Genomic DNA, 70599 nt, shown 5'->3' on the forward strand with positions numbered 1-70599 from the left:
TCCCCGGGAAAATTCCTTCCTGAAGGTCTGTCTTGTTCCTGGGCAGCCCTGAGGCCTGGAACCTCACCCCCGCCCCATTCTACCCCGCAGGAGCCAGTCAGGACAGAAGAGCCCGCCCAGGGCTGCAGCGGGACAGGCTGGGGCCTCACACGGCCTGGAGCTGCACCGCCTCAGCCGGACAGCTGCCAGGGTGTCAGTTAATCCCCTCGAGAGGCCGGTAAGGGTGGGTTCTTGGCCCCATTGTACAGATTCGGAGCCAGAGTTCCCAAGTTACTCAGCTGACAGACGGGACAAACCAAAGGGTCAGCCTGAAGCTTCCCATGCTCCAGCCATGAACGTCTCCTTCAGTGCCCCTGAGAGTTCAGAACCTCTGCTCCCCAAATTCCCCTGCTGAGTGGCATCCAGGGGTGTCCTGGACCCCAGACCCTCACTCCTGGACCTCTGTAGTGTGTCTGTACCGGGCAGGGTGCTGAAGGACCTTCCGTCTCCCTCCAGACCTTATAAGTACAAGGAAGCCGCGGTTGCCTCCTGGCATCGGAGATGGTGAATGAAAGATTGAGGGGATGCTGGCCTGGATCTGGGGCAAGGGTCTGCTCGATCCTAAATAGGTCCTGTTGGGCCCCAGCAGGAGACTCTGTGTCCTGAAGCTGGAGACGCGCGGGTCTAAAATTGGAAGGCTTGGAGGTGGCCTTGCCTTTTTCCGGCCTTGACTCATCCGCACCCCGCCTTCAGCTGGGAAGGATCTGACAGGTGGTCCCGGCCCTTGGGCCCATGTGCCTGGATTCCTGTGCTCTCAGCAGAGGCCCTAAAATAGACCAGGACATGATAGCCCACGTCCACAGCGTCCTACCTCTCTGAGCAGCTGCGGGGTCTCCCCGCGGACTCTCAGGGGCCACCTCCTGCATTTTCCCCAACCTGTGGCAGGTGAAGGCGAAGGCGGCCCTGTGTCTCTGCTCCACTACTGGTTACCTGTGGGTTTGGGGAAAGTCACCCGGGTCCTCGGAGCTGCGTGTTTTCCGTGCGTTCACATTTTCTCTGCCCTTCAATCCGTATGGGTCTTGGGGGCTTGTCCTCCTCGCAAGTGCTTTCATTGCCAACTTTCTCATTCCCAAAGCCCCACAGACATCACTCAGTTTCTTCCATCCACCCAGAAAGCTGCTCTGTACAAATTCAGCCCACGCTCTGATGGCTGAATTTCCTTCTCTCTAAAGCCGCCGTCCTCTGTTGGATTTTGAGTGTCCCCAGCGGACGGGCAGGGGCAGAGCAGAGGCCGCCTGCTTCTCCTGGCGGACTCATGAATTGTCATCTTAGACTGGGGGCTCGGGGGGCCCAGCCGGGCCTTCCTCCGGTGGGAGGCAAGGCACGGCCTTGACTGATTGCACATCGCACACGCGCATCCTGCCCGATTCTTGCAAGAATCGCACAAGAGCTCGCTGTTTCCCAGCGGAAGAAACTGAGGCTCGGAGCTAGGAGCTAGCGCTCTCAAGTTCACACGGCCAGCGATGATCAGATGTGACCTTTGTACCCAGTTCTGTCTCCAACCAGATTGCCCGCTCTTCCCCTCCAGGGCCATAGCTGCTGCTAATAATGGTTCCTTATTCCCAGCCTGGAGCCACCAGCTGCCGAGATGTTGAACAAGAGCTTCCTGGCGCCGTGTCCCATGTCCCGGGCTATTTTGGGTGTCAGGAATTCATGCACATTCAGCATGTGTCCAGGACCACTGCAGGGCCTCTCTGAAATTACCAGCACCTCAGCCCACCCCAAGACCCCCTTTCATTCCCTGGCAGGTGGGGACAGGAAGCTGAGGGTCTTCACCTAAAAACCCCTGTGCCTGGAGAAAGTCAGGTGGCTCGAAGCCCAGGACCTGTGGACACTCTCTGACCTTCTGTCCACAGCCCGTAACCTCTGGACGTCTCCGGAAGGTTTCTCTAAATTGGTGGCTTCCTTTAGACCACAGGAGCCGGCCAAGCAGATGATCCTCCGTCTGGGAAGCCTGATGGCTTTCACTCTGCCCTGATGTGACTCTCTGGGCTCACGATCAACCCGCGGTTCCTAAGCTGGACCTCGTTGTGCTTGATTTCAGGCTGGGGCAGTGGGGTCTGCGGGGTGGCGGCCTTGGCCCGTGGCGCCGCGAGTGACTCCATGCCGTGTCCACTCAGGTCTCCCTAACGCTTCTAACAACCCAGCAAGGAAGGTCTCCTCTCCCCATCCCACAGCAGAGGGAGGGTTCCAGGACCCCCGGGAGATCGGCTGTGCCCACAGCTTTTCATTCGGACCTGCGTCTCTCTAAAACCCATAGCTTCTCTCTTTGGGGGTCCAGAAATGTCCACCTTTCAAATACTACACAAAGCCACCTCCTAGCAGACGGCCCAGGGCAGCAGCAAAGCAGCGTGCCACGTCTCAAGCTATTTTCAGGCCCTGCTTGGGTTACAGGCATCTGAACACTTCCAACAGGTGGCGGGACCACCCAAACGTCCCCCTGCTCGAGAGCAGCAGGCGTCGTGGGGAGCGGAGGGGCTGGATGGAAACGCATGTGCGCCTGGAGTCTGGTTTCAGAGCCGCCTTCCCTGGTTGGACCCACACTATTGTTTTATTAATAACTGGCGGCACCGGGCCCGACAGAATCGCTAGTCGTTGCAGACTTTTCCCAGCTCTTCATCAGAAGCAGAAGGGGGCACGATGACAGAGGGGGTGCCTTTGAGGGCAGTTTTCTAGGCCCAGTGGTCTCTGGAAGGCCTCTTTTCACGTGGAAAGTCTTTAAAAGCTGCATGATTCTCCTGGAGGGCGGCGGGTTTTGAAATCAAAGCATTTCAGAGATTTGAGGTCAAGGTTTTTGGGGTTTTTTTTGCGGTACGCGGGCCTCTCACTGCTGTGGCCTGTCCCGTTGCGGAGCACAGGCTCCGTACGCGCAGGCTCAGCGGCCATGGCTCACGGGTCCAGCCGCTCCGCGGCATGTGGGATCTTCCTGGACCGGGGCACGAACCCGTGTCCCCTGCATCGGCAGGCGGACTCTCAACCACTGCGCCACCGGGGAAGCCCTGAGGTCAAGGTCTGAAGGGAAGGCCACTCGGCTCCTTGCTCCATCTGGGGGCGTGGGGTGAGGCTCTCCCCTGGGGCAGCCTGTCCATGAACCTGACGCCTCCCTTCGGACGTCCCTGGTGGCCACAGCATTCTGGACCTGAGCTCACCTTCCCTGCAGGACCATCTCCTTTCCAAGCTGCCACATCCTAGCTGTGCGTCCCACACCTAATAAAAGGAATCTGAGGTCAGCAGCTCTGGGGATCCCTCAGACTTGAAACCGCTGCCCGCTGGATGCCGGGGGACGGTGGAGAGCAGGACTGTGGAACATCTTGACCAGTCAGGAGGGATCCCCAGCTCCAGGGCAAGTGGCACCACCCTGAGAACCGGGGCAGGCTTCCGGTGAGGGAGGCCCACGTGCGCGGACACTGCCCACCCGTCGTGCGCCTTGCTGGGTGGGATGAGGGCTGTGCCTCCCTTCAAGTGGCTGCCCGAGCTGCACAGAACCCGAGCAGGCGGCCTCCCCCAAACCCCTTCTCTTGCCGGCCACGGCTGTCACAGCGCCAGGCCGGAGGGCGGCTTTCATGTGCACATACACGGCCACCGGGGCGCCACTCGCTTCAGCCACGGGTTTTAAAGAGAACCGGGATCTGTTTTATCTTCCAGTAAAGGGGACTTGCCAACTGCTCCTTCCTGGGTCAGAGAGCCCCAGAGGGGGCTTGGGGCAGTCCTGGAGGGGAAGCCCCCCAGGACAGCTGTATGCTGAGGAGCTGCTGGGAGGTCCTGTCCCTTCTGAGGACGGGACAGGGCAGGACAGGGTGGCGGCCCAGCGTGATTGGCCAAGGCCTTCAGGCCATATGGAGGCCACACCTCCAGACGTGCCTGGCTTGGGTTTCCCTGCCTTTGGCGCTGGGAGGCCACACAAAGATGGTATTCATGGTGAGGCCCTAAGTTCTCCCCGGAATGAGGCAGGGTTTAAATAAATACATAAGAAAGTTGGATCCTGGGGCCGGACTGGGCTTGCCCTGGGGGGGTGGGTGCTCTTAATGCTAAAAGAAAGAAGGCGCCTCTCCCCCGACACACACAGGTTCATGGCGAATTAGTAAAAATACTTCTTCTGTGTCAATCAGTGGGGGACTCCCATGCACACCCATTCGGGGACAGTCAGGAAACACTTGTGTTTGTTGATGGCTCTAGTGACCAAGACATTCACTGCCCATGTGTTATATGAGGAATTTAATCTTCCTGCAGGCCCCGAGGTAGGTAGGTCCGGAGGTTCTTTCTTCCCACCCTTTCAAAGGGCGATCAAGGGGGCTGGAGGAGGTGTTGGGGGTGCAGAGGTGAGTGGGCCCCAAGACACACAAGGTCTGTCCTGTCAGTCAGGTCAGGGAGACAGACAATTAGAAAAGGAGACGCAGAGTCACCTGCTCCAAAGCCTGGCCTGGGACCGCATTTGAAAGCCCCCTGGCCCTGCCTCAGGTGCTCGGGTAAGTGAAATGGGCACCAGCTCTGCTCTCTAGGTGAGGAAACTGAGGCAGGGAACATGAGGAACCTGTGCTAAGAAGTGGAAACTAACCACTTCCTCCCAGAGGAAGAAAATTCTTGGGCCGTGTGTGTGCACACAGGGGCGCTGAAGCAGCCATCAGAAGACACACGCCGCCTCAGGACCACCCTTCCCAGCCAGCCCGGAACTAGCAGGATATGACTTCTGAGTGGAGCCGTCCAGGGCAGGGGGCCCCGTGACCCTTTGCTTAAAGCCAAGTGCCTAGTCTTAAAGGGCTGGGAGGATGGCCAGAGGGCAGAGGCGCTCACCCCACGTGGCCACGCAGGAGGCCGCATCACCACGTGTCTGGGGAGAGTATCCCTCCCCCGGGCTGGGGCATGCTTTCTGGTCAGGTCAGCCAACTAGAGAAACACAGACCTTTCTTCCTGCCTTTTGATGGGTTCGATTCCCACCAAAGAGTGGGATTGGAAAGAGCTGGGGCACCCCCCATCCCGCCACGGGGAGCCACCCAGGACGTGCCTCAGAAGTGGGCATGGCAGCAGAGAGGAAACGGGGGGGAAGCTTTGGTCTCTTTTCTCAGAAGGGTGTCAGCATTCCCCTTGGAGATGGAACTGGGTTGAAGAGACCCCCGCCTCCCCAAACCTCAGGCATGTTTCACCACTTGCAGAGGGTCTTTTAAGAAATTCAATAAATCACTCCGTGGGGTCAGCTCTGCACAACGTTGATAACTGAGGATGGACAGATGGGTGGTCACGGCCACCCCTGGAGTTAGTACACCACGGAGAGGAGCTGGGTTCCCCGCACAACCTCTGAGGGCCCAGGGGGTGAGAGAGGCAAAGTGCCTCCCTCCAAATCTGATATGAAGTTTAAAAAATGAAAAAAACTTTTAAATGTCTGTGAATTTTGCTGTGTGCGCCATTCTATAGCCTCGCTTGTTCAAATATTTTTGAAAATCACATATTATTTTCGGGTGTAGATCGGTACAAAGTTTTCAGAGGGAATATTTCACATGTGCTTCCGTTGAGTTCTGCTGAGATAGAGTGTTTAGGGCTTCCCCCCACGTCCCTACACTATTTGTAATTATAAAAGATTGCAGCGATCTCTTTGTCCGTCATTAGAGAAGTGGCTGGATGAACCGTGGTGACATCCATTTAAGGAATACTATTTACTATTCGGTTGATGGACAGGATGCAGCAGAGCGACGTGTACAGGCCTGGGGAGAGCTGTCAAAAGCTAAGACAAGAGGAAGGACTGTATGGTTTGGTTGATCCCAAAAAAAAAAAAAAAAAGGTGCACATAGGTACATATTTAGTTAAATGACTGTATGTGCCTAAAAAGATTTGGAAGCCACAGCGACTAGTTTAACAGTGATTACTTTGGGGGAGCGTACCTTCTTCTGTATTTGAATCTGTTACAACAAGTCAGTTCCGCTCCTGCCACATAAAAAGAGAGACGAGAAACACGTCACTTACCTTGGGATAAAATCATAGATCCAAGAAAGTGCCCCCTATCTACCCCGTGCGTTCCGGCCACATGCTCATCAATACTGCATCTGCGTGTCCAGGTTGAGAAGTATGCCCCCAGTGGGTGGTCCGGCCACTGGACGGCTTCGAGGGTCCCCTGCCTGCCCCCCGTGCTGGACAGAGACTCAGGCCTTTCTCTGCCAGCCGAGCCGGGCATCAGAGGCAACACTGTCCAGTGCTGGCTTCTACTTTGACGGGCTGAGCCTTTCCCTCTTTCTGGAAGTGGTGGATGGCAGGGCGGATGCCTCTGAAAGTGCCCCTAGAGGGAGATAATGGACCCCATTGTCTGTGGCTAAGAGGATGCCCGTCCCTGCCCCTTAAGTCTCATTCAGGGATACAAAGGGGCTCGGAACATGACAAAGACACATAGTTGAAGGAAGATTCACTGTCTGGTCTCCTCCTCTCTCTGTCTTAAGAAATCCACATCCAACGACCGCTGATTTTTGCCAAAAAAAGCAAGGGGAAATTGTCCCGACACGTACCCTGGGCAGTGCCAAGGGTAGAGGAGGGGGGCTGCCCAGGTCACCAGGATTAGATGGGGGACTGGTACTTTGGGTACCAACACGGCACCAGGACACAGGACACCGCAGGGCCGGGTGGCCAAAAAGGATGTGGATTCCGTGAGGCTCTGGCCCGGGGCTCGGCAAAGCCCCTGCCCCAATGTCCTGGGCACGCCATTGCCTGGGAGCCTGGGCCTGGGGGTGTGCTGGACGCGAAGGCAAGGAGGATGGGAGAGTGAGAGAGCTGGAACGCCTTGCTGTACCCCAAGAGAGGGCACAAGACGCTGCCATCCGCACGTCCCAGATGCTCCCAGGTTTTAGAGGGAAAAGAATTTGATTGCAACCAGAACGTGTGAGGAACAAAATAAGCTCGTTGTGGTGGACGTGCTGACCGGTCACCTGGCGAGCGGGGAAGGCCCAGGACGGAAGCTCCGGTCGGTCCTTGCAACCGTGAAGGGCAGAGCGGGCCGGGGCTGGAGGTCAGGGGCGAGGCTGGCAGAGCAGAGACGGTCAGTCAGCGTTGGGGAGGAGGGAGCTTCAAGGGGGCCAAAGGGCTGGTGGCATCCGAGGCTGCAGAAGCCTGAGATGCAACAAGGGCTGAGTGTGTCCCCCGGAGCGGAGCGCCACACCCCGTTGTTGGGGGAACCGGGGAGCGGCAGCCAGTGGGGGAAGTGCTTGCGGGGGGGGCAAACCCCACCTAGGATAGGGCAGCGGCTGGAGGAGCCTGAGTCTCGCAGGAAGGGAGTCTCCAGTGTGTTTGCAGGTGAGGGGAAGGGGGCTGCACGAGGGGCGGGGAATATGGAGAGAGCAGAAACAAGGTCTGGCGGCATGACGAACACAGAGGCCCCAGGAGACGGGGGCTCCTCCTCACCGGGACCAGCAAGCATGCCGGGCACTGGAAGGGCAGAAGGTGAGGTGTGAATTTCGCGATTTCGGCGTGGCAGTTCCACCCCGGGTATAGGGCTGAGGTGGCATGAACTTGAGAAAACCAGGAAACAGTGAGGAGATGGACAGAGAGAAATATACTCTGCAGTGCAAACACAGGCTGATGCGCCCCATTGTGCAACTGTGGGCCATGCCACATCAGGCAGAGTCTGAATTGTGCAGTGCACAACCTGCCCAACTGTACATGCCAGCCCTTTGCAGGAGCAGGATGTGACACTCACGTGGCAGTGTGTTCTCAAGAACAGGACTGTGAGCCAGGCCCCCAAACAGCAAGGTGCTGCTGTGAACAGAGGACAGATGAGGAGACAGTAATGTCCACAAGTGGAGCCTTGAAGGAGAAATTTCTCCAGGGAGTGAATAAGGAGCTGCAGGGCTGGTGGACAAGGCAGGGATGCCAGCTGCTCCAGCTGCAGCCAAACAAGGGAGGTGAGAGCAAGGTCCTCCCCAGGGGACCCAGCAACCTCAGGGACAGCAGCAGCGCAAGCTCGAGGCTGGGCACAGTGCTGGGCACAGCAGTGCCAGCCTCAGCTGGATGGCTGAGGGGGCTCCATGAGGTTAAATCCTTGCCCGAGGGTGGAGCCAGGGTTTGGACCCAGGCGTGGACCGAGGTCAGCATCTTTCTAGACCTCAGGAGGCTCACATGTCCGAGTCCAGCACCCGGCCGGCATGCAGCCCCTGGTCCTGGGAGGGATGGGGCCTGCCTGAGATCTCCGGCAAGAACAGAGAAATCAAGTCAGTCTTAATTAAGTCGCACACAGGGACCGGGGGTCCGGAGGGGCCGCGCCACCTGCCCACAGCTCTCATTGTGCACAGCTAATCCCGTCCAGGTGTCTGCTGGCAGCCCCTGATCAATTAGTCACTGCGCTTGAAGCTGAGTGTAATTAATTATTCAATTTTGAACTGTTCCAGCTTAATGCGTCTGAAATGACATCATGCATCCTGGGGGTTCTGCAGGCGGGGACAAAAGGCAAACAGGTCTGAACAAAGCCCCCCGTGCACCTGACCAGCTCTGAATGGGCGCTAACCCTCCGCCGCCCAGCGCGTCCCCCACCTCCCCGCACCATCGCTCTGAGCAGCCGTCCAGCCCCCTACGTGGGGCTGCTGACGCGGCCCATCCCGGGAGCCTCCGGGTCATGGACCCGCAACTTACGACGTGTCCTATCACCACCCCAGCTCCCCAACCCCACCAGGGGCCTGGCTCTTGGGCTGCAATCAACCTCGGGCCGCACCGGGAGCGACTCCCACTCCCCCTGCCCCGCGCCCCAGCTCTCTGCTGTCATCCCCTCTCAATCCCGGGCAGAGTGGGAAGCCTGGGGCCCCGTAGCCCCTGGGGAGATGGACGGGCCCCATGAGGGGCTGCAGCCTGCTTCCCATCAGAGTTTTCTCTCCTGCACGGGGCCCCCGCCTGCCCCAGAGATACGGTCAGGGGCTACAAGCAGCGGGCAGGGCTCCCTCCTGGTTGCGTCTTTCAAGGGGAGGTGGTGGGTCCCTTGAGCCACCCGGCCCTGCACCACTGCGGCCAGAGGGCGTCCGGGGGGCTCTCCTGTCCCGGCCCCCGTCCTCCGCTGCCGCGGCCCAGGCCCCGCTCAGCAGCCCCTTCGCAGACCTGGCACCCTCGCACGGGCATCCACCCAAAGCGGCGACGGTCTCTCCTGAACAGTCCGTGGCTCCCGATCACCTTGGTCAAATGCAAGCCCCGGCGCTGGCTGCAAGGCCCCCGTATCGCCACCCTGCTCCCCCCTTCCCCCCTTCTCCCATCTTTCTCTTCATGCACCATTGACACTCTGCTGGTCCCTGAACTCTGGGGCTTAGAGTGGCCTTCCCAGGCCCCAGGGCCCCACCTCTGCCTGCCCAGCAGCCCCTTATTCTTCCCTCTGTCTTCCCAGGCCCGCAGCAGGCCCTGCCCGACGGCGCCTCTTATCTCAATGCAGACTGCGCGTGTGTTTACAAGGCAGTTCCAGCTGGGGGTCTGGGGGGCAGCGACCTCTCTCCCTTGGCTGTGTTTTCCGGGCACCCAGCACAGTGCTTAGCACATAATGGACCCTCCAGAAATGTTTGTTGAATTCATGAAGGAAGAAATTATTAAATCGGCCAAATTGAACTCATTATCTCCCCCTTCCTCCCTGCCAACAAGGGAGGCCTCGCACCCGCATCTGGGAAAATGGTGTCATTATCAGCCGCTCAGGCCGCGCAGCTGCAATGCCGGCCACTTCATCCTCTCCTCTCTTCGCTGCCCAGGGCCGTTGTGTTTATCCGGGCTGCCTCAAAAAAGACCCCCAATCCTGCATTTCTCCACCCCCATCCCCCAGCCTAGCTCAGGCCTCCTGGTCTCCACCCAGCCTCCACCCTGGGGGCCCTGCCTCCACTGACCCCCACCCTCCAAGATGGGCCCCAACTGGGCTTTCTGAAATTCAAACACGAACTGCTGTGCTTTAAAATGCTCAGATGACCCAGCAGCTCCATTTCTAGGTGTACACCCAGAGGGATGGAAAGCAGGGACTTAATAGATGTTTGTAAACCCACGTTTACGTCGTTCACAATAGTCAAAATGTGCAAACGAACCAAGTGTCCATCGATGGATGAAGGGATAAGCAAAATGTGATATATACATGCAGCGGAATAGTATCGTCTTAAAAACAAACTCTGATACCTGCTGTAACACGGACAAGCTTTGAAGACAGTATGCGCAGTGAAATAGGCAGTCACGAAGGGACCAATTCTGTGGGATTCCATTTACATGAGGTTCCTGGAGGGGTCAGATTCATAGTGACAGGAAGTAGAAGAGTGGGTGCCAGGGGCTGGGGAGATGGGGATTGCATGCCTCACGGCTGTCGAGTTTGAGTGTGGGAAGATGAAAAAGTCCTGGAGATGATGGTGGTGTGATGGTCGCACAACAACGTGAACGTACTTAATGTCACTGAACTGTACGCTTCAAAATGGTTAAAATAGCAACTTTTCTGTTATGCATCTATAACTACAAATTTTTAAAATCCTAAAAAAGATTTTCTAAATGCTCAGGTGCATCAGATGTCCTCCGAGCTCCCCTCACCAGCCCTGCACAGCCTCCTGCCCGGGCTCTACCTTCATCTCAACTCCCTCCCCTCTGGGTGCGCACCCTTCCCCCTGGGCACCAGGCTCCCCATCAAGCTCCCTGCCTCTGCACAGGCCGCTCCTTGTCTCCCCCAAACCTGCCCACCGCACCCAACCTGCGTGCTCAGCACACTGCCAGGGCTGGAACATGTTCTGTCTCCTGTGTCCCCCACAGGCCTGGAAATGCCTGGTAACAACACAACACTATGTAAATATTGGGTGAACTAGTGATGGAAGGAATGAATGCTTGGGTCTCTAGTGCCCCCCCCCGACCTGCCTGTGGCTTTCCCTGCTGTTATTACTTCCTGCTCCCCGAAACTCACAGCTCCCACCCTGCCAAGTCTCCCAAGAGGAGGAGGCCAGGTGAATCAGAGACAGAAAGCATGGCCCCGTCCAGCTCCTCTGAGCAGTCCCCCATGGCCACGCACTCTGGGCAGTGGGACAGTAGCCCTGAGGTTTGGAGGAGCCAGTGCAGACCCCTAGGCCTGGGCCACACCCCCCCCAACCGGCAGGTCCCTCATTTCCAGGGTCCCCTGGGGAAGAGCGAGTGCCTTACATCACCCAGAACAGGACTCACATGCTGGGTTGTTCCTGCCCCGTGTTCTTGACTTTTCACTCATTTGTTCAGGGTGAGAGCCACTTTGGGGTCAGATGGACAGAGCCTCAGTCTCCCCCTTTGTAAAGTGGGAACTGCACGTCCTTTGTGACTGGGGGTGACGGCACAACAGCAATTGCTACAATTTGCCAGACTGTCCCCGGCAAGCACTGTGGAGAGCGCCCGGGCTCCAGCCACAAGGAAGCCCACGCAGCTCGGGGTCCAGTGCAGAGACAGAAAGGAAGCCAGGAGTTCCAGGATTAATTCTTCCTCAAAACCAGTGAAGAGCCACAGAGGGCCATTTCAGGGGACATTTGGAGGCATCAACTCAACACACATCCACCAGGAGACACGGACTCCGCGTCACTGGAACCAGATGCAGCCTGCGGGGCCGCTGGAGGAGGCGGTCCCACTGCACACACGGGTGAGCGCTCTGCATCCACCCTGAAAGCCACACGACAGGGGCCACGGGGGTGGGAGAGCACAGGGCACGATTCACTTACAGAAGAAACACGCACAAGCAAACTGAGCTGTGGCTTCAGTTGATTTATAGTGTCAGACAACAGAATGGCAGTCACTGGCGGGAGAGCGCAGGGGTGTTTGCCACTGGGGAGAGCATGAGAGCGCTTCCGGGGTACAGAAATGCGCCAGGCCTGAGCTGGGCCACATGGCGTGTTCATTCTGTGAAAATGCCTCAGTTGGCGTGTTTATAATATGTGCGTTTTTCGGTGTGTGTACTACGCTTTAACAACAGGAAGGGAGAGGAGCTTCATATTAGTTTTGTATTTGAAAGCTCCTAATTTGCAAACTGTTGTTATATGCACAATAAACTCTTAGTAAATGCTAAAAAAAAAGAAAAAGAAGGAAGAAAAAGGGAGGGAAGGAGGGGGAGGGGAGGGAAGAGAAAACCTAGCCAAACATACACAGACCCCTCTGGAGGGTCTGTCTGAGGCTGAGGGCAGGGGACGCCTTTCCCGAGAGGGGACACTGAAATTTTGCCCGAATCTTAGGGAAGAGCGGGGAGAAGGGGGTGAGCTGCCAGGGAGGCCCAGCTCTCCGGAAGGGGCTGGTGTGGCCTTCTACGTAGTGGGGTCTTCTTGCTGGAAGCCTCTAAAAGAGTGGGGCTTGCTGATACCATACGATCCAGCAATCCCAGTTCTGGGTATATATCCAGAGAAAACCATAATTCAAAAAGATACACGCACCCCCAATGTGCTTAGCAGCACTATTCACAATAGCCAAGACAGGGAAGCAACCTAAATGTCCATCAACAGAGGAATGGATAAAGATGTGGTACGTATATACAATGGAATATTACTCAGCCATAAAAAAGAACAAAATAATGTCATTTGCAGCAACATGGATGGACCTAGAAATTATCATACTGAGTGAAGTAAGTCAGACAGAGAAAGACAAATATTATATGATATCACTTATACGTGGAATCTAAAAAAATAATACAAATGAACTTATTTACAAAACAGAAACAGACTCACATAGAAAACAAACTTATGGTCACCAAAGGGGAAAGCAGGGGGCGGGGGGAGGGATAAATTAGGAGTCTGGGATTAACATACACACACTACTATATATAAAATAGATAACCAACAAGGACCTACTGTATAGCACAGGGAACTCTACTCAATATCTTGTAATAACCTATAATGGAAGAGAATATTAAAAAAAGAATACATATATTCTTTTTAAAATAAATTTGTTTATTTATTTTTGGCTGCATTGGGTCGTCGTTGCTGTGCGAGGGCTTTCTCTACTTGCTGTAAGTGGAGGCTACTCTTCGTTGCAGTGCGCGGGCTTCTCATTGTAGTGGCTTCTCCTATTTCAGAGCACGGGCTCTAGGCACCTGGGCTTCAGTAGCTGTGGCACACTGGCTCAGTAGTTGTGGCTCATGGGCTCTAGAGCGCAGGCTCAGTAGTTGTGACGGGCTTAGCTGCTCTGCGGCATGTGGGATCTTCCCGGACCAGGGCTCGAACCCGTGTCCCCTGCATTGGCAGGCGGATTCTTAACCACTGCGCCACCAGGGAAGCCCAAAAAAGAATATATATATATATATATATATATATGTATATCTGAATCACTTTACTGTACACCTGAAACTAACACAACACTGTAAATCAACTATATTTCAACAAAAATTTTTTTCAAAACAAGTTGGGCTTGCTGAGCCCAGAGCCTCTGATTCCCAGTGGGAAGCCGAGAAGGGACCTGGGTAAGGTGGGCGCAGGGCTGACCGTCTGTTCCATTTGGGAGGCAGGGTTGGCGGGTGGACTGCTGGGGCGGCCGGGGTCGTCCTTCAGAGCAGACCTCCAGCCCTGGGACTGGCCTTGGCCGTGGACTTGGACCAGCAGCGGCAAAGATCAGGGAAAAATCAGGCCAAGGCTCCAGGCTGAAACATCCTCTCAGCATCAGCGCTGATGGTTCCACGCTCCGAGGGAAGGAACATTTTGGCATGGTCAAGCCTCATTTCCTCCATCTGTAGTGCAGTAGGGATGGGGCTCTGTGCCCGGGACCCCGAGACTTGGAAACGGGGAGCGGGCGTGAGCACAGACCCCACTGCTCGGTGCGGCCCAAGCGCATTTGGGAGGGCCTGGTGCCCGGCGAGCCTGCTCGAGGCAGCCCGGGGTGATGCTGGTCTGGCGCTGCTCCCCATGCGGTCATGTCTAATTGCCGTTGCGGCCTAGCTGATTAGCACAGTAACCACCAGCCTCGGGAAGGAGGTGGACTTCAGAGCGCCAGGAACTAAGCCGAGACTTGGCAAGGTCGTGCCTTTGCCTGCCCCGGCGAGCAACGCGGGTCCCCGTGGGCAGAGGCGGGCCTGCTCCAAACACGGCTCAAACGCCCTCATCTGTTGACCAAACCAGGCTCGTGAAAAGGCAAGCAACCCCCGGGCTTGATCCCTGTCCCTGCCACCCCAGCGGGGACCCCGGGGCCCCGTTTCCCCCAGAAGCAGTCCGGGAGGGGTAGCACGGCCGCCGCGCTGGGCCAGGCTGCGCCTCGCATCCAGGGAACACCAAGCCCCGTGGCTTTCTAAGAAAGGATTTTGGCCAACGCCTGTGGCCACAGCCTGACCACATGGCTTGGCCACAACGAGTCTGTCTGTGTGGGATTCTCCAGGAATCGTTTGTCTCGGAGGATGTGGTCAGAGATGGAGGGCAGAGGTGGAGGGCCTGACTCCAGTGTTCCAAGGATTGGGGCAGTGGTTGACAAGCCCAGAGGAAGCGTGGACATTCATACAGGTGGGGGGGAGCCAGAGCTAAGGGTGTTTGTTTTTGTTTTTTTTTTCACTTTCTAATGATGAAAAGTGTCCGGGGGCCACAAAGGTGGAGAGAAGAACAAACCAGCCTCCATAGAGTTTTACCCAGACTCAACACGCTTGGAGGCCAGCGTGCAATCCATGGCAGGACCAGTATCATCCCCTCCCCTCACACGCCAACGCATCTGACACAAGTTTTCTCCACCCTGGTCAGCTGTCTTCTAGAAGCTTTCTCTGCACCCCAGGCCCATGCCCTTGGGAAGTCCTCTGTTCAGACAAGACCCCCCCACCCCCCGCCACATGCACACAGGGCTCTCTGGAAAGTCCCTCCAAGTCTTCTGAGGTAGCCCCGGAACAGGTGGCGCAGAAGAGCCAGAGCTACTCTGGGTACCACGAGACGGCCACACGCCACCTGACGCTGTCGGAGCCCCAGTGCCCGTGATAAATGTGCTGGGCTCTGAAATAGCCTTCAAAGCGAGTGCCCCGGGCCGTTCCAAAGCTGGGCTCCTGGGGCTATTGGGTTTCATGATTTCTCCTGCAGCCTTGGTTACAGGTTAGCATGAATCTTCTCACCCCTTAATTATAGTTCTGGCATTCGAAAAACACCAACACCTCTCCCTCCCTCGGGGCCCTCACCCCATTCCTCCCCACTCCCAAACGCTCCGAGCGCCGCAGATAATCCCCGGGGCCATTTATGACTATCCCGTCCCTGTCCTCCAGCGTCTGACCGCACACTCGTGGGCCCAGCCTCTCAGCTGCCTTACAAGGTAACGCTGCCCGCCAGGAGACGCTACTTCGGGAAGAGTCAAGAGGACAGAGAATGTCAGGATCTTTTTTTATGCTCTGAGCCAAGCCATTCCAGGGGCCGCCGAGAACAGACGGGTTCTGTATCCGAGACAACTTGAACACACGCTCTCTTCCCCAGTGAAGGGGTAGAGGGAGGGTGACGGGGGGTGGGGTGGGGGGGGTGGAAAAAGTAAGCCCATGGCCTCTTTGGCTCAAGTCGGATGGAGCAAATTGAAACATTGAGGAATTTTCCCCTTCCAACTGCAGTTCTGTTTTAGGTCTGATGTCTGTCAACCAAATTAAACTAGATGAAAGCCAGCCTCAACTATGTCTCTGGGTGGAGAGGGGAGGTACGCCTTCGTGCTGGGGACGGGTGACCTCGTTCTGGGCTGCTTCCCTAATTGATCGCATCTCCAGGGTGGAAAACAGATTTGGCATCCAACCCTCCCGTTCCTCCCCACGCCCCAGCCCACGGAGGGGACACAGCAGGAAAGCCAGAGGGAAACTCTGGGGTGACTGAAAGTCCTTTGGAGGCAAAGAAAAAGATTGTGGGAGAAAAAAGTCAAGCCCACCAGAGCAGGGTGTCGATGTACACAGGGACAGTGTTTTCAGGGACAGTGGGCTTAGCACAGGTCCAAGTGGGCCGGGTGTCTCTGCAGGCTGTATCGGGGGAACAGGGCGATGTGTCCACTGCACAGGGGAGGGGGACAGACCTACACTGCCTCGCCCTGCTCCCACCCCCTCCCAGACCCCATGCTGTCAGAGGAAAATGGACAATTCGGCAGTTTTAGATTGGAGAGCGGGAAAGACTCCTGGAAGTGGAGGGACGAGTGGAGGCCACCAGAACCGCCGAGCTAGGAAAAGGACACGGCTGGGCAGCCGTGCAGGAGGGAAGAAGGATGGCGCTGGGCTGGTACAAAGGGTCCCGGCGGCCGGGACACCGAGCAGGGGGCCTCTGAGGTGTCAGCCCCTGGCCACTGCTTGAACTCATGACTCCAGTGCAAATGGCAGAGAATCTCCAGTGCTGCCTCACCCTCTGGCCTTCCCCGGAGTCCTCGAGAAAATCATGCTGGGAGAGGGGGTGGGCAGGCGCAGTGAGGGAGGCACCCTGAGGGAAGGCTCCAGAGAGCACCCACCACGGACGGAAACCCCAAAAAAGGCACCAAGACGCCCCACGCCAACATTCTCACGCAGCCCTCTGACAGCCCGTCGGGGGCTGAGGTCCCCTGCTTGCGCCACAAAGCAGCAGAGAGCAGAGCCAGGGCAGCCCCTCCCTCGGGGATGCCCAAGGAGACGCCCTGCACACCCCTCCCCCTGCCCCACCTTTCCCCAAGTCCAAGCCCCCAGGGCCTGTCTGGCTGTCCTTCCCTGGGCTGCTGTGAGCACGGTGGGTGGGTGTGGGGAGGTGCTCTCCACTCAGGGGAAGACACGGAACCGTTTCAAGGGGCTCGGGCTTTCCGCTACCAGCTGCCCCCCTGTTTCTCCCCTCCGCCCCTGGGCTGGGCCTGCACGTAGGTCGTGCCACCTGCCGCTCTTCCCGTGAGATCACTGGACAGAAGTGGTGGCATCTGCTGTCCCCGCACATGGCCGTAACCAGATCAGCAAAGAGCCCCCTGGCCTCCTCCCGCCCAGCCCCGCCGGCTCCTAAAATAGCCTTGATGTATGTATGGCATCTTCTGGAGCAGAACCGACCCGACCATGTAAACATTCCCGGCGTCTCGCGCATGCACGGCCGTGACCAATAAGGCAGGTGGGGCTCCTGGGGCTCATTCTTGCGGGGGCCCCGGGTCAACGGCACACATGTCGGTCGCGGCTGGGGGCTGAGCTCAGTGCCCGTGTGGGTCTGGCCTTGCCGCATGGTCTCTGCTCGTGCTGACATCGATAATTATAGGATGGGCTTCGGGACTCTACCCAGCTGCCGCCTTGTATGGAGAGGGAGACTGAGCCCAGAGAGGGAGCCGCACAGGGAGCTGGGGACCCTGGCAGCCACACACCACATCCACTGGCCATCTCTAGGCTCACCAGAAAAGGAGGGCGCAGGGAATCAGGGTGCCCCGAAGGCCACCAGGTGGGAAGGAAACTTTGTGCTCAGTTCGGCCGATGGGGACATGCCTTTGGTTCTTGAGAATGGGCCCCGAAGAGGAGAAGAGGCTCAGAGCACAGGAAAGGTCCTCGGACTAAGAGCCCCCAGCATGTCCTCAAGGCCCTGGACGCCCCTCTTGGAGCCCCACCTTGGGCCTGGGCAGCAGGGTTTGGGAACCTGGTCACTGTTAACACTTGGGTCCCTCTGTGCTCCGGGGGTGGCCTGTGCAGTGGGGGACATTGAGCCCCATCCCTGGCCTCTACCCACCACGCGCCTTTAGCATCCGGTTGTGACAATCAAAAATGACTCTGGACATTGTCTGATGTCGAGACAATGTCGAGAGATGCGACTGTGCCTGGTGACCGCCCCGGTCCCTGCCTGGTCTGGGAAAGGTGCCCGTGGCTGTCCCCACTCTCCCTCTCCCGTCGCACCGCAGGCTCTGAGGTCAAGTCATTTGGCCGGGACAGTGAAGGCTGCAGCAGGTCCTGGCCTTGGCGCTGGGTCCCGAGTGGAGTGGATGTGTTCGCAGGGGAGGAGAGGGAGGGCAGAGGGAATGGGGGCGAAGACACATATACGGAGGCAGAGAAGCAAAGCGGTGAGGGTAACTCGTTGTCAGGGGCTCCAGAAGGAGATGCTCCTGGGGAGACTGACGAGGCGAGAAGGGGGCCCAGGAAGCAGGTTGAGCGAGACGGTCCGCATCCCGCCCAGCTTCCGGCGCCTCAGGGGGGCCCTGGGGAGCTTGCCCTGCTTGCCTCCCACATTCAAGTGGGGTCTCTGACCTGCAGGTGGACCCATCCATGTTTCCTGGATGGGGTACCCCCAGTGTACCCTCCTCTGGGAAACACCTGTCCATTGGGTCTCTCGGGCCCAAGACTGACTGGGAGGCTAGGAGGCTCTGGGCAGTGTGGGGAGGGCCGCAGCTGAGCCTGTGTGAGGAACCAGAAGCCCCCAGTCCCCGTGTCTCCCCCCTGCCCACCCCGGGGGGTACTCTCGCTGTGGATGGGCTGCACACCGGGGCCCTGGGGTCCAAGGGGTGCTGGTGGGCCCAGGGGCGCCAGGTGACGGGCTGGGAGAGATGTGATGTGAAGGTTTCCCAGACAGCATTTGGGACGATGTCTCAGTGGCAGCCGCCGCAAAAAGCGGGGAGCAGGGCCAGAGAGCCGAGGGCGGTGCTGGGTCCCAGCCCAGACCAGGCAGCCCAGCGGGCTTCAGTGCGTGCATGCTGCCATCGTGTGGAGGCCCAGCCTGGACGGCCCGGGAGCTGAGGGACACCCCCAGGCCCCCAGTGGGACCCTCTCCTGGCCAGGACGTCTCTGGCCCCAGGCTATGGGCCTAACTGGGCCCAGGTGGCCTTGGTGGAGGAGCTGGCCGGTCTGCCGCATCCCAGGGCTGCAGAGCCCTGCCAGGGGTGGGAGGGCAGTCCAGGGGGTTAGATGGGCAAGTGGACCCCAGGGCCTTTCAAAGATGATTGACACTGGGGTGTGGGTGAGGGGAGCGGCCTGGCCTGGAGGCCTGGCCTGGCTTGGCAGCCCGTGGACCGTCCCTGCCCTGTTTCCCGGCTCACCCTAGAAGGATGCTCTCCCCAGTGGACAGCCTTCCCACCCTCCCGATGGCGCGCCCCTCTCCTCCTACACATCCTGTCTGCACAGCCGCTTCTCCTCAGCAAACGCCTCCTGTGCCCTGGTCCCCTGCCAGGGGCTGCCCCTCACCTCCCACCTCAGTGGCTGCAGCCTCTCTCCGCCCCCCTCCACCGTCCACCTCATTAAAAACTATAGCAGCTGGATAAGTCAGGGTCCTGCAGGAAGCAGATGCACACTCGAGGAAGGGGACCGTTTAGGAAGGTGTGGGGAGGAATGGGGAAGGTGCAGGCCCCCCACCCGGGGTGGCATCCAGGGCGTGGGCTCCGCCCAGGTCCGCAGGGCCAGGAGGGAACCGTTCCAGTGCAGGGCTGCATGGGGTGGACCCTTCAGGGAGGAATAAATGGGTCAACGTCACGAGCCACAGCCCCCCACCCCTGGGTCCAGCACAGAGCAAGCAGGGAGGGGGTGGAGCGGGGCAGGTCCCCTAAAGTGGGTGTAAAGCAGGGGGGCGTCCCCGGGCGCACAGCTCCCGGGCTGCCATCGCTCCAGCGTCCGCAGGCAGGGAGGCCGTGTTGACTTATGCCCCGGAGCAGCCCTTCTCCTCCTCCGGGATGGGCGTTCTGGACAGATCACAGCACGGCAACAGAATATAGTTGGGGGCGCTGACCCTCCCCCTGCCGGATCCCCTCCCTGGCCCTCTGCCCACCCGCTCCGTGCCCTGGGAGGGAGCCTGGGATACTTCCCTCCTGCTACTGGTCTCCCAGCCCCAGCACTCCAGCCTGGGGGGCGCGTATGTGTGTGAGACCCTTTCCTGCGACTGCAGCGTCTCCAGGTGCTACAATGTCCCCGGTCGGTTACCTTCACACCTTGTGCATCATTCTTCGGTCAGATCTCCTCACCTGAACCACCTGAGAGGGACCGCTTCCCGTCAGGAGGCTGGTAACCCGTAAACACACACACACCTGTCCATCACCAAATATTTTCATTCCACTTTCCAAATGTTGGGCTCAACCTCATGCAGTGGCTGCCTTCACACCAGCTCCCGCGTCTGCCCGCCGGTCCCTGCCCGGCCCGCCAGTCCTGCAGGGTGGAAACTGCCTTGGGCTCCTGCCTCCTACATCCAGGTCCCGCCCAGCTGTCAGCACAGCCCTGAAAACCGTCCATCCGAGCGTGTCACCCCACTGCTTCACCCAGGGGTAAAGTCCCGGCCAACTGGCCAGACACCGCACTACCTGACTTCTCTAACCTGGTTCAGCCTGGCCCGGTCCCTCTCCCCTCCCCCCGGGCGCAGCACGAGGGGCTGGACGCCCCCTCCCGCACCCGCCCTGCCCCCCACTCTTGCTCATGCCCTGGCCCTGCTGCATCCCCCCGGTCGGCCCCCTCCTCGGAGATGCCACTCTTAGGGCCTCCTGTTCCTCTCCTTCTGGAAGGTTCTTCTCCTCTCCCTGCTGTCAGGCCCCTCCCGAGCCCCTTGCCCATCCCCTTCCATCTCTCTCACGGAGCTGGGAAGACAGTCCACCCTGGGGGAGCCACGGGGTCTCTGTGAGGGTCCTGGACCCCCGCTCTGGGGCCGCCTGGGCCTTGCCTGTCCAGAGGCATAGAGGCGAATGGAAATATCCTCCCGAAGGAGAAGCCGGGGGACTTCCGGAGAAGGTTCTGGATGAGCTGTTCAAGTGGCTGCTTGAGAATTCAGAGGCATGTCTGCAGTTCCTCCCGGCAAGTCCAGCCGTGGGTGATTAAAATAAAACGACCTAATAAACACTCCCAGAAGCCTTTGCACATACATTCCTACAGGGATGCTTAAGAAAATTAAGGGCTGAAGTGATTTTTTTTTCACCCAGCAAGAATGATTGGGCCACTTAATTAAGAGCTATCCTTAATCTTGGACAAACGAGGTCTAATTTCTTCAAATTATTCCATATTTCACTAATTTTGCCCCCCTTTTTACTCAAGAGTGTCTGAGCAGAAGTACTGTGCACAATTTTAAAAGCCTGGGTGTGAAGACTGTCTCATTTCCCCTGACGTGAACAGAGCTTCTGGGTGCTTGTTATTTGCAGCTGGGAGAGAAACCCTGGCAAGTGGGGCTGGGGGAGCTCAGCCCCCCACCCCGAACTGCAGCTCGCACAGGGGGCTGCATTAGCACTGGTTGCCGGCTGCCTTGACAAGGACAGAGCATGACGGACAGAGCCTGAGACCTGACGGGTGCATAGGCAGAAAGCACTGGTGGGTCCCAGAATTCGGGGCACCGCCGGGGGCCGTCCCCGCACACCCCCTCACCCACAAGCAACTCATCTGGAAATCTCACTTGCACTCTACTTCTGTTCTTTTCAAACACAAAACAAAGCAAAACAAAAAAGAAGGAAGAAAGAAGGGACGAACAGTGGCTGGGCACCAGGATTCAGCTGTAGCCCTGAAATTGGGCTGACTTGGTCACGGCCCATTGGGCAGCTGGGGAAACTGAGGCTGTGAACTTGGGCCCGGGAAGCGGGAAGCGGCGATGGGAGGTGCGTTGGCACAGCTCCAGAGGCCGCATGCGTCCTGTTCTGCCACGTGTCTACCCCAGAGAGACGTGGGTCTCCCTCTGTCGGCAGCGCAGGGGCTGGTAGGTGATGCTGAACGACCAGCGAGCGGTGTCCGAGCTCCAGGGACCCGTAGCGACATCACTTAGCTTTGCACACTCGGTGCCGTCCCCTTCCTTCTACCGGCAGCAATTCCATGTCCTTTTGGGGCTCACCACCACCCCAACTGAGTCTTTGGAGCTGGAGCAGCAGAACCGCTCCCCCAGTTCGACCAGAGAGCCAGAGAACACCCCTCCCCTGGCCAGTGTGAGAGTCCAGCCCGGTTCAGCCAGCCACCATCCATCCCCGAGAAACAGACGCCATCCCTGGACCAAACTTGAAGCTAGAAGGCTCTGTGCCCAGAGTTGCTGAGGGACAAGGGCAGAGACTCTAAGAATGAAGGCACCAAAGCAAAGAAGTTCTGAAGGAGAGACCGTTCCTGCTGCGCCATTCCTGGGCTCTCGGGTACACGAGTCAGTCCATATGCCCTTTCTTTCTAGCCGGGCTGTTGGCGTTGAGTTTCCTTCATCAGCAAATGCAAGGGTCAGAGACAAAACAGCCCAAGCCCTCTGCCTGCAACAAGCATCAAGTACACCTGGTTAATTTGGGAAGCGATTCCAGGAAGCACCTGTAGGGGGTGGGGACGTGAGAGAGAAGGGAAGGAGCCCCTATAGGGAGGCTGGATAAGCAGGTTCCCCTGTGGGCAATGGGGGCTCGGTCCCGCTGGCAGACCCCATCACATCGAATCTGCCTCCGTAGCCCACTGGAGGTACAAGGAGGGTTGCTCTGGGCGGCGTTCATTCCCTAGCACTTCCGGCCTACCCCACGTTCCCTGACAACCAGAAGATGTGTCCGGCAGAGTCACAGCGCGTGCAGTGGGGAGGCTTGTGGCCAGTGTCCACGGAAGCAGTGAGCACCAGGGGATCTGCACAGAACAAGCATCATCAGCTCCACCTCCCCCTTTATAGGGGAAGGAAGGAAGGCCCAGGACAGGGAAGGGACAGGCTCATGGTGACACACTGTGCGAGAGGCAGCCCTGGGTCCACCTGGCCTCCCAGCTGCTGCCCGAGCACGCAGCATCCTCCTTTCTCTATCCACATCTGCCCACTGGGGACACTGCTAGACTGCAGGCTGCCCAGGCCGGCGACTGCATCTCGACTGCTCAGATCAGTCGGAAAGCATCACACGAGTACCTGCTCCACGCTGAGCCCTTGGACTCCAGAGATTGAAACCCCAATCGTAAGGAGCCGAGGGCACAGAAGCTGTCACGAGCGGGGGGTCTGCTTTCGCACATGACATTAGGGATTCACTGTCAGTAGCAATAAAAGGTCCCACGGGGACAGTATTGTTCAACTTACAACACATTTTTCCATCCATCACATTTTTTAAAATCTCACAGAACCTGTGTCCTCCTCTGTAACAGGAGACAAAGGCACCAGAGTCCCTACCCCACAGGGCAAAGGGTTCCTGTGCCCCAGAGTTCTTGGTGAACTGGAAAGAGTGTGCTATGCATGGAGCCCGCAGCTGGGACAGCCCCAGACCTACTGAGATCAGTCAGGACCCCCTGCATCACCAGCAACAGAGACGCAACTAAAACTAGCTTAGGAAAGAAAGAATTTTCAGAATTTACAGAGCTGTGAAATCTAGGGGCTCAAACACGATTTCTTTCCTCCCTTCCTTCCTTCCTCTCTCCCCACTCTTTCTTCTCACCTCTCTTCCTCTCCTGGTCTCCCTCATTTCTTCTTCCGACTATAGACACCTCCTCTAAGAATCCAACACGCGGATTACACCACGTTCACACCTCCAGTTGAAAGGGTCTGTTTCTCCCTGCTCCCAGATACAAACACAAGGGAAGGTCATGGATTGTCCCGGTTTAGGACACGTGCCCACCCCTTGAACCATTTCTGGGGGGTCCCATTCTATGATTGCCCAGGTGGAGAGAGAGCAGAGATTCACGGCTGTCAGCCCCACTAAAACCTCCCTGAGCGGTTCCCCGAAGCAAGAATGTTTGGTTGTCACACATCCTCCCCAGGAAGCATATTTTCAACTCATAGTACAACATCTGGAACTGCCTACATGCATACAAGCGCTGACTAATAAAAACTGAATGAATATAGAGTTTGGTAAATGCAATGGGTACAGTGTTATTTTTTAAAAGAACACCCTTATTTCTTTTTTTTTTTTCCTATACACGGGCCTCTCACTGTTGTGGCCTCTCCCGTTGCAGAGCACAGGCTCCGGACGTGCAGGCTCAGCGGCCATGGCTCACGAGCCCAGCTGCTCCGTGGCATGTGGGATCTTCCCGGACCGGGGCACGAACCCGTGTCCGCTGCATTGGCAGGCGGACTCTCAACCACTGCGCCACCAGGGAAGCCCATGCACCCTTATTTCTTTTTGCCTTAGGTACTCGTGAATGTGGGGCTTTGAGACTTTTGTTTTTCCCAGCATTGAAAATAAGTCACAGCCTTTACCACTGCAAACTTCAATCTTTCAGAACATGGCACACAGAGCCTGCAAAGACTGATTACCAAGATGGTGGTCTTATGGTGGTTTCTTCTAGGATTTCCAGGAAGTTACCCAAAGGTACCTTAGGTCTCTATCCTAGAATCCAAGTTTGGGTTTTCACCCAACATCAGTTGCACAGAGACAGGGGACTTCCCTGGTGGTCCAGTGGTTGACTTCACCTTCCAATGCGGGTGGGTGTGGGTTCGATCCCTGGGCGGGGAGCTAAGATCCCACATGCCTCAAGGCCAAAAGACCAAAACATAAAACAGAAGCAGTATTGTAACAATTCAATAAATACTTTAAAAATGGTCCACGTCAAAAAAATCTTTTAAAAAGAGAGATGCATAGAGACAGCTCACCATTGACGTAGATGCTGGGTACACTGCCCAGATTTACTCCCCACCACCCCAGGACTGGGGTGCTCATTCCCCAGCTGCTCAGAGGGTTTTTGGCATACAGCTCTCCCCTGGGTCCTCTCAGGGGGTTGCCTTCATCCAAAGAGACCTGCCATGGGATTTCCCTGGTGGTGCAGTGGTTAAGAATCTACCTGCCGACACAGGGGACACGGGTTCTAGCCCTGGTCCGGGAAGATCCCACACGCCGCGGAGCAACTAAGCCCATGCGCCACAACTACTGAGCCTGCGCTCTAGAGCCCGTGTGCTACAACCACTGAAGCCTGCACGCCTAAAGCCCGTGCTCCGCAACAAGAGAAGCCACCACTTGCTGCAACTAGAGAAAGCCCGTGAGCAGCAACGAAAACCCAATGCAGCCAAAACTAATAAATAAAATTTAAACAAAAAGGGCTTGGCATCCTTCCCCTAACTTGGGACAACTCTGACAAGCTATCCCTGCACCAGGGACCCCTGGGGGATCGACTGAGGTCTTTTCTGTGACTGCACTGCAGCTCGACTTCTTCTGCTACATCCCACTTTTTTCAGCGCCCCCCCGACCCCGCATAGGATGGTCCCAAGGACTCTCCCCAATCGAATCTTCATCTCAGAGACTAAACGCCAGGGAAACTGACCTGGAGCAACAGATGGTACCAGGAGTGGTCCAAATAGCTCTGAAATGGGATTTTGGACGTGGCTTAGCCACCAGATGGCTGGCAATGAGGACTCTATCACTGGTGATAGGGGAGCGTTGATCGCCCCTGGCATGCGGCGGAGGTGCAATTAAGACCAGAAGAAAGGAATGCCCAGGAGAGTACAATACGTCAGGTATGGGAAGAACCAGTCATCCTACTGCTTACGGAATTCATGGCTGCTGCTGGGGGCAGCTGAAGCACTGGAGGAAGACAAGAAAAGCCTGAGGGTGATTAATCACCAATTCATGGATAATTAGGATAACCAGAGGGTCTCCTGAGCACCATACAAATTAGAGACTCTCATCTCTTGAAGCTGGAGGGCAGAAAGAGCGGAGGATCTGGCCCAGGACTTTATGATAAAGATTGCCAAGCTTTCAAAGAGGCTGAATTCTCCACCTAGGCAGATCCAGTGCATCGGGGCCGGGGCTGGGGGCTGGAATCACCTGCAAGCTCTCTCACTGACATGTCTGGCACCTGGGCTGGAAAGGCAACCAACTGGGAAGCAGAAGAGTCTGTGCTCCTTCGTCCTCTCTCTCTGTCTTGATGTGTCTCTCCATGTGGTCTGTCCACAGAGAGTAGTAGCTGGATTTCTTACATGATGGCTCAGGGCTCCAGAGCAAGTGTCCCAAGGAGAGAGCTCAAGGTGGAGGCTAGTACAGCCTTTTGTGACCGACCCACGGTCTATTAGGGGAAATCTTCCCACTGATAGAGCTTCTGGTGGTGAACCCCGCCATCCACTTTGGATGGAAAGAAGAGAATCCATAAGTATGGAGAGGTTAGGACACCTACGGATTCTTGAGCAGTGACCAATGGTTTGACTGGCTCCATGGGGACCAAGAAAGAGAATGATTAGAAGATGAGGAAAGAGTAGGTCTGAGGATAAGGCAAGTGAGCAGGCTTTAAGAAGGCACGATGGAGGAAGACCTCTGGGTTACAAGTGGACACCACCTGAAAGCATCTACAACAGAAGAGGCAAGACATACCCAAGGGGACAAGATGATTGGGCCGGGCTGATGTCAGCCAGCCTCCATGTGGACAGGGCATACGACCAGAGCAGCCGTGGGCCCAGCAGCATGGCCTCCCACTGACCAAGGCTGAATGTCCAAGCTGCCAGCAACAGAGTCCAGCACGGAGCTCCCGATACGACACATCCTTTGAGGAGACCACCAGCTACATGGTGGCACACTGATTATGTTGGACCCTTCTACCCCAGAAAAGGCAGCCATTCATCTTGGGAATGGACACAGCCAGTGTATAAATCAGGCTTCTCCAGAGAAACAGAACCAATAGGCTATGTGTATCTACAGAAACAGTTTTATTATAAGGAATTGGCTCACGTGCACATCCACATTTTCAGTGTGGACCGGCAGGCTCGAGACCTAGGACATCCGATGGGGCAGTTGCAGTCCCAAGGTTGGCAGCCTGGAGATCCCGGCAGTCTGATGGAGAGATAAAGTCTGAAGGCAGTCTGCTGGGAATTTCCTCTTGCCCCAGGAACCCAACTTTTCATTCGATTCAAGTCTTCAACTGATTAGATGCGCCTCACCCACATTGTGGAGAACAATCTCCTTCACCTGGTATTCACCGATTTAAATATTGACCTCATCCAAAACACCCTCCAAGTTGACATAGAATTAAACATCACATCCAGGAAGGGATTTGCCTTTCCTGGCCCCCAAACCTCAGCCAACCCCCCCCAACCCCATCTGAAGGTTTAGAGAGTATTTGGTCCATCAACTCGGGAGCCCACATGAAATCCTAGCAAAGGAGATATGGCCAACTGAACACAATCCTATCACTGACCGGGCCATCCAAAAGCTGCCAGACACAGATGGTGGGATGGCATGTTGAAGGCACAGCTGAGATGCTAGCTTGAAGATGGCTATCCTCCAGGGCACATAGAATCTAAACGGATGACCCTTATATGGTGTTCTGCCCCCAGTAGGACACATATATGAGTCCAGGAACCAAGGGCAGAAGTAGGAACGGCCCTGCTTCTCATCACTCCCTGTGGCCCATTTGGGGAATTTGTGATCCATCCTACAGCTCAGTGCCCTGTGATTATGGAGGCCCTGGTTCTCAAAGGGGGATCCTTCTGCCAGGGACACAGAAAGAGTCCCAATAAACTTTATTTTAACAGCATCATTGCTTCATTAAAATTCACCCATTTAAGTATGCATATCAATGATTTTCAATAAATTTTCTTTGTTGTGCAACCAGCACCGTAATCCAGTTTTAGACCAGCTCCGTCATCTCAGTAAGATCCTTCTCTCCCATTTACAGTTAATTTCCATTGCAACCCACAGCCCAGACCACCACGACTCTACTTTCTGTCTCTATAGATTCACCTCTTCTGAACAATTCATATAAACAAAATTATACAGTAGGTAATCTTTTGTGTCTGACTTCCTCTGCCTAATACGTTTTTGAAGTTCATCCACATTGTAACATGCATCAGTACTTCACTCCTTTTTATTGATGAATAGTATTCCACTGTACGGATAAGCTGCATTTTGTTTGTCCACTCATCAGTTAATGGACATCTGGGTTGTTTCTGCTTGTTGGCTGTTAGGTATCAAACTGTTATGAATACTTACATGCCAGTTTTGCGTGGACTTGTGTTTATATTTCCCTTGGGTAGATACCTAGGTGTGGAATTGTCGGGTCATTTAGTAAATTTATGGCTCACTTTTTAAGAAAAGAAAATGCCAAACCATTTTCCAGAGTAGCTGTACCATTTTATATTTCTATCAGCCATGAATGAGGGAGCCCATTTCTCTCTCTAACATTTGTTATTTTCCATCTTTATAATTATAGCCATTCTGGTGTATGTGTAAAGTGGAATCTCACTGTGGTTTTAATTGGCATTTCCCTAATGACTAATGATGTTGAGCATCTTTTCGAGTATTTATTAGCCATTTGTTTATCTTCTTTGGTGAAATGTCTGTTCAAAGCTTTTGCCCATTGTTTAATTGAATGTTTGTCTTTTCGTTGGGTTCCCTCTATATTGTGGATACAAGTCCTTTATCAGATACATGATTTGCAAATATTTTCTTTCAATCTACAGCTTGTCTTTTCATTTTCCTAATAATGACTTTGAGGTGCAAACGTTTTCATCTTGATTAAGTCCAATTTATCAATTTTTTCTTTGTTAGATTGTGCTTTGGTTGTTGAATCTAGGAAACCTTTGCCTCACCCAAGGTTATGAAGATTTTCTACTACAGTTCCCCTGAAAGTTTTATAGCTTGAGCACTTACATTTGTGTCTGCGGCCCTTTTGGAGCTAACTTTTATGTGTGGCATGACAATCCAAGTTCATCTTTCTGCATGTGGCTATTCAATTGTCCCAGCACTCTTGGTTGAAAAGCTTATCCTTTCTCCACTTGAACGGTCTTGGCATCTTTATCAAAAATCAATTGACTGTAAATGTAAGAACTTATCACTGGGCTCTCAGCTCTGTTCCATTGATCCATACATCCATCCTTATGCTGGTTTAACACTGTCTCAATTACTGAAACTTCATAGCAAATTTTGGAATTGGGTAGTGAAAGTCCTCCCACTTCGTTCTTTTTCAAAATTGTTTTTGCTGTTCTGGATTTTTTCATTTCCATATAAACTTTAAGATCTGCTATGAAACAGCCTGCTGGGATTTTGATAGGGGTGGTGTTGACTCAATAAATCAATTCAGGGAGAAGAGCCTTCTTAACAATATTGATTCTTCTAATCCGTGAACATGAAATGTCTCCATTTATTTAAATATTCTCTACTTTCCCTCAGCAATGTTTTGTAGTTTTCAGTACACGTCTCATACTTCTTTTATTAAATTTACTCCTAAGTATTTTATGCTTTTGAATGCTACTAAATGGAATTGTTTTCTTAATTTCATTTTCAGATTGTTTATTGCCAATATATAAAAATGCAAATGATTTGTGTATGTTCATCTTGTACCCTATATCTTAGCTGAATTTGTTTACTATAGTAGAGAGTTCTACGTATAAGAACATGTCATATGGAGTAAAGACAGTTTTCCTTCCTCCTTTTGGATCTGGACGTCTTTTATTTCTTTATTATATCTGACTGCACTGTCCAAAACTTCCAGTAGAACCCTGACTAGAAGCGATAAGAGAATCTTTGCCTTATTCCCAATCTTAGGGAGAAAGCATTTATTCTTTCACCGTTGACATGCGACCCTACATATAGGAGTTGGGTAGATGCCCTTTATCAGGTTGATGACGTTTCTGTCTATTCCAAGTTTGTCGGGAGTTTTTGTTTTTGTTTTTATCACGAATGCATGTTGAATTCTGTTAAGCGCTTTTTCTGTATCTATTGAGTTGGTCACATGGGTTTTGTTTCTCATCTTATTAATAGAGTACATTATGTTAATTGATTTGGGAATGTTAATCCAGCCTTGCATTCCTGGGATAAATCTCATTTGGCCATAGTATGTAATTCTTTTTATATGTTGCTGAATTCACTTTGCTAATATTTGGTTGAAGATTGTTGCATCTATATTCGTGAGGGTTATTGGTCTGTAATTTTATTTTCTTGTGATGTCTTTGTCTGGCTTTGGTACCAGGGTAATACTGACCTCAAGAATGAGTTGAGAAGTGTTCCTCCCTCCTCTGTTTTCTGGAAGAGTTCATAGAATATTAATGCTATTTCTTCTTTAAACGTTTGATAGAATTCACCAGTGAAAGCTGTCTGGGAATTCCTTTGTGGGAAGGATTTTAATTACTAGTATATATTTTTGCTTATTATAGGCATATTCAGATTTTCTATTTTTTCTGGAGTGAATTTTGGTGATTTGTGTCTTTTTAGGAATTTATCCATTTCCTCAGTTGCCTAACTTGTCAGCATAGAGTGGTTCAGAGTATTCCCCTATAATCCTTTTAAACTCTGTAGGATCAGAGGTCATATCCCAGCTGCAGTAATGATTTTTGTGATCTGTGTATTCTCTCTTTTTTTTCTTGATCAAATTAGCTAAAGGTTTGCCTATTTGGATGGTCTTTTCAAAGAACCAACTTTTGTTTTCATTGATTTTCTCTATGGTTTACTTCTTTTCTACAATTTTTACTTCCATTCTAATCTTTATCATTTCCTTCTTTCTGCTTGCCTTGGGTTTGGTTTGCTCTTCTTGTTCTAGATTCTTAAGGCAAAACATCAGATCAATGATCTAAGATCTTTCTTTTCCTCTAACACAGGCATTTAAGCTATACCTTTTCCTTTAAGCACCCCTTTGGCTGCATCTGATAGATTTTGATACATTGTGATTTTGTTTTCATTCACTTCAAAATACTTTGGGTTTCCCAAATTTCCTTCTGTTGTTTTCTAATTTAATTTTGTTGTGACTGGAGAACATACTTTGTATGAGTTCAGCTTTAAAAAATTTACTAAAGCTCTCGGCCTTAGCGCCATCTTCGGAGAAACCTCCGCGCCATGAGAGCGAAGTGGAGGAAGAAGCGAATGCGCAGGCTGAAGCGCAAAAGAAGAAAGATGAGGCAGAGGTCCAAGTAAACTTGTACACCCATGGAAGCCACAGGAGCAGAAACACGGGAAGCCAGAGGCCAGGGACGCTGGTACAAATTGTTGGACTGCTTGCCTACTGTCTAGAATTTGTCTCAGTGGATCTGGAACATCGATGGCCATTCTGATCGCCTCGACCGCCTTTGAGAGACCCACTTTGCTCGTATCAAAACGGCCCCTTTTGGCCCTTTGCCCTGGACCTTTTGACATACTGGACTAGTTCTATTCTCAGTTGTGGCTGAATGTAACATGTAACAATAAATCATATCTTTTGCTGTTTTAGCTGAAGAAAAAAAAAATTTACTAAAATGTGTTATGGCCTATCTTCTAGATACCTATTTTCAAGAATATCCCATGGACAATGCAAAGAATGTGTATTCTATTATTGCTGGGTAGAGGTTCTATAGATGTCAGGTTAAGCCAATTTTTAAAAATTTAATTTTATTTATTTATTTGACTGCGTTGGGTCTTTGTTGCTGCGTGCAGGCTTTCTCTAGTTATGGTGAGCCCTGGGGGCTAGTCTTCATTGCGGTGCACAGGCTTCTCGTTGCAGTGGCTTTTCTTGTTGTGGAGCATGGGCTCTAGGCACACAGGCTTCAGTAGTTGTGGCACACAGGCTCAGTAGTTGTGGCTTTCAGGCTCTAGAGCGCTAGCTCAGTAGTTGTGGCACTTGGGTTTAGTTGCTCCGTGGCACATGGGATCTTCCCGGACCAGGGATTGAACTTGTGTCCCCTGCATCGGCAGGATGATTCTTAACCACTGCACCACCAGAGAGGTCCCAGGTTAAGCCAATTGATAGTGTAGTTCAAGGCTTCTATATCCTTGCTGATTTTCTGTCTACTTGTCCTATTAATTATTTTAAAAGGGGTATTGAAATGGTCCACTGTAAGTGTGACATTGTCTACTTCTCTTGGCATATATATCAGCTTTTGTTTCATGTATTTTGAAACTCTGTTATGAGGCACATACAACTTTAGGATCATTACATCCTCTTGATTAATTGATCCTTTTATCATTATAAAACATCCCTTCTTTGTCTCTAGTAACTTTTTTTTTTGTCTTAGAGGTCTATTTTTCTAATAATGTAGCTACTCCAATTCTCTTATGGTTACTGTTTTCTTGGTACAGGCAGACCTCGGAGATATCGCGGGTTTGGTTCCAGACCACCACAGTAAAGTGAATGTTACAATAAAGTGAGTCACATGAATTTTTTGGTTTCCCAGTGCATATAAAAATTATGTTTACACTATCCTGTAGTCTGTGAGCATGCGACAGCATTATGTCTTTAAAAATGTACAGGGACTTCCCTGGTGGTCCAGTGGTTGAGACTCCATGCTTCCAGTGAAGGGGGCCCCAGCTCGATTCCTGGTCAGGAAGCTTGATCCCACTTGCCACAACTAAAAAAAGATACTGCATGCTGCAACTGAAGATCCCGCACACGGCAAACAAGGATCCCACGTGTTGCAACTAAGACCCGGCACCGCGAAATAAGTAAATATTAAAAAAAAGAAAAGATAACTTCTATTTCAAAAAAAGGACAAAAAATTATTTTTTAAATTCTTTATTGCTGAAAAATACTAACCATCATCTGAGACTTCAGTGAGTCATAGGAGTAACATCAGGGATCACTGATCACAGATATAATAATAATAATGAAAAAGTTTGAAATATTGTGAGAATTACCAAATTGTGACACAAAGACATGAAGTGAGCAAATGCTGTTAAAAAAATGATGCTGATAGACTTTCACAGTTCAGGGTTGCCACAAACTTTCAATTTGTAAAAAAATCTCAGTATCTGCAAAGTGCGATCAAAGGAAGCACAATAAAACGAGGTGTGCCTGTATATCTTTTCTATACTTTTACTTTCAGTCTATTTCTGTCTTTGAATCTGCAGCACATTTACTGTAAAGAGCATAAAATCGGATCCTGGTGGTTGTTGTTTTTTAACAGTCTGACAATCTCTGCTTTGTGAGTCTTTATTTATACTGAATGTAATGATTACTTTTGTACTGAATGTAATGTATGGTTCAACATACATCTGCTATTTTGCTATTTGTTTTCTATATGTCTCATGCCTTTTTCATTCATCTATTCCTCGGTTATTTCATTCTTTTGTGGTAAATGGATATTTCCTATTGTCATTCATTTTTTAAAACAATATTTTAAAAATTATTTTCCTAGTGATTTTTCTGGGGATTACAATATGCATCTTTTTTTTAATTAATTGATTGATTTATTTATTTTTGGCTGTGTTGGGTCTTTGTTGTGGCACGCAGGCTTTCTCTAGCTGCTGTGGTTGGGGACTACTCTTTGTTTCGGTGAGCAGCCTTCCCATTGCGGTGGCTTCTCTTGTTGCAGAGCACGGGCTCTAGGCGCACAGGCTTCAGTAGTTGCAGCACGTGGGCTCTGTAGTTGTGGCTCACGGGCTTAGTTGCTCTGCAGCATGTGGGATCTTCCCGGACCAGGGATCGAACCCGTGTCCCCTGCATTGGCAGTCAGATTCTTAACCACTGCACCACCAGGGAAGTCCTACAATATGCATCTTAACTTAAAACAATTTATTTAGGATTAATACTAACTAAATGCCAATGGGATATAGAAAATTGGCTCCAATGTATCTCCCTTCCCTTCCCTTTCCTTTGTGCTAATATTGTCATACAAACAAACAATTTTGTATTAGCCCAACAATACAGTTTTATAATTATCATTGTATGCAGTTGTGTTCTACATCAATTAAGAGAAGAAAAGATTTAAAATATATTGATCAGGGCTTCCCTGGTGGCGCAGTGGTTGGGAGTCTGCCTGCCGATGCAGGGGACACGGGTTCGTGCCCCGGTCCGGGAAGATCCCACATGCCGCAGAGCGGCTGGGCCCGCGAGCCATGGCCACTGAGCCTGCGCGTCCGGAGCCTGTGCTCCGCAACGGGAGAGGCCACAACAAGAGAGGCCTGCGTACCGCCAAAAAAACAAAACAAGACAAAACAAATACATTGATCATATTTTTTATTTATTTATTTATTTTTGGCTGCACTGGGTCTTGCTGCACGCAGGTTTTCTCTAGTTGCAGCAAGTGGGGGCTACTCTTCGTGGCAGTGCATGGGCTTCTCATTGTGGCCATGGCTTCTCTTGTTGTGGAGCATGAGCTCTAGGTGTGCAGGCTTCAGTAATTGTGGCATGAGGGCTCAGTAGTTGTGGCTCTAGGGCTCTAGAGCGCAGGCTCAGTAGTTGTGGCGAACGGGCTTAGTAATTCCACGGGAAGTGGGATCTTCCCAGACCAGGGCTGGAACCCATGCCCCCTGCATTGGTAGGCGGATTCTTAACCACTGCACCACCAGGGAAGTCCCGATCATATCTTATATATTTACCTACATAATCACCTTTATGGGTGCTCTTTATTTCTTCATGTAGGTTCACGTTACCATCTGGTATCATTTCTTCTTAGCCTGAAGAACATCCTTCAGTATTTTTTATACTGTAGGTCTGCTAGCAATGAATTCTTTCAGCCTTTGCTTATCTGGGTGTGTCTTTATTTTGCTTCATGTTTGAAGGATAATTTTTCTAGATGTAGAAAACTCAACTGTGTTTTCTTTTAGCACTTTGACGATGTCATCTTACTGCCTTCTGGTTTCCATTATTTCCAAAGATAATCCGATTGTGGTTTTCTTGTACACGATGAGTCATTTTACTGCTGGTGCTTTCAAGATTTTGTCTTTGATGACATATATGATAGTCATAACCTTTGACTATGGTACGTGTAGGTGTGAACTTTTTTTGGTTTATCCTCTGACATTTGTTGAGTTTATTGCAGGCATATACTGATGGTTTTTTTAAAACCAAATTTGGGGAAATTTTCAGCTCTTATTTCTTCAGAGAAAATTTCTTTGCCATTCACTGATGGTCACACAAGATCTTGAATCTCTGTTCACAGTACACATTCTTTTTTCCTTCTGTTCTTTAGTTTCTATTGCTTTATCTTCAAGTTTGCTGAGTCTTCCTTTTTCCAGTTCAAATCTGCCCTTGAGCACCTCCAATGAATTTTTCATTTCAGTTATACTTTTCAACTCCAGAATTTCTATCTGGTTCTTTTTTTTAATTTATTTATTTTATTTTTGGCTGTGTTGGGTCTTTGTTGCCGCACGCGGACTTTCTTTAGTTGCGGCAAGTGCGGGCTACTCTTGGTTACGGTGCACGGGCTTCTCATTGCGGTGGCTTCTCTTTGCGGAGCACAGGCTCTAGGTGCACAGGCTTCAGCAGTTGTGGCGCGCGGGTTCTAGAGCACAGGTTCAGTAGTTGTGGTGCACGGGCGTAGTTGCTCCGCGGCATGTGGGATCTTCCCGGACCAGGGCTAGAACCCGTGTCCCCTGGGTCGGCAGGCAGATTCTCAACCACTGCGTCACCAGGGAAGTGCCCAGCATACAAAGATATGACATTAATCTTGACTATATTCCCCAGGCTGTGCATTTCATCCCCGTGACTCATTTATTTTGTAACTGAAAGTTTGTACCTGTTTATTTCCCTCACCTATTTCATTCATCCTCTGCCCCTCCTCCCCTCTAGCAACCACCTGTCTCTTCTCTGTATTTGTGACTCTATTTCTGTTTTGTTTGGTCATTTGTTTTTTAGATTCCAATTATAAATGATATCATACAGCACTTGTCTTTTTCTGTCTTATTTCACTAGGCATAATACCCTCTAGATCCACCCATGTCATCACAAAAAAACAAGATTTCATTCTTTTTTTTATAGCTGAGTAATCCATTCATCTGTCGACAGGCACTTAGGTTGCTTCCATATCTTAGCTATTGTGAATAATACTGCAATGAACATTGGGGTGCATATATCTTTTCTAATTAGTGTTTTCATTTTCTTTGGGAAAATAACCAGAAGTGGAATTTCTGGAGCCTATGGTAGTTCTATTTTGTTTTTTAATTTTATTGAAATATAGTTGATTTACAATGTTGTGTTAGTTTCAGGTGTGCAGCAAAGTGATTCAGTTATACATATACATCTATTCTCTTTTAGATTCTTTTCCATTACAGCTTATTACAAGATATTGAGTATAGTTCCCTGTGCTATACAGTAGGTCCTTGTTGGTTAGCTGTGGTTCTATTTTTAGTTTTTTGAGGAACCTTCCTACTGTTCTCCATAGTGGCGGCACCAATTTACATTCCCACCAACAGGGTACGAGAGTTCTCTTTTCTCCACATCCTTGCCAAACTTGTTATTTGTTGGCTTTTTAATAATAGCCATTCTGACAGGTGTGAGGTGATATCTCATTACGGTTTTCATTTGCATTTCCCTGGTGATTAGAGATGTTGAACATCTTTTCATGTGCCTGTTGGCCATCCGTATGTCTTCTTTGGAAAAATGTCTATTCAGGTCCTCTGCCTAATTTTTAATCAGCGTGGTTGTTATTTTATGTTGAGTTGTATGAATTCTTTGTGTGTTTTGGCTATTAACCCCTTATTGGATATATCATTTGCAAAGATCTCCTCACATTCGGTAGGTTGCATTTTTGTTTTGTTGATAGTTTCCTTCACTGTGTAATTCTTTAAAAAACAGTTTCCTTTAGATCTTTGAACATATTCATAATAGCTGGCTTTAGGTTTTTGCCTACAAGTCCAACACCTAGGCTCCCTCAGAGGCAACTTCTACCAACTGCTTCTTTCCTGTGTGTGACTGCGTATTTCTCTCTGTATGTTTCACAATTTTTGTTAGAAACTAGACATTTTGGATAATTTATTATAAGAAAGCTGGATCCTGATTTGCCTCCCCCAGGGGTTGTTGCTGAATTTATTTGTTTATTTAGTGACTAGCCTGGATGAATTATTTAGAGACTCTCTCCCCTCCAGTGTATAAACACTAATATCTATGCTTTTTAAAAAAGAAAAATGTTCTTGGCTTCACTGTTAACCTGGCTTCCTATAAATTGATCTGGGTAAGCATAGCTTCATAGTCAGCCAACAGCTGGTTGTAGGTTTTGCTTAAACACCCTGAGCCAGTAAGGTTTCCCCACGCTTGTTGTGGTCAGGCACACATTCAAAGCCCAGGCAATTTACAAGCCTGTCCTGGCTTGCCCTGCCTGCTTGTGCACCGTCAGCCAGAGACAAGTAGATAACCAGACCCTTCCCATCTTTCCTGAACACACACATGCGCACAGCCTTCCAGATCCCCAGGAATGTGGGGGGCCTTCACAAAACCCCCTACGGCTGTCCCATCCCCCAGATCTGTTAAAATGTTGGCTGGTCTGCCGCTTTTCTGAATCAGTATCACAGCCCTGGGCAGCTGTGATATTGGCCTTCCTTGATTGTTTTCTGGAGAGACAGCAATTGCTTTTGACAGTGCCCCCAGAGAAGGGGCTTTTCTCTGGAGCTCCAAATTAAATCAACGCTATCCAACAGCAGCGAGACTGCTGGTCTTCATGCTGCCACATGCATTTGGGGAGATGGGAGCAGCCCCACGTTAGAGTGGCATGGATCCCATCATTGTCAACCAGGGTGAAGTAGCTTTCCTTGAATAAACGTCTTTCAATTTGTTATATATCTTTGGTTAATTCCAGAGTTTCTGAAATGGTTGTTTTTGACAATATCGTCCAATCTTATCATTGCCTCTCGAGAGACAGGATTTGCTAGGGTCCTCCTTCTACTACTGCCCTCACTAAACTTCGAATTCAGTTGCTGCCCAGTCATGTCCAGCTCTTTATGCACAGAGACCAGTGAACAAGGAAAAGAACCACCATTTGGCAGGAGAAATTGACGTTGATTATCAGGAGGAGATGGGGTTTCAGTGAAATGATGGGAACAGGAAGGAACAGACTTGGCACCCAGGTTATTTTCTGGGCCCCTCGAAGAACACCTCCGCCTGGTTTGGTGGTACATGGACCAGTACAGAACCACGGCCTGAGCAGTGCACGGTGACCAAGGTTTCAGATCCCACGGGGCTGAGGGTTGGGTACCGCTACCTGTGGGCCACCTAGACCATGACAGGCACTGAATACCTGGAACGATGAGAGGAATCTAGACTGGGTGGGAAAAGTTAAAGACACTGAGTGTCATGCGTGGCCTCGAGATCAGCTGCAGCTGCAGGGGGAGAAAGTTCATCCCATAATGTTCCTCTTGTGAGGTTTCCCTAGGGAAATGAGGCCCCTAAGTCCTGGAGGAGTTGCTCTCAGAAACTGCTACATGAAGCAAGTGAGATCCAGGGGCACCGGGGCTGGGCTGGACTGGCTGCCCTTGGGGGCTGGGAGGGTCATGGCCGCCAGCTGCCGGCTGAGTCCCACCTCCTGCTTCTACCATTGCCCTTGGCTGCCGAGGACCTCCTTGCCCAAGGTCAAAGCCCTTTTTCTGAGGCAGTCCACATCCAATGACTGGTCAATACGGAGGTATAAAGGCCTAGCTCCCATCCTCCAATGTGGGACAACTCTTTTTTTTTTTTTTTTTTGCCCACACGGCTTTTGGGATCCTGGTTCCCAGACAAGGGATCAAACCCAGGCCCTGGCAATGAAAGAGTCCTAACCACTGGACTGCCAGGGAAGTCCCAATGTGGGCCAACTCTGAAGGGCCATCCCAGCTCCCAAACCCCACACATAGTTATCTGAGTCCTTCGCGGTTACCCCACGCCACGATCCACACCTGGTTCCTCGTTCCCCAACCCCCCCGACCGCCCACCACGGATGCTGATCTCAAGAATGTTTCTCAACAAATCTCTCGTACTTAGAGTATGTTTCCAGGGGAATCCAACCTGCAACAATTGGCATTTCACTCTTCATTTAATCATACACAATTAAGCCCAGCATTTATCATGAATCAGTTCTCCCTCCTCCTTTTTCCTCGCAGCTGGTAGGGAGAGAGGGGTGGCGATAAACAAAACAAACCAAAACAAAACAAAAGCCTAAAAGACAGGTGATAAAAATGAGGGCAACTATGCTATGAACGGGTAACTGAACCGCTTTTGGACATCAATGTCTAAAATGATGAAAAATCGTGATTGCATAAAACTGGGACCTCTGGGGACTTTGACAATAACCTCTAGGAGGCCTGAGCTGGAGATAACTTCAGACTGTAGATTGAGCGGGGTACAATCCTCCACACCGGGCACTGCCCTTAGAGGGGTCTGGAACACATGGGCAAACTAAATGAAGGTAAAAAACTCTTTCACGTGTGTTTTGTTGCACTGGTCTCCTCCGATGCCCACTCCAAGAGTGGGTTCGGATCACACAGAAGTCGAGAGGCGTGGCTTGGGAGCTGTGTTAGTCAGGGTTCGACCCTAGGAGTTGAACAACTCCGAGGGAGGGGGCAGAGAGAGGGGGGGCTCTGACCCTGCGCAGCTGGGGGAGCTGGTAAGCAGGCTCTGCAGAGTCTGTTGTCTTTGCTGGAGTTTAAGGAACGCAGGGCAGGCAATCAGGAAGATAAGAGGAATGTGAGGGGGGTCGGGGATGAAGAGCAAGCTGGAATCCATAAGCAGAGCTGGAACCCCACAAGGATAAACAGACCGAGGTCAGTCCTCCTTGCCTGTGAAGCTGCTGATATGAGCATCGTGCAGAACCCTAGACCTTTCCCATGGAGCTAAACACACACGTCCGGCCAGGACTTGGGGACGTGCCTCTTCTTAAATCCCGTAACTTAAATACTGAGATAGAACGTTAATGACTTTTGCCCTATCTTAGGCTAAATGAAACGGAGATGAGAGAATGGGAGAAAACAAGAATATCGGGCATATAGATACATAGACATATTCAAAATAAGGAAGAACTACTCATAATTCCCACAGTCATTCCTAGAACTGGCTCCGCCGTTGTAGCTGGTATTGATATTTATAACTATCTTCTTCCCACGCCATTTTGTGTTCCCTTTGCCTTTAGCAAGCCTCTCAGCTACTCACGGTTCTTTGCCTTGCAGAGTGGCCCGAGCATTTATTCACGAAGAGTCTGGGCTATTGGAGGTTCTGCATGAATTAGGTCATTAAAGTTTTCCATTGATTTTAATCATAGGACCTGGGAGTAATAAGAAGCCCCTAAGAGACTGTCTGCATTCCAGACATACCCCTCCTTTCCCCCAGCGTGTAGTGGCAACCCAATTTCTCCCTGATAGTCAGCACCAATCACCCCAGCCAGTACAGTAACCCCCTTCTTTGCTTGTTGATTCAGGGCCATAGGGAATTCAAGTGGCCAGATGGCAGTCTCCACACCCGCTCAATAGAACCATTGTTGTGTCAATGATGGAAGCATTCTGCAGATCCACGGATGCTCGTTTTGGCAGGAGCGTTGAGGGCAGGAAAGGCAAATGCATATCCAGAGTCAATATCTGTTCCAGTAAGGAAAAAACCCTCCCCCCTTCCCTGATGGAAGGGGTCCAATGTAATCAATCTGCGCCCAGGTAGCCAGATGACCCCTTGGGGAATGATGCTGTATCAGGACTCAGTGCTGATCTCTGCTGTTGACAAATTGAGCCCTCAGCAGTGGCTGGCGATGACTTGCCTTGGAGAGTGGAAGTAAAGGATGCTGAGACCATGCACAACTTCCGTCCCTTCCAACATGGCTGCTTTGTTCCTGAGCCTCTGGGACAATGTGTGGCAGAGAAAGAAAACTGTCCAGTATCCACAAAACAGGCATCCTAGCTACTTGGTTAATGAAACCTCCCTCTACTGAGGCCAACCTTTGAAGACCTTGGTGACCATTCCCATGAGGCACAAATATCTTCATGCTCTGTGCCGATTTGGAGGGGTCTATCCACTGATTTCTTCCAATTCTCTGACCACCCAGCCAAACCATTAGCCATAGTCCATCAATCAATACAGACCCGTATCTCTGGCTGTCTCTCCTTCTAGACAAAATGAAAAATCAAAATTCTGCCCATTGGTAGGAGTTCCACTCATCACGGGCCTTCAGGGCTGTCCCAGGTAGGGCTATAGATCTGTAGCCGTCCAGTTTGGGATGGTACCTTTATATCATGCAGAGCCATCTATAAACCAGGATGGAAAATTTTCTTCCTCACTTAGCTGGAAGTTTATGGGAACTCCCCATTTACGGGAACTCCACAAATACACATTGACAGAGAGAAGGTGATATAGCAAAGAATAGGGGCCACGGGTATCTGGGTCACTTCTCCTTATGACTCACTTTTGCCTTAAGGTCTTGCTTGAACTTGAACTTATAGACACCACTTCTATTTGATGATGGAGTGCTGCTGTGTGGGCCTGAATAAGGCTTAGGGGGTCAGAATACACCTAGTCCCCAATGGGTAGCTTGGTTGCCCATGGTCAAGAGTTCAATCTCTGTGAAAGCCCAGCAGCAAATAAAAAATTGTTTCTCAACTACTCTCAAGTGGAGAGCAGTTACCCACAGAGGATGGTAGGAATTGGCTCCAATATTTCAATGGTCTGCACTGTGGTTCACTTAGGAGGGGTTGTGAAAGGCTCCAAATAGCATCTTCTCTGCCACTGACACTTCCAGCACCACTGGACCCACTGGATCTTGTGGCCCCAAAGGCAGAGCAGCTCGGATGGCAGCCCGGGCTCTTGTTGTGGGCCCCACTCAAAACCAGCAGATGTTCAGGTCTTTCAATAAAGGGGTCAGAATGGATATACGTTGCCCCCAAAGTCCAAAGAGTTTCACTAGAAGTTGTTCCTTTCATACTGATAGGAGGCAGCAGATGAAGCAACTTGTCCTTCACCTTGGAAAGAATATATCAACATGTCCCCAAATCATTGAACATCTAGAATTTTCACCAAGGTGAGGACCCCTGAATTTTTGTGGGATCTATTTCCCACCCTCTGGCATGCATGCATTTTGTCCTGCTCACCAGGTCCAACCAGTGGAATATCATCAATGTGATGAATCAGCAAGGTGTCCTGGGAAGGGAAAGACAAACAAAATCCCTGGGGAGTAGATTATGAACGGGCTGGAGAACTGACATGCGCCAAGGAAGGACGGTGGTAATGTATTGCTGGCCTTGCCAGCTTGTTGATTTTACTAACAGGTATAAAGAAAGAAGCATGCACTCGTGCACCGGCTACATCCTAGGTGTCAGCAGGCAGTGTGTGGATTTGCTCCGGCAGTGAAACCACAGCTAGAAAAGCAGCTGCAAATCGGAATCACCACCTGATTAGTTTATAATAATTTACTGTCATTCTCCAAGATCCCATCTATTTCTTCTCAGACCAAATAGGTGGATTGAATGAGAACATTGTAGGAATAACCACCCCGGCATCTTTCACATCTTTTATGGTGGCAATGATCTCAGCAATCCCTCCAAGAATACAGTATTACTTTTGGTGTATGATTTTCATAGAAAGAAGGAGTTCTAGAGGCTTCCACTTGGCCTTTCCTACCATCATAGCCCCCACTCCATGGATCAGAGAATCAACATGGGTGTTCTGAACGTTGTTGAGCGTGTCTCTTCCAATTATGAACTGCAGATGGGAAGATGGCCACAGGGAGGGTTCAGGGACCCAGCAGGCCCACTATGAGACAGACCTGAATAAAGCTTCACTAATCACTTGACTTCCAAAAGCCCCTACTCTGACTGGTGGACCACAGTGGTGCTTTGGGTCCACAGGAATTAGTATTAATTCAGAGTCAGTGTTCAGGAATCCCTGAAAAGTCTAAGATACAAATGAAGGGCTTTTGCAGCAACATGGATGGACCTAGAGTTGATCATACTAAAGTGAAGTAAGTCAGACAGAGAAAGACACATACTGTACGATATTGCTGATATGTGGAATCTAATTTTTAAAAAATGATACAAAAAGGGCTTCCCTGGTGGTGCAGTGGTTGAGAGTCCGCCTGCCGATGCAGGGGAGGCGGGTTCGTGCCCCAGTCTGGGAAGATCCCACATGCTGCTGAGCGGCTGGGCCCGTGAGCCATGGCCACTGAGCCTGCACGTCCAGAGCCTGTGCTCCGCAACAGGAGAGGCCACGACAGTGAGAGGCCCACGTACCGCAAAAATAAATAAAAAATGATACAAATGAACTTATTTACAGAAGAGAAACAGATCTCGAAATCCAACTTACGGTTACCAAAGGGAAAGTTGCGGGGGAGGTGATAGATTAGGAGGTTGGGATTAACATATACACACTACTATATGTAAAATGGATAACTAACTAAGACCTACTGTATAATAGCACAGGGAACTCTACTCAGTACTTTGTAATAACCTATATGGGGAAAGAAACTGAAAAAGAATGGATATATATCTATTTATATATATATATATATATATATATATATATATATATAACTGAATCGCTTTGCTGTATACCTGAAACTAACACAACATTATAAATCAACTATGCTCCAATAAAAGGAGTGCAGTACCTTAGCCTTAAGAATAGTTAGGTATTATTATGATTGATGATAATAATGACAGCAAACGGTTCTGATTCCATTCTTATCCACAACTTGGCAGAGTGACATCTGGGGATGCCACTAGGTAGCGGGGCCGGGGGTCAGGGGGAGACATCACAGGCAGAGTGAGTTACTTCATAGTTGGAGAGTAGGTGGACTGGGAGGTAAGCAGAGCTGCTCCACCCTGAAATGGCAAAGGCTGGAAGCTCATTCTACCCAAGATTCTTCCTGATGAGCTTTAGGAATGACAGACTGAGATTGCCTGTCTCCCAGAAACTCCAAGAGAAGCACGTTTACTAATACTAAGAAAATTGGGAATACATTATTTTAAAAAATAGAAGAAAGGATCAGGTAGCAGAAAGAGAATTGGCATAAATATTTGGAGATCTTGATGCTGGGTTTAGCTCACCCACTCTCTAGCCCAATGATCTTGGGCACATGTTTTCCCTCCTTTGAGCCTGAGTTTCATTATCTGTAGCACTAGAAGATAATATTATCTACCTCTTGTGTTGTTGAGTGAATTACAGAAGGTGATGCTGTACTAAGCACATATTATCAAAAAGACAAGAGATAACAAGCGCTCGTGAGGATGTGGAGAAAAGGGCACACTTGTGCACTGCGGGTGGGATGCAAATTGGTGCAGCCGCTATGGAAAACCCTGGAGGTTTCTCAAAAAATTAAAAATAGAACTACTACATGATCCAGCAATCCCATGTCTGTGTATCTATCCAAAGGAAATGAAATCACTCTCTGAAAGAGATATCTGCCCCCTTAGGTTCATTGCAGGATTACGTACAGCAGCCAACACATGGAAACAACCTGAGTCCATCAGTGGATGAATGGATAAAGAAAATGTATACGTACACACACACATACACACACACATACACGATGGAATATTGTTCAGCCATAAAAAGAAGTAAATCCTCCCTTTCGTGAAAACATAGATGAATCTGAAGGGCATTAGGCTAAGTGAAATAAGAGAAAACCAAGATACTGTATGACTTGTATATGTGAAACCTAAAACACCTGGCCTCATAGAAACAGAGATTTGATTGGTGCTTGCCAGGGGCTGGGGGGTGGGAGAGATGAGGAGATATTGGCCAAAGCCAAAGGGGACAAACTTCCAATGATAAGATGAATAAGTTCTGGGGATCTAATGCACAAATGGTGACTATAGTCAACAATACTGTATTGTATACTTGCGATTTGCTAAAAGACTAGATCTTAAATGTTCCCACTACGACAACAACCAAAAATGGTAATTAGGTGAGAAGGATGTGTTAACTAACCCTACTGTGGTCATCATTTTGCAATATATACGTGTATCAAATTATCACGTTGTACACCTTAAACTTACACAATATTATGTGTCAGTTGTATCTCAGAAAAGCTGTGGGATGTGGAATAGGTTACTTCGCACCATGTTAACTGGATAGACTTAGTCATGGGCTGTTCGTGTTACTTCCTTTCCTGTCCTACCATCTTAGGCCGGGGTTTCTAAACTTGGACATCATTAATATTTGGGGCTGAATAATACTTGTTGTGGAGGCCATCTTGGGCTCTGTAGACTGTTTAGCAGCACCCCTGATCTTTACCCGTTAGGTGACAGCAGCGCCCGTCCAGTTTTGACAAAAAAAAGTGTCTCCAGACATTACTGAATGTCTCCTGAGGGGCAAAGGTGAAAAACTTCAGGCTAGGTATTCTTTTGGTCTCTTTCCACATTTGTAAATAAGGAGGTGAGGCTGGAGATTAGATTCTTTCAAAGCTATCACTCATGCATGCATTTCTTTATTCCCCTATTCAGAAAACCAATATTATGTGTCTGCTTCATGCAAGACACATATTTGTACTTTTATGGCTTTCGGTTTTAATATCTGATGGTGCATCTTGCCCCTTCACTGTTTTTTAAATTATTCTTACCACTTCACTTTTTAAAAGATAAACCTTAAAATCGTATTATCTAATGATCTAATGCCAATAAATAGCATTAAACTTATAAATTAATCTGGGGGATAATTAGTATGCTTATAATATTGGACTTAACTACTCAGACCAGTATATACACACACACACACACACACACACACACACACACACACACACACACATATATATACTTTTTTTTTTTTTTTTTTTTGCTGCATGGTACAGCTTGTGGGATCTTAGTTCTCTGACCAGGGATCGAACCTGGGCTCTCAGCAGTGAAAGCGCAGAGCCCTAACCACTGGATCACCAGGGAATTTCCCCCAGTATATGTTTTCAACAGGATGTTATCGGTATATAGGCTTTTATAGATGTAGAGTGTGTGTCCTACCTTGCTAATGTCTCCGGTTATCTTCGGGTCATTCTCCTGAGCTTTTGTGGTAGACAATGATGTCATCTTTAATAAACATTTAATCTCCTTTCTATGTTTTACTTTTTCTTGTTTTATTACTATGGCTAGAAGTTCTAGAATAATAGTAGCACTAATTGTTCCCCTTACCTGCTTGCTATGGACTGAATTATGTCCCCTTCCTCTGCAAATTCCTATATTGAAGCTCTAACCCCCCAATATAATGGTATGTGGAGTTGGGGCCTTTGGGTGGTAATTAGGTCATGAGGGTCCTCATGATGGGATTAGTGGCCTCCTAAGAAGACACCAAAGAGTTGGGTCTTGCTCTTCTTTCTGTCTCTCTGTCTCTCTGTCTCTCTCTCTCGGTCTCTGCCTCTCTCTCCCTTTCTCTCCCACGTGAGGATACAGCAAGAACATGGCCATCTGCAAGCCTTCACCAGAACCCTATCATGCTGACACCCTGATCTCTTCCCAGTCCCAGAACCGTGAGAAATAAACGATAAATGTCTGTTGTTTAAAGCACCAGGTCTATGGTATTTATGGTATTTTGTTCTGGTGGCCAGAGCTGACTGAGACACTGCTCCTTTGCAGAGAGGAAGTAGACATATAGATAGTAGGTGGCCCGAGGGACAGAGCCAAGTGTAGAGCGAGGCCCCTCTGACCCGAAAGCCAGGGCCTCTTCCTGCTGTATAAAACACAGCTTTCCCTGCCCTTGGGTTTTCTTGATCAGTAGGATACCGAACATTGATTAAGACAGAAGTTCTTAATGACATTGAGGAGATATGAATTTTTTCCTAGTTTGCTTAATTTTTTTAAAAATCAGAGACGTATTTTATCAAATTCCCTCTGGCATCTACTGAGCTGTTTATTTTAGTTTTTTCTTTTGGCCTATATTTTGGGTTGAAGTTTGACCCACTCTTACGCTTGCATCTTCGCCACGGTCACAGGGCAGCAGAGCCTGGGGCCACACGTGCTTCTCCGCAGGGCAGGGCCCTCAGTGGTTCCGAATTAGCTGGGAATTTCCTCCCCCAAGCTGGGGCCTGGGGCTGGCCTTCCCCCTCCTTCCTCCTCTGAGCTCCGAGAGGTTCTTGGATGAACGATATGCAGTCCAAAGCCTTCTTCTTCAGCAGTAGGAGAGAGTCACTAAAGAGAAGAAGGCCCCAGGGCCGGAGATCACAAGTGTGTTATCATCTGTAGCTGGCGTAGCGGACATTCCCCAGACCCAGGGGCCAGAGGGTCGTGGAACCTGAAGCCATGCAGGCCGCTCAGTGCTGGGAGCCTGGACTGGGTCCACGGAGCCCACTTCCTCCCTCTCCTCCGGGAAGCCCCCAGCCACTGGCTCCCTCCGTGCGCAGCTCCTGCTTATTCCTCCACTTGGAGTCTACTGGGTATTTTCATTGGCCTGCTCCCCGCGCTCTGTGTCCCCTGCAAGGGCCCTTCATGGCAACAATCCCTCCTGATGCCCCAGCCTCACCCCTATCCGCCCCACCACTGAGCCTTCCCCATCCTTGGGTCCTCGTGGCCGGCACCACCCGGCACTGAGCCCACACCCCACACACTGCAGCAGCCCAGTCCCTCCCCCCCAGGGCACCCCAGCCCCCCCCACCCCTGCTGACCCAGCCCACCAGCCACCGCTGCCCCGTGGGAGGGGGCAGGTCCCACAGGCTGGTTGGCTTCTCCTCCCAAGTCACCTGCCTGACCCTCGGCTTGTCTAGCAGCCACCCCAGTTGTCCGTCATAGTTGCCTCCCTCCTGGACGCTCCGGGGCTCACTGTCTATGAGTGCATTTATTAAAACGAAGTTAGACTTGCTTTCCCAGAAAATGCTCCACTTGGTCATGAGTTTTTAAAAAACATTTGCCTGTTTGGGTTTGTTATTGTATCAAAGATTGTGTTTCTCTACTTAGGATGGTTAACTTGGTTAGCCTTGGGGTTCTCCTAGCTTTGAAAAAAGAATCGAAAGATCTTCTTTTTTTTTTTTGCTCTAGGACTGTGTCTAGCCTGGGCTTCCCCTGTTCCACCAAAGGGTCAAATATTCCGCACCCCAAGTGAGGTAACAGAGCTGGGCCACTTTGGGGTCTTCTCCCAGCACTAGTCCTGCTGGCCATATTGAGGAATTGTGATTATTAATATAAAATTCTTTCCATAGAAGTTTCCATGTTTATAACCTCAGCTTTGCCATCCTATTTTTTTTATAGTTTCCGGAACAGCATCCGTCCCTGAGGTTGTATCGCCCTGGCCATCCCTCTAGTGTGTTCCTGCATTGATGAGACACCCACCACCCACCTTCCCAGCTAAGTGGGGGGGGTGGCCAGACAGGAGACCGGAGCAGCATGGAGGGAAGAGGTGGGTCTGAGAGGGGAGGACTCTCAGGGGGCCTGGGGCCCGGAGGGGCAGCTGGGTGGACAGTGGCAGTGACCTGGCAGAGGCAGCCCCAGAGAGGACGTGGAAAGGAGACCCCACCCCAGGGCTGCCAGGCCAGCAAGGATAAAGGACTTGAATGAGGCTCCTTTGCCCTCGGTGGGGACTCTGGCTGACTCTTCTCGGGTGGATACTCCATGGGTGGCTTTACTGAGCTGAGTGGACATGCTTGTGGCCTGCGGCCTGGGGCCAGAAGAGAGGCGGGTCCCTCCGGTCATGAGCGGGGCCCAAGTCAGGAGTGTACGCGGGGCCCATATTCCTCATGTGCCAACGATGAAGAGATTCCAAGTCCCCTTAAATTAGTGTCAAACAAAATCTGTTCCACTCCCTCACCTGGGCAATCCCACTTTCCCTAAATCCTGGAAGGCCAGAGGTGAGCATGGAATTCTCGGATGCCCTGCAGTTCTGGTCTGGAATCTGGTACCTGGGGAGAGCTGGCCCCCGGCTCTGCTTCAAGGGTCCTCAAGTGCTCCCATGTGGAACCCCTCACCCCCGCACCCCTCACCCTCACGCCCCAGCTCCATCCCCACCACCCACAAACAGCCACCCATTGGAGACAGAGGAGAGAGGCCCTGCAGGCCCTGGAGGTGGGACCAATGGGCAGGAAATGCCTGTGCTCCCAGCCCCAGAGTGTGATCTGCGAGGCCCGTGGCCTCCTCTGCTGCATGGGAAGGACTGGATCGGGCCAGAGCAAGGCCCTCCAAAGTGTGGGCCCCTGACCCTACTTGCCCAGGTCAGAGACCACCAGCAGGGAGGGACGTGTGTGTAGCCCGGCGCGTACAACAAACCAAAGCAACGCATGAGGTAGCCCTTGGTTTTTGTTTATTTTTTCAATAAACAAAAGTTTTTTTGCATGTCTGGTTGCAGAGACGGGAAAGCTAAAAAGAGCTCATCACTGACATGTTTGAAATTTTTTGGTCACAAGATCATAACGCCTGCTCCTCTCTCAGTTTGGGGACCGAATTGGTGATCATGTCTCCGATGGCTGTCTTTAAGCTTCCCCGTTATTGACGTAAACTACACACTACTCCAAACACACCCGAGGTGTGGATGGGCAGTCAAGGATCCCGACACTCTCAGCAGAATCTGGTTACCCCATAGAGGATGGAATGGACCATTTCTGCGTGACGTGAAGACCGTGGCAAGGCTGCTGACCCTGTTCTGATCTCGCGGGATGTGTGCGGTGGGCGCGTGGAATTTGGGTGGGGAGGCCTCAAGTGCTGGTAAGAGAGAATTTGTCACGTGGGCAAGTGAGATGGTCAGGTTGTAAGGGAGGCGTCTGTTCAGGACTCTCCACTCCCACGTTAATTTACCTGCACTGTGCTAGGCTCCCTGGGGACCGCTGTGCGTCCAACCCTCCCAGGCGGCCCCGCGTCCTGCGTGCCCTCAGCTCCCTGCGCACCGCCTTGCACTCAGCAGGTGCTTCGAAATGCTTCCTGATCAAATGGATGATGCACGGATGGATGAACCAATGAGGACTTCGTCAAGGATAGACTGTGGGGGGTCTTTTCCTTGTCATCGCGGGACGTGGCTGTTCTCTACAGCACGGAGACCAAAAACGTGAAGTAGAGAATTTGATCATTGCGTCCCATCTTAGAATTTGGCGTTGGGAGAAAACAGGATCAGAACCGTCAGCAGACTCGATCGGGGTCTCACGCGAGAGGCCGGGCGGGGTACCAGACACCCGCCCGACTATGCCAACAGTTCTTTTTTTTTGTCTTTTTAAAATTTTATTTCTTAAAACGAACTCAAGATGAGATGAGATGGTGACTCCAATGACCTGGAAGGGGGGGAAGGAGGAAGGGGTCGGGGTGAGGGTTTTCGGAGGCTGGGGGTGGGCGCCAGGGAGGGGAGGGCAGGGGGGTGGCAAAGGGAGCTGGTGATCTGGGGGGGGCTGGCAGTGGTGACAAGGGTGGCGAGTGAGGGTGACAGGGTTTGGGGATTGAGGGTGAACTGTGGGGAGGAGGGTGGAGAAGGTTGGGGAGCTTTTAGGGGTTTGGGGTGATGGTGGGAGGGGGGTCACCTGGGGGGGCGACGGGACTGTGGGGTGCAGGGTGATCAGGGACAAGGCGACGAGGGTAGTGGGGGTCTTGGGCTGGGGATGATAAAGTGCCTGGAGTGGTGGGGACGATGTCTTGGGTGAGACGTCGGGAGGAGCTTAGGGGAGATGAGGGTCGGGCTCTGAATCAGGATGACAAGGGACTTGGGACGGTAAACCGGTGGCTGAGACAGATGAAGTCAGTGGTCATGTGATGGCGGTGACGCGTGTGGGTGATCTGAATGACCGAGATGACGTAGGTGACGATGGCTTAGCAGGGTAAACACAGCAGGTAGTTAATACTCCATAAAGCTAATATAGATTCTTATTCAAATAATTTAAGAAGCAAAATATTCCTGGCACTCAAGGGCTGTTTAGCTGCCCAACTCTAAGAGCTGGAAAGCTAAACAGAGCTCTGTCCCATTTCCTTCTATTTTTTTGCAAAAAAATATAGATGCTCTTTTTTTTAAAAACGTCAAAATCTATCACTAAGAAGCTGGCTAGGTCTTTGGGGATCTGAGGGTTATTAATTCAGCAACACAAATGAAACTCGCGCTGTGTAGGCCAGGTCCGGCACCACTGCGGGCACAGAACGAGAAAACGCCCCACGAGCGACAATTTCCGCTAAACCCTGTGAAAACCTTGGTGAGGGCTGTGTTGCTGCTCAGACTCGCCGGGGCACTTGTGGTTCAAGGTGCATTTACATTCCCTAACCTACAGGGTAGGAGGCAGGTATACGGTTGCTGGGCCTCTGGGGAGGTGGGTAGACAGGCAGGTGGCGGAGGCGCTGCCGAAGGGGCAGCCCCTGACCGCACATCGTGACTCAAAGGGGGCGATCGTTTCCAGATGGGCAGTGGGCCAGGAGGCTCCCCACTTTGAGAAATGCAGTTACAATCCATTACAATGCATCAAGTGTACGTCCAGGATAGGCCCGAACCTTCGGATCCCAGGATGAGATCAGTGTCCGTCAGATCCTAATTGTTTAGGGTCAGGGACTGTTTGGGCTCATCACCCCCTCGTTCCTAATTCAGAGTTTGAGAGCAAGAGAGGGGCCTTGGTGGTCACTGTGTTCAAGCCCCTGCCTGGAAAGGGGCTGAAAGGGCAGCCCGGGGTGGGAAGGGGACTCGCCAAGGATCACACAAGCGAGTTAGTGGCAGGGCTGGGATCAGGTCCCGACCCCCGCCAGCAGCCAACCCGGGGTTCTCTCTGCCTGACACGCGGCCGCTGCACTCTGCTGGACCTCAACTCAATCGGAAAGACTGAAGGGCTTGCGGTGTTGATGTGAGTGCGAGTCGGAAGTGGCGTGTGAGAATTAACGAACGAAAGAGATTTTAGCCCTTTGCACAGTGGTTGGTCAGGCCAGCAATCGTAACGGTTTCACGAGGACCCTGTGGCCGAGACCCCTCGGAGAGGGACGTCGGCACAGAGCCCTGGTTCTGTTGCCATGTTTTTTTTTGGTCTTTTTGATTTTAGGTTTAGAGTTTAGAATAACATACTTATTTCTCTTACTCGTTTAAAGATGACATTATTATTACCATTATTTTTTTTTGTATCATGCATTAAGAAGGGAGAAAGCGGATTCTGGCATTGCGTTTGTCACACTGCAACACAAAGGTAATAGAGGGAAGCACAGCGTTCACCAGATTTGACACAAAGGAGAGCAAACTCCACCACAAAGATGAGAACAGACCGCATATAGTGAGCTCTGCGGGACCCCGAGAACAGAGAGGGGCCGCTGGGAATGCTGCCTAGATCTCCTCGTCGCCAGCCTCCTTGCTGAAGGTGGTCATGTCGATCTTCTCGGGGAGGATGATGTTGACGGCCAGGTCCTCCCCGCTGTTGTAGTGAAGCAGCAGGTTCTTCTTCTTGCGCAGCATGTGGTTGTAACGCAGGTTGGACACCCAGGCCTCGCACTTGTTGAGGAAGACGATGCCCATGGTGCCCAGGACCACCAGGCTGGTGAGCACGCCCAGGATGGTGAAGCAGATGGCCTGACCCTCGGAGAGGAGCGGAGTGCTCTTGTTGAGCTCCTTCATGGACACCTTGAGGATGCGGTGCTCGGGCTGCGGCACCGGCAGCTCGTGCACCCCGGGGGTCAGGCGGTACGTCAGCCCGTAACCGCTGGGCAGACGGGTGACCTGCTGGGGGCCCGCCGCGCGCTTCCGGCCGCAGATGGGGCCCGTGAACTCGGGCTTGCACAGACACCCGAACCTCACCTGGGAGTGCTGCAGGCAGGTGCCCCCGTTGAGGCACGGCTCGTTGGCGCAGGTGGACACCGGGCGACTGCAGGTCTTGTCCATGAAGCCGGCGGGGCAGCGGCAGCGGAAGTCGCCCCCGATGTCGGTGCAGATGCCCTGGTTCTCGCACGGGTTGGGCGTGCAGCTGTTGGTCACGATCTCGCAGAAATTGCCTGAGAAGCCAGGGGGGCACAGGCAGGAGGCATGGGAGGCCCGGCCCTCATCGTCCACGCAGCTGCCTCCGTGCTGGCAGGGCGAACTGCAACACAACAGGGGGACACGGTAAAGGGCCCTCGGGCACTGAGCTAGGACAGTGGTGCCGGGAGTGGGGACGGACGCTCCGCTCCCCCTCGTGCCACGTGGCAAACCTCCTGGGGCCCGACAAGAGGGCAGGTGCTCAGAACGCACGAGGTGAGGGAGTGAGAGCCAGCCAGGGGGGCCCCGGGGAGCACCGGGCACCATGACCCCTGCCTGCGAGGGGCTCCGGGGCCGTCCGAGGTGGGAGGCTCCCCCCCGAGTGGGGTGTGTGCCTCACCCCCATCACGCTGCCAGCCTGGAACATGCCTGACCTCCCGAGTCAGGATGCCCATCTCCTCTCCCACCTCTTAGGTCATCTCTCCGACCAGAGGCCTGACGGTTAGTCACTGCACAGGTCGGGAAACTGAGGCTGAGAGAGGCAAAGTGAGTGACACCCCAGGGCTGCAGCCAGCTGCCCCCCGTCAGCTCCGTCCCCAGGCCGTGGAGGCCGAGCAAAGCAAGGTATCCCTCAGGGTCTCCCACCTCCACCATCCCCAGCCCCTCATTATTATTTTTATGTTCAGCGGAGTGAGCCTGCGGGCTATTGTACAGGAAACCCTTGGGGACTCTCAGAGTAAAAGAAAACGCGCTCTGTCTGCACCGGCTGGAGCGGTGTCTGTGCCCGGCTGCTTAATAGTGGCCCATTCACCCAAGTACAGCTTGCAGACCGAAGCTGTGTGCTCAAAGCGGAGCGCACACAGCATTTAATGTAAGTGCTTTTAAACGAGCAGACCCTTTGTCATCTGATAAATGCCAAAACTCCGGGGAAGAAAGGGGCTCCCAGCACAAGAAATCAGCATTGCTGCTTCAAGGATGAGGGTGGCATAGGAGCTGGGGCTCTGAAGGAATTTCAAGGACCTTGGGCTCTATTTTGACAGACTGGCTCCAGTCTGTTAGAGAGAAAAGCAAAATATTTTAAAGGTCTCGCTCCGTATTTCCCCTTCCCACCAGCAAGCAGAAATGGAGTTCGGTGGTCACCCCTCTCCTCTGAGCCCGCCCAGGACACTGATCTTGAGATGCTGCAAGAATGCTGGTTCCTGGCCCTTGCGGCTCGGGGCTCTCTGCCCCACCCCTGGAATGCATTTTACGCTTTGGTTTCCTCACGGGACGGGAGCGCCCCTACCCGCAGCTACTGGCCCAGGCCTGGAGTCTACTTTGAATTCTCGCCTCTCTCGAGATCTCTCCTGGTCTCCGTTTAAGCCCCCTCGGAGGGTGGGACTGGCTCCGTGCACTGAGCAGATAAGGGCCGGAAATGGCTGAGCTGCTGGGAAGCCCGCTCAGAGGCACCAGAGAGGCCAGGGGCCGTTCCATCTGCTAGGCGCGCTGCCCAGAGCCCCAGAGCCCCCTCCCCACGAGGGGAGCTGAGGGCCGAACACCCCGCCTTCCGGGGCCCCGTGCTGGCTGCAGCCCCCTCTCCCCATCTCCTAAGACATCCCAGAAAACCCCAAAGCAGAGCCTACCAGCTCCCCCAAACCCGCCCCTAAAACACGGTGAGCGGGTTTCACAAACAGCCTTGGGCGCTGCCGAACTCTGATCTCTTGTTATGTTGCCTTTAGAAAATTATGCAGCTCGAGCTCTGGTTCACAGTCCCAATCTACTCTCATTCACACACATCAGGACTCGGGAACGTCAGGGGAATATGAAATTGCCTTCAGGATTGTTTGAAAAAATTATGGAAATGACACACTCCCCCACAAATACCCCGATCCAGGGCGGCCCCCCACGGGGTGCAGGACGAGCACTTACTTGGTCTTTTGTCAGGCGACAGGTCCGACTGGGTTAGGCTGAAAGGGTCTTTAGGGGGTGTGAAAAAGGAATCTAAAGCGGCGTTTATCAGAGCACACATAGCCCGGAGAGAATACTTACCCATTCATCACGCAGGGCCCGTCCTTTTTCTGGCAGTCCTTTCCTGAGAATCCAGGGGCACAGGAACACTCGTACTGGCCGTTATCGAGGTTCACACAGGTTCCGTTGTTGGCACAGGGGGTCGAGGCGCAAGCCCGAACGTCTGTGGGGAGAGAGAACCAGGGAGATGAGGGGGACACAGACGCTGGACGGAGAGCATCCTAGGTGGGGACAGGAAGAGCCCCCTCCATCTGGTCGAGGGGGACCCCGTGTGGCTGCCGAGACGTCTCTGCTTGTGTCCACTGCCAAGGGCCACCCAGCGGGGTCCTGAGGAAGAGGGTGTAGCGACCCCCCGAACCCTGATATAAGTAAGCAGCTCAGGGAGCTCGAGGGTCACAGAGACAGAAAGTCACGGCCGCTCACTAATATTCAACAGGCCAGCTGTGCCCTTCTGCTGGCGCCAGGTCAACTCTTCGGTCCAGCCACACTGACCTTCACCGCAGACCCCTTCCCTCCCCCCAAAACTGTGCCGAGCTGAGATCCCCTAACGGCTGCCTCCCAGACAAGTCTCTTGTGTTTGAAGGGGGTCCTTGCCGCTTGGGGGGCTAGTGCAGCCCAACTGTTAGCAACGTCAGCTGCCCTTCATACTCCTCCATCAAAAAGGAGCAGGGGGGGAATGAGATGTAAAGCCCCCCGTCGGGAATGAAGAGACCTGGTTTAGACCCAGCACCGCCTCCACCGCTCGGTGGTCTCTCTGAACGAAGGGGGTCCGGGATAAAAAGGCTGCATCTTTTGAAGGCAACGCAGTGAGAACTATTGAGTGCTCGCCTGTGAGCATGGGTTTCCATGAACACTGGTGTGTTTCCACCACCTCCCGTCACGCACACTTCATTATTCGGGGCTCAGCAAGGCAGGGACGGGCTGAACAAAGGGGCCTGGGTCAGGGGCTCTCTGACAGTGGAGCCCCCAGCCCCCAGGCCTGGCCAGGGAGAGACCCTTTCTGTGCCCGTCTCCAGCCGGCTGCCGAGTTCAGCTCCCTCCTCCCCCCGCCGCCCCGACTCTGTGCCTCACTTTCCCCAGTTAGAAAAGGGGGGGCTCTCCCTGGCCCATCTCTGAGAGCCCCATCAGCTTTGTTTATCTACCCCTCGAGCTGCCGCATCAGCCAAACACAAAGCCAGGGCCAACCAGAGACGCAGCGAACGAAGGCAGCCTGGGTTCGGGTCCCCGGGGCTGAGGCCACACACGTGCAGATTTATTCCCTCTTTTCAAGAGCCCCGCACCCTCATGGAGTAGATGGCAATCAATCAGGAAGGAAAAGCTCGCACGCCAAGCTGATGGCTTATCCCAAGCACACGAGGCGCTCCTCAGGAGCCCGGCTTGGTGCGAGGAAACATAGAGGATTTATCATTACGGGAAGGCGCCAGGCGTTCGCACGCAGCGCCTCCGTGGCAAGCTTCTAATTCCCTGCTCCGGGCTCTCCTGTCAATAGGGATCTTAAATTTAAGCTGGAGAGCTGGCGACCACCCTACTCCTCTCCCACAGCGTCAAGCCTCGTGAGCCGAGGATCAGCCCACCTTCTCCTCTCCTGGGCCTCTGACCCCAAAGTCGGGTGGATTAAGCGCCACCGGGAGAAAGCTGCCGGGGGGGGGGGGGGTCTCTGCCTGCCTGCCGGGGCAGCAGCTGTGGCGAGGGCAGCCTCAGAGACGGGTGAAAAGGGAGAGGGCCGGCGATTACCCAGAGGGCTGTTTCCTCTGGACCCAGCCGTCCCAAGCTTTTGTCAACCCAGTGGGGAAGGGACCTTTTGTCTGGAGAACTCCACGGGGGGCGTCCTGGACTAGATATCAGAAAGAGTGGGCTCCAGGCTAAAAGCCCTGATCCCGAATGGTGGCTTTTCTGGGACCCCTTGGGTCCCCCAAACAGCTCAGAGGTACTTCAAGGGTGCACAGCCCAAGCTCTGTTGGCCAGAGCGTGAGTCAGCTGTGGGGCAAAGCCTGCATCATATTGGCTGGGGAGACTTTAAAGTCCCGAGACAACGTGATGGGGGATTCTGAAAGCCCCACTGCCTTGGCTACGCAGGGCAGGGGTGCTCACGACGTGCTCTTAGGTTTTTCTTAACGGGAGGGTGTTAGAAACAGCCTCAGATGAGAAGGAACCCATTTCTGGGGCAGAGGGAGGGGTTTTGTAGTTGGCTGTCCCCCCAACTTCTTAGGTGTCCTGAGCAGACCCCTTTGCTTCCCGAAGCCTCAGTTTCCCTACTGGTACCACTCGTCTTTACTGACGCTGCCGTCGGGACCGAGGGACAGAGAGCCCACAGCAGCTGCCTACACTGCTGGGAGTTCTCTCGAGGACCTTGGTTTGCCTGGGCTTCAGGGCAGGTTTTGCCAAGTGAGAATGGGCTCGGGGGAACATTCTGCAGCCTGAAGGTGCAGCGACGGCCAGCTCTCAATTGCTCAGGGTAACGGAGGGCAAAGACTGCATAAGTTAACAGAATCAACAGATCACGCCAAGCTGCACTTGAGCTACTTCTCAGCCTTTCCCGACCCCCCACCTCCCCTTGCACTTGACCTCTTCCAGCACAGCCCCCGGCCCTGTCCCAGTGGCCCTGACTCAGCTCCCGCTGCGCCCAGCACTCGGCACCCAGCACCCCTCCCCGCGTCTGTCTGCTTGCTTGTTGCAGCATATCCTGAACAGCCTGGCGGGTGAATTTCATGGAGTCTTGGCTCTGCGACCCCCTGAGTCCTTTCCCCTCTCAGAGCTTCAGTGCCCCGAACAGGTTTCTCGAGGCTGCGGTCCCCACCCGCTCAGCTTCGCGTGGCGTGTTTGCGACTCTTTATTCAACTGGCAGCCCCCCTACCCCAGTGCCTTCCCTGGTGCTCGGTGCTGGCAGTGCAGAAGGGAGCAAAATGAAGTCCCTACCTGTGAGGAGGCTCCCAGCACCAGCAGGAAGTGTATAAACAGATCATTACCATACAGAGCGCTGGGGTGTGTTGGGCTAAGGCAAGAGGGGGAGGGGCGGCAGCCACCGGGCTGGGAAGAGGTAGCTGGGGGCAGGGGGCCGGGGCCAGGGTGGGCGGGGCAGGTGCCAACCTAGGTCGCAGAGATGTCCATCCCAGCCGTCCTTGCAAATGCACTGCCAGGGCTCCACACAGAGTCCATTAACACAGCCGGGAAAGGTCACGCACTGGTCACACAGGGGACCCTGCCAGCCAGACTGGCACCTGCGGGAGTTGGGGAAGAAAGGTGCGGATGTATGGGGGGGGCAGGGATGGAGAAGGGGCTCCGGTTGCTTTCTGTGGAACCAAGAGCCCTCGCGGGTCTCTGCCCAGTGCCCGGCCGGGGGGTCCCAGGAAACCAATACCAGTCACCTGAATGGAAAAGCTTAAACAGGAGATCAGCTGGGGAGCAGGCAGAGGGGTCCCCGAGAGCCAGAGGAAGAGCTGCGTTTTGCCGCAGTGGCCTGCAGTGGTCTCACCTGCAAGAGGCTCTCCCGCCACCCACCCCTCTGAGAACGCCGTCCTGTCCCCGCCACCGCTCCCAGCATCCCCCGCCTCCCGGTCCTCTTGTCCCCCTCACCTCCCCCCACACGTCACTGGTTTCCTGCGGGGGCGAGGAAGCTGTTTGCTGCAGTCCAGGGGCCAAGCCCTCCCCGTTTTTTCTGCCTGACGTCATGACTCCCCAGAATTCTGCCCTGGCCCTCCAACACGCTGCCTCTGGGGAGCTGCTCCATTACCTGCAAACATTGTCATCCTCGCAGAATCCATTTTGGGGGTGGCAGGCCGGGAAGCATTCAGCTCCTGAGACACAAGAAAGGTTACACCATTCACCCCACGAGGCCCTGCAGGCTGTGGCAGAGGCCACGACAGCCTCCCAGGAGGCAGCCTCCGACCCTCTGTGGCTCTCCCCGCTGGGCACACAGTAGGCACCGCATCCCAACCCACGTAGGAGAAAAATCTCCGCATGTCCCTGGTTATGGAGTGACCACAGCCCACTGCCCAGCTCCCAGGTCAGACACCCAGTGTCCCTCCAAGAAATTACAGACGCCAAATCCTAAAAGCAGGAATGAGGAGACAGTGAACGAGAACGAAAAGATTCTGACCCCTGGGCACTCGGCCAGACCCTCACTTTTGCCAAGTGAGCTAAAGGCGAGGGGGGGTGGGGCCAGATTTTGAGGTATTCAGCTCTGGGGAAGCCCAGACAGGTTCACCTGGAGGGCTCACAGGTAAGGCGTCTGGAGTTTTTAAAGGTTAATCCCAGTTAAGCCAGGCACCCAGGTCAAACTCCCAATTTTCCCCACACCAGACTCTTCGTATTAAAAAGACGAACAAGGGTTTTGCGGAAAAGACCGTAATTCTGACACTACTTAGAGACTCTGACACTTTAATAGGCACCTACTGTGTGCAGTGCCTGTAACTCCCGCCAGCTTTTCAGACAGGACCCCCGTCACCACTGGTGCAGCGGGCTGGGGGACCCTGCGGGAAGGGGGCAACTCTCTCGCTGTCAGAGACATATGGCCGCCACAGACAGGAGTGTCGCAGCCCCTCACCTAGACAAACGCCACGCAGGAGGGGCTCGGGCTGGGCTCCCAGCTGGCAATCTGAGGCGACGACGGCAAAGTTACCCCCCCACAGGCCTGTTCCCGAACGCACACGCAGGGACCCCCCGAAGTTGAACCTCAGAGCATTTTCACAGAGGGCTCCCCAGCATCACCTCGTTTCTCCATACCTCCTCTCTGCACACCGACACCCTGCGAGCGCCACTTCTGCGGGGCGGGAAGGGGCCGGGGTCCCACAGCTCCCCCGCCCCCGGGGACCCCAGGGCCGGGCTTGGCATGCGAGGGTGGCAGGGAGGACCAGGCAGGCGCGGCGCGGGGCTTAGGATTAGGCGGGACGGGCGGAAGTCGGGGCGCCCGGGACGGGGCGCGCGGGGCACGGCGGCCGGGGGGGCGTCGCAGGCTTCCCCAGAGGGGGCGCGAGCCAGGCCGCCGGGGGGCTCACCATGGGCACTGCGGCCGAAGGCCAGCAGGAGCAAGAGGACGGGCAGGAGGGCTGCGGTCGCGGTCATCGCGGGGCGGCCGGGGTCGCGGTCCCGGGAGCGGCGCGGGCGCGGGTCCGGCTCCGGGCGCCGCGCTGGGCTTCTGGTTGCGGACGCGGAAGGGGGCGCGGGCGCGCGGCGAGGGGAAAGCCAGGGCTGCACCGGTCTGCGCGCTGCGCTCTCCGCTGCCGCCGCCGAGCTGCCGCCGCCGCCGCGCGCGCCGCCCTTTTCGTACCGCCGCCCCCCCGCGGCCCCCGCCCCCCGCCCCCGCCTTCGCGCGCACGGGGCCGGCGCCGGCCAGTCCCGGTGACCCCCGCCCCTCGCGGGGCCGCCCCCCACCACTGCGGCGTCCCGGAAACCGGCTCGCGCACGCGGGGCACTCTTGGCTAGACGGGCACCGGTACCCCGCGCGCCTTTGGCACACGTTCCCCCCACAGGACGGCACACGGGCGCGCACACACGGGCCCGCTTAGGACAAGTCGCATGAGCTAAACACGGGCTGGGCCGTAGACCCCAGGAAGACGCGAGGATACGCTCGGAATACAGAAACACGTACAGAAACACCACAACACTTATCGCCAAGGTCCCGAGCACGCACGCCATGGCTCACGCACCCAGAAAAACCCAAACGCACGCTCTAGAGACGGGGAAAACGCACACTGTCGCACACGCACCGGGAAAAACACTTATGAGGAGCCTTAGGCACCCACACTCGTAGCCATAAAGACGCAGGGAAATGCAGACACACTCATAGCAGCACACAAGGCAACCCCGACACACCGTGCTACGCCACAAACACACACTGCAACACACGCGCACGTCCTAGAAATAGTCGGGAGCGCCACAGGCTCAGTCATAGGCACGCAGAGGGGCTTGAGGACATAACAGTTATGAAACCCTGGACATCCGTCAACATGTGCCCGGCCGTCCACACAGAGGCACGTGCACAGCCACATGCACACCTGAACATGCGAATACCCTTGTAAACATACAGACACCCGGGCACATGTTCAGTCACATACACCCACACACACGCAGTCAGGCCCTAGGCCTGCCGGAAGGCTCTCCCACATCTGATATTCACACACACACATACCCAGTCCCCGAAACTCACAAATCTCAGGCTCTTGGTTACACGCTTATCAAAACACGCAGGTACGGTCACCCAGCGCATACGGGCGCGCGCGCACACACACACGCAGACCCCAACACATCCATCCTTGTGCGCACTGACACATGTGGGCAAGTTCACATGTATGCTCACACTGACGTGCACGGTTGCACACCCGGCCCTCAGCACATATTCCAGAACCACCGGGAGGCTTCTGGCCTCGGGTCTCAGGGAAGTGCGGCTGGGGGATGGTGACCCTGCCACAGACCCTCCCCCTCCAAAAAACTCCTGGTAGAAGCCCCCAGCCTGAACTTAGAGCCCCACAGTCTGCTGGGCTGTCTCCCCCCCACCCCTCTCCCTATCAGGGAGGTTTAGGGAAATGGGGAAGGACCTGGTAGGCGGTGGCAGGTGGCAGAAAGGGAATCAGAGGTGCTTAACCTCTGGGGAGGGTACCGGGAGGTCCTGACGGCAGAAGGATCTTTTGTGTATGCTTCATTTGCATTGATTAGTTTGCACAGAGATGCCACAGGACTGGGAGTGGACGCCCACCCATTTCTTGGCCTACCCTGCCCACAGCGCTGGGGTGGGGGGGTGATCTCTGCCACTATGAACCTGGGCTGGGAGGCCTTGGCCTTTGGGCCATCTCACAGTGCCCTGGCAGGTCTGAGGACAGACTTGCTGTCCTTGGGATGGGTTTGGGAAGTCAGGCTAGGGGGAGCCCGCACTTCCCACCCTGCTGGCCCTGAGGCCCTAAGTCTGCAACCCAGAAGCAGGACCTGCTCTGGGAGGACTCTTGGAGGCTGGAGGGAAGCCCCCCGACCCCCTTGTGGGCGCCTCTTCCCTGCCATCTGCCGAAGACCCAGAAGCGGGGTCTGGGTGCGTTGGGAACGGCTTTGGTGACAGGCTGGAGGGCAGCAGTCACACAGTAGCCGCCCCGACCAGCTCCCCACCCCACATGCCTGCCTTTCCGTTACCCCATCCTCTTCCACGAGCTCTTTCCTCAAGTGAAGAAACTGAGTCCAGAGATGGAAGGCCTTTTGCCCAAGTCCTCTGGGCTACGGTGGGAGTGGCTGGAGGTCCAACTGTCCACTGCATGGAGATCGCACGGCTTCTCTGATGCCCCCTCCCTCCGAGGACCCTGACCTCAGCCTCCAAAATTATCCTAGGCAGCGGGCAGATAGGGAGGGCTGCGTTCCCAGCCAGACGCTAAGGAGAAGCGGGGATATCAGGACCGAGAGGCCTGAGGTGAGGGCCCACCCCTGCCCTCCAGACCAAGTCACGAGGTGCCCCGTGGGGACAGCACGGAGCGCCAAGGACCCCCCTCCCCCCGCAGCCATGGAGTGTGCCCCACCTAGACCCCTCCCTTCCCCACCTGGGTCCCTTCCCACCGCTGCCCTCTCCAGTTTTGGAGAGGGAGGGGGGCCTCGGGAGGGCAGGCTCCCTCCACAGCTTCCAAGCCTAAATGTCAGGAGCTTAGGCGGAAAGGGCACTCCCCTGGCCAGTTGGTACCTGCTCGTTAATCCCAGCTCCATCCCCTGCCTGCTGAGCGCGACCACTGCCACGCAGAGCCCAGCTTCCTTGTCTATAAACAGGGATGCCACACCTGTCCCCAAAAGGAACTCGGGTTTTCCTAAGTAGAAAACCACGGTACTTACAAGGCCTGGCCCCTTCCTGCCCTTCCTCCAAGAGCTGCCAGTGGGCCTCCACCCCAGGTGGCCAGAGAGAGCTGGCGGCGGAGGGGGTGGGGACAGGGTCCTGCGGATGGAGCCCTCTACCAGAGCCCCCTGCAGGGCCGCTGCAGGGAGAGGGGTTCCTGCCTGACGGTATCTATAAGCCTAGAGCTTTCTGTTGGTTTGCTCTAGTCTCAATAAAGCGCTTGTAAATTCAGGAGACCTGAGATTTCTTTTCAGCAAGCAGACGCCGAGAAAGGGTAGCTGAGAAACCATGGGGAGGGTGGTTGGTGACTATCGCAGACTTCAAGGCTGCACAGAAGAACGAAAATGCCAATCGGGTCCCTTGGGGAGAAGTCGGCTCCGTCTGCTGTTTGCAAGGGGGCCCTGGGGGCTGAGGAGCACAGGGCAGCCCCTCCTCTATCTGTGCATCCCTCCCCTCCCCTCCCCGCTGCCCTCCCCTCCCCTCACTCCCCTCCTCTCTGAAGTACAGGCCTCTGAGATCACAGAAGAGGCAAATAGCCCCCGCCCTCGGGAAATGCTTGACCCACCGGTCATCACAGCCTGGCGTGGCAGGCGGTCTACACAGGTAGCAGGGATTAGACCTGCCAACCGAGCTGAACTCTATCCTTCTGCTAGGCCGAGTTGGCTCTGCCTACTACTCCCCCCATCCCCAGAAAGCCAGTGGTCCTCTGGTAAGCAGGAACAGAGGCTGGGCTTCAGTCTCCCAGGGGGCAGCAAGGAAGCTGGTGATGGGTGAAAGTTTTCTAAGCGAAGCAAAGAGATGTTATCTCCAGCCCTTTTCCACGCCCCCTCCTCCTCTCCCCTCCCCCCCTCTCCCAACACTAACATGGCCCCCAGACTGCACCAGACCATTTTGCCCTTGATTAAAGACAGAATCACTGATCAGGCCAGCCCAGCAGCGTCCAGCTGGAGGGGCCTCAGAGACCAGCTAATCCTGGGCGTGCACAGCAGGGGCAGGGCAGCTGGGGCATCCAGTTCTGCACCCTGACTGGTCCAGTCCTAGTGGGACATTGTACAGCTGGGGAAACTGAGGCCCGATGAAGACTCACAGGAGCCTTTGTCCCCTCTTCCCCTCTGCCCCCCCAGACGCTGTGCATTCTCCATCCTCCCTCCAGGAAAGGGCACAGCTGCCTGGCCCTGCCAGAGATGCAGCTCTTCCCAAAGGGACGGCTCCTGTAACTAGGCGAGCCCAGTGCCCAAAATTCAGGGCACCTGGTTAGAGCCCTAGAGCTGAAATATCCTAGAGACAGTGGGGCAGTGGTCTCTCCGCCACCAGGCCACAGGCTAGGCGTTTACAGGCAAACCGGGGCTGCCTTCCTGCCTCTCCCTGACACCCCCGCACCCCCCAACCCCACGCCTGGGACTTAAATTCGGTTTTAGCCGAATCTCAGCGGGGCCTCCTCACAGCTGGGCTGGGTCAGGATTGCAAGGCCCACTTCAGAGATGAGCACACTGAGGCTTGAAGACCCCGAGACAGGTGTGCAGCTAATAAGTAGCAGAGCTGGGATTCACATCCGAGTCTACGGGGATTCCAAGCTCTGGGCTCTCTGCGCAGCCAGCCGCGGGGTAAGAGAGAGCAGGGCAGGGAGGACAAGTGGGAAGACACCGAGGACAGTCCCAGGACCCTGCTCTCCCCTCCTCGGGTGAGGGCGCAGCCCAGCCGCCTTGGAGGCTTCGGGGGCTTCTCGCAGTCACCAAAGAGCTACACAGCTGCCGCGATTATGATTCTTTTCCAAAGCTTAAGTTCATCTTTGGAGAGAGAAATTATCTTTTTTTTTTTTCTGCCAAGGGGAGGGGGCTTGGGGGCGGAGACAAATGAGAGACACACCCGGGTACATTCGGGCTGGGCTCGAGAACATGACGGCTTGGTTTCAAGTTCAATCAGAGAGAAGCCTCTTCAGTCTGAAGTGGGACTGAGCTCAGCCGAGGAGGCGCGCGCTCAGCTTCCGGCCTCGTGCGCGGGGCCTGGAGAGGCGCGTGACAGCGCCAGGCCCACTGCAGGGCTCTCCGTGGGGCTGCGGAGGAGCACAGAGCCGGCCCATTTCCCCGAGCCCCCCTGCGCAGGCCCGCGTGTGACACAGGGGAGGGAGCACAGCTCCCCCAGGCCCCACCAGAAGCTCCAGGGAGGGAAGAATACAAGAGGCGTCTTGGTCTGGGGCCATATTTAGTGTTGACCTATGCCAGGTCGCGCCTCTCCCCCGAGCAGAGCCAATTTCTCATCATGGATGGTAGGATTCTAAAATAGATTTTTCTCGCTTCCTTTCTCGCCGTTGGAATCGACATGGATGTCAAGTTCACAAGTCTAATTGTCTACGTCATCAATCAAATTATCCTTTTAAAGGGCGCCACTGAGTCACGCTGTGCGCGTGGGGGCGTTCTTGGGGTCCCCAGAAGGGTTAATGACAACTCCCCATCCCACCCCCATACTCTCTAGGTAAACTCACCCCCTCCCAGGAGCGAGCAAATCAAGACCAGAGGAAAAAGGAGTCTTTTCATCACTTAGCCTGTCTGTCGATGCAGGCTTTGGCAAAAAGCACAGTAATTCTTCATTCATCAGAAATTCCCAGAAGTTAATTTTCCGTAAAACAGAGGCGGACCTCTTTAAAGGTAGTCGTTTATCCATTCAGCATTGGCTGAGCTCCTACTGTGTACCTGGCGCTCTGCTGGGGGTGGAGTGTATACAGTGATAGACCCCCAGGTGGTCCCTCACCGCCAAGAGTTGAAGGGGCAGGGGAGACAGAGGGTTTACGGGCCTCTGACCTGCAAGGGTGTGCGTGCTGGGAGAGCCGTGCACACGTGGGGAAGGGGGTTGAGCTCTTCTCTGGGGGGGGGGGAGTGTGTGAGGATGCACAATTCTCCAGGGTGTGCCATTACGGGAGGACCTCTGGGTGTGCACGCGTGTGATGGCTAAAGAGTGTGGGTTGTTCATTGTGACTGGGACAGGGTTAGGCTGGAGAGAGACCACGACAAAACTTTAAGCATTTTGGATATGAATCCTTCTGACCTATTCTTGAATGTTCTTCAGCAAGCAGTCCAGGTAACACAAACCCCCCTTTTCTCATACCAGGGTCAACCCAAGAACAAGAAACAAGAAACCCATGAACAAGAAAAGGACTCCCGCCTTTTCTCGCCCAGACTTGTGCCAAGTCTTGGGAACGGGGCTGAGCCGCCCCCAGTGGTCCCTGCTGTGCCCGCCCACACACCTTCCCAGGAGGGTCCAGCTTGGAGACCTTCACAGGCACCGACAAAGTGCCCGGAGATCAGTGTAAACAGGGGACCCCCTTTAGCCAGTGAAGAAAACGTCTTCTCAAGCGCTGAGCCCCTAGAAGGAGGACACCCATCCTGACCCCAGTTTAGGAGTTTGGGTGGGGGGTGATTATGGCAGAATCACAGCCTCTCTCCATCTCCAAGAGTCCGGGTCTAGGAAAAAGAGGCTGTGCATCGTGGCTCGGCCTGCCACACCTGGCAAGTTTAAGGATGTGAACACACACAGCTCTCGAGGAATTTAAGATGGTCCCGTACTATATTTATTCTCTTACTTGTAAGAAAGCACGAGCATTTGCATTCCATTATATTCAAAGAATGTTCTTGGTGTCCTTCTGCATCCCAGGCGTTAGGGATCTCTGGCAAAAGAAAGACACTGCCCTGTGCCCAAGCAGGGCCCTGGGACAGCCGGGCAGGAGGTCAGGGCATCACCTATTTGTCCTCTCTCCCCTCCTCCTCCGAGGCCTTCGCCACCACCTGCCAGGTCCTCCCAGCTCTTGCCCCCTCCCCGCCTCCAACCCACCCAGGACTGGAAACCAGTGAGCCTGTGGCCCCCCCTCAGCCACCCCCACCCCCGCCACCCAGCAGCACCATCCGCCCCGAGCACATCTCCCCCGCCTGGTGTTAATAGATTTTGCACGTGTGCCTGACCTCAGCAGGACCAGAAGCGCCTGCTCAGCCTTGCGCCCCTCAGCCGGCAGCCCGCAGGGCTCCCCACAGGGTGTTTGTGGATTAAGTGAGTTAATGAATAAATGGATGAGGCACCAAGTGTCCTCAGGGGTAACCATAGGCCCCTCGCAAAGGTCCTGCGTCCTAGCAACTGGCCTGGGCCGGGGCCCTGGCCACCAGCACCTTCTGGCCATCCCTGATTGCTGCATTCTAGGGGTTGCTGACCCCCTCAAACTGGGCTTCCTGAAGGGCGGCCTCCAAGGTTGCAGTGATAACCTCACCTTGTTCCCTCCCCCCCAGGACCCCCCAGTAGAATGTGGGGAGCAGCTGCAGTGAAACCTCAGCCGGGGCCCCCACTGTCACCTGCCCCCCTGCCCACCTCCCCCAGCGCCTGGCTCCTTGTGCCGCTCTCCACAAGCCCGTTCCTATGGTGACGCTCTGCGCCTCACAGGCCCTACCTAGCTGCCTGCAGCCAAGCTCCAGCTAAGGATGGGGCGCAGGGGACACCCAGCCTGAGCTGACCCAGCTCACCCCCACCCAACACACATGGGGTTTCTCGCTATCCCCAAACTCAAGCATGGTCTTCCAAGACGAGCCTTAATTTGATACCTGCACAGAAATGTCTGTTCCTCCTCCCTCTCCACCTGTAGGGGCTCCCCTATTAGCCATAGAGCTTGAGGCTGGGGCCCAGAGAGGCTGAGCCATTCTCCCAAGGTCACACAGCCAGGTATTGAATGAACAGGACCAGAATGTTGGTGCCTGGTGCCCCGCCAGGATGACTCTAAAAGTTGATTGTAAAAAGTGTTTTGAGGAACCTCCAGGTTTCCTTGTTTAAAGGGGTGCATCTGAAATCTGACCAGAAAGCCCACAGACTCAAAACAGAGAAGAAATCACGTCATGAGAATAGGATTCTAGCTGGGACGAATTTAGGGAAACAAGACTGGTTCCAGGGACAGCCGCACTCTCTCTCCACCATCATTCTCTTTCCTTCCTTCTCCCTGCCCTGTCTCTGGCCTGCCCAGCCATCTGCATGATGGGGTCCAGCTCTCTCTGGCTTTTTTACTCCAAAGCTGGTGTCCGGGTGGGAGACCCACTGCCTTGGAGCACCTGCCCTCAAGGACTCTCTGAAATGCTCATCTCCATTTGTCATCCTCAGGCCTCCTTGAAGGCCACCGCCATCCTGCAGTTACCATCTCCCTCAGCCTTACCTGTCCAGGAACACACAGACCCCAAGTCCAGGGGACTGTACCTCCCCAAAGACTCTCCCATCCACTCCCATACCCCCATCCCAGCTGCCACCACCCTGGTCCAAGCTCCCAGCCTCTCTTACCAAGCCTTGCATCAGTCACCAGTCCTCCAAACTCCAACTCCCCCGGGTTTGTAGGGAGGGAGGGAGGGAGGGAGAGAGGTAGGACTCCCGCCTCTTAGAAACCCATTTTAGCTCCTCCAGGGCTGCACACTCAGAATTAGGCGCACAGTAGGTTCTCATTAAGAGTTTGTGGAATTGAATTGCACCATCTTATCAAGGCATAGATGAGGATGCATTTGGCAGGGATGGGGGACACCTTGGGGATCGGAAATGGTCTTTTAAAACCACTTTAAAAGGGAGCCCCTCTTCCCTGCAAAGATTTGCCTCCATCCTGTAGACGAGTTTCTTTTCAGCACCTTTTTCCTGCCTCTCTCCAATGAGCCAATTATTTCTGATTGTATTTTACTTAACTCTGCCTTCCCTCCATGAGCGGAGGGCAACAGCCTTCGCTGGCCACGCCAGCAAAGGGGCCCCGATTGATCCGTGCACACCACGGAGGGGCCCCCGCTGGTTCATTCTCACCCTGGCCATGGTGGGTTTTTTTCCCTCCTAACTAGAGAAGATACGAGGAACAGTCCCGCATTTGTTGTTTTCTGAGTATTTTCTCTGCCTAAGAGGGGGTGACAGGAGAAGGGAAAGGGCACGGAGGGCGGGTGGGTGAGCGTGTGGGTGGTGGGTGAGCTTGGGAAGCTGGTTCGGGCCCCCTGGGACGCTCTTTATTCCCTGTGAGGCTATAACCGCTCCGTGGAAGAGTTGGGCAGGGAAGGGAGGCTCTGGAGGGAAACCCCCACTGGGTCCCCAATAGGGGCTCAGGGCCCCATCCTGCCCCGCCTCTGAAATGAGGGTGCTAATGATGGCGGCAAAGGTCACTTGCCATCCGGGTTCCTTGCTCACTGCCTTCCAGGCCCACGTGCCCTGAGGTCATGCCGTTCCCCGATCCGGCACCTGGATCCCTCCCTGGGGATCTGGGCCCAGCCTCGCCTTTCCCCACTTGGCTGCTTGAGTCAACAAGGAGATACAAACCGGAGGGCCGGGGAGGCTGCAGGATTCGGGCAGGGTCCCAGCAGGAAACAGATGGTGCATACAAGATGGTAGATTCAGGGAGACTTTAATAAAGGGTTATTTACAGAGATGTGGGCAGGGTGTGAGGGAACTGGAGGGATAACAGCAGGCCCAGTCACCCTGTGGGCCTAGGGGCTTAGGGGGTGCACTGTCACCTGAGCTCGAAGCGCATAGAGCTTGCTGGAGAGGGTGGGGCTTGGATGACCCCTCCCATCCATTGATGTGCTTAGGCCCTGGGGGCTCACCCAGCTGGGAGCAGAGGCCTGGAGCCACTGACGTAGAAGTTCAGGTGGGCCTCCAGGTGCACAGAGCAGGGGCCGAAGGACCAAAGGAAAAGAGCCCTCACAACCGGGGGCATGGCCGAGCCCAACTGCCTCCTTCCCAGTCAGGGAAACTGAGGCTGGAGAAGCCTCTTTGGGGCAGAGCTGGGATTTGAACCCAGGTCTCTTGGCTGGAATCCTGGCCCTCACTGCTCTGGGGTGTGTGCCTGCTTGGAGCAGTGCCCAAATGATGGCCTTCTGTACTGGGAGGGTCGCAGTGGGCCACGAATTCGGGGAGCACCCGAAACACCACGTGAGCTGAGCCACGCGCTGGGCTGGGGGCAAGGGGGGCTGAAATCAGCAAGAGCCCCGCGTTGGCAGAGTCGCGGCTTGGGGCCAGGTGTCAGGATGCGGGTAGGGCCAAGGTGATCTTGGGCAAAGTCTTTCCCCTCTCAGGCCTCAGTTTTCCCACTTGACGTTCTCCAGCTCTGACTTCTCACCTGTGCACATACCCTGCTGCCTGGGTGGTTGGAGGAGCCGTGGACCAGGTTGGGGGAGGTGGGAGGGGAAGGGGACGGTCCCTGTGGACTGAGCTGAGCTGCGAGTGTGAGCTGCAAGCACGGCAGCTCTAGGAGGGAGCCCGGGGCTGGGAACTTCAGACCGTGGTGATGGAAAGTGGAGGGGTGACCCTTGGAGAAGGGGAGTCAAGAGATTCGGCGGGGAACGGAGCGCCGTGACACAGCAGCCTTTCAGCAATGGGGAAGGAGAGGAGTTCACAACGGAAATAGAAGACGCTGTCAAAAGGCAGGCGGGGACCAGCGACAGGCTTCCTCTCATCCAGTTACCCCATTCCCCCTCCTGGCTCCGAATTTCTAGCTCCTTTCACACATCCCCCCCGTCCCTCCTTGACACCCATAAACAGTCTCAAATCCCTCATCTTTGTAAATACCGAGGAATCCCCGATGCCAAGAGAGACAGCAAGTGAGGAAGGAGGTGGCCTTTGGTTCCCAGTGAGGCAGGGACATCAGTTAAGACCAAGGCGGAGAGGTAGCCACCGGGATGGGTGAGGTGATGGGGCAGGACGGGGCAGGCTGCAGAGGGCGTGAGTAAGCAGTGAGGCATTGGAGGCCATAAACCATAGCTGTGAGCGGGAAGAAAGAGAGGGTGAGATGGGAAAGGGCTTCACTTTGCAAAAGGTTTTGTGTGTGTGTGTGTGTGTGTGTGTGTGTGTGTGTGTGTGTGTGTGTCTACATTTAAAGATGGGAGAGACTAGAGCGTGTTTACATTACAGGCAGACAGGCTGCAGATGTGGAGTGAGGGCGTAATTGATTAATTGAATGAGAACACGGTCTCTCCCCTCTGCGAGTTCCTGGCCTGGTAGGGAGAGGAGGATTTGAACTGACACCTCCGCTAATGGGAGACTCGCCATAATTAAATTACCATGTCCAGCCGCCGCCGTCTGGGCCATAGTAAGTGCTCCATGATTTCCCTCCCGGCGATACACCACGGGTAAAGGGAAAGCGCTCGACAACTGTCTTTACAGGTGGAGCGCCTGCATTAATTAACAATTGTGCTTTTAACTTTCAAAGTGGTTTCACATGGATTTTATTTACTCCCCAGAACCCGGCGTTTGTCACGTTCAGCTTTAGATGCTAGTGAGCCACTTCGTGTAGTGCGAGGCTTGGGGGGACGGCTGATTCTCCTTTGTGCCCCAGCCATGTAGTAAGAGTCCAAGGCGTGTTTGTTGAGTGAATACATGATGGATGGATGGATGGATGGATGGGTGGATGGATGGATGGATGGATGGGTGTGTTGGTGGATGGATGGATGGATGGCTGGATGGACTGATGGATGTCACTGTGGAGTGTCCAATAGGAAAATTCTCTCTCTTGTCATGTGGGTAAACTGAGGCCTGGTGACCAGGGCATGTGGCAGAGTGCCCATCTTTGGAGGCATTAATGCATGAGTTCAGGCCAAGTTCAGGCCAAGAGTCAGTCATCCGCTGCCCCCAGAGGAGTCCTGGACACCCTCCTCTTCACTCCCTCTGAAGGTGGTGGGGGGGGTGGCTTTAGGCTCTGCGTCCCCCCATCCATGGACGTGTTGACTCTGGGAGCCCCACG

The 70599-nt window shown here is 53.5% G+C and overlaps 1 protein-coding gene across 2 annotated transcripts; it reads right to left on the reverse strand.

The window, feature by feature from the left end:
- Nucleotides 1–51448: 51448 nt before the first annotated feature.
- Nucleotides 51449–59140, reverse strand: DLK1 (delta like non-canonical Notch ligand 1). Of its 2 annotated transcripts, XM_060165351.1 has the most exons (6): nucleotides 59074–59140; nucleotides 57810–57873; nucleotides 57167–57297; nucleotides 54101–54242; nucleotides 51917–52196; nucleotides 51449–51697 (listed from the first exon to the last, which is right to left on the reverse strand). In XM_060165351.1, the coding sequence occupies exons 1-6, from the start codon at nucleotides 59138–59140 to the stop codon at nucleotides 51449–51451; spliced, it is 933 nt and encodes a 310-aa protein (XP_060021334.1). The 2 variants fall into 2 exon arrangements, with proteins under 2 accessions (XP_060021334.1, XP_060021328.1); XM_060165345.1 differs by having other exon boundaries at nucleotides 51449–52196.
- Nucleotides 59141–70599: the final 11459 nt, after the last annotated feature.

The sequence above is a fragment of the Lagenorhynchus albirostris genome, chromosome 1 (genome assembly GCF_949774975.1).
Source record: "Lagenorhynchus albirostris chromosome 1, mLagAlb1.1, whole genome shotgun sequence".
NCBI classification, from domain to species: domain Eukaryota; kingdom Metazoa; phylum Chordata; class Mammalia; order Artiodactyla; family Delphinidae; genus Lagenorhynchus; species Lagenorhynchus albirostris.

Coding starts and splice junctions, on each gene's coding strand:
- DLK1 (XM_060165345.1), bottom strand. CDS start 59,140: ATGACCGCGACCGCAGCCCTCCTGCCCGTCCTCTTGCTCCTGCTGGCC. Junction 57,298..57,809: donor GAGGATGACAATGTTTGCAG/GTAATGGAGCAG, acceptor CAACTCCCGCAG/GTGCCAGTCTGGCTGGCAGG. Junction 54,243..57,166: donor TGGACATCTCTGCGACCTAG/GTTGGCACCTGC, acceptor CTCTCCCCACAG/ACGTTCGGGCTTGCGCCTCG.